General features: G+C 65.8%; 18 protein-coding genes across 18 annotated transcripts; 8 read left to right on the plus strand and 10 right to left on the minus strand.

Annotated features, from left to right (window-relative positions):
- Nucleotides 1-4,508: 4,508 nt before the first annotated feature.
- EMIHUDRAFT_429419 (hypothetical protein) lies at nt 4,509-5,874 on the minus strand (the record flags this gene model as incomplete). The annotated part of the gene is made up of 4 exons (XM_005786221.1): nt 4,509-4,937; nt 5,076-5,107; nt 5,253-5,423; nt 5,524-5,874. The coding sequence occupies 4 exons, from the start codon at nt 5,872-5,874 to the stop codon at nt 4,844-4,846; spliced, it is 648 nt and encodes a 215-aa protein (XP_005786278.1). The 3' UTR covers nt 4,509-4,843.
- Nucleotides 5,875-8,471: 2,597 nt separating this feature from the next.
- EMIHUDRAFT_229148 (hypothetical protein) lies at nt 8,472-9,603 on the plus strand (the record flags this gene model as incomplete). Its single annotated transcript, XM_005786222.1, has 3 exons — nt 8,472-9,110; nt 9,351-9,422; nt 9,586-9,603. The coding sequence occupies 3 exons, from the start codon at nt 8,472-8,474 to the stop codon at nt 9,601-9,603; spliced, it is 729 nt and encodes a 242-aa protein (XP_005786279.1).
- Nucleotides 9,604-9,942: 339 nt separating this feature from the next.
- On the minus strand, nt 9,943-11,352 carry EMIHUDRAFT_111533 (ABC1 family protein; the record flags this gene model as incomplete). Its single annotated transcript, XM_005786223.1, has 1 exon — nt 9,943-11,352. The coding sequence occupies one exon, from the start codon at nt 11,350-11,352 to the stop codon at nt 9,943-9,945; it is 1,410 nt and encodes a 469-aa protein (XP_005786280.1).
- Nucleotides 11,353-12,429: 1,077 nt separating this feature from the next.
- Nucleotides 12,430-13,062, plus strand: EMIHUDRAFT_229151 (hypothetical protein; the record flags this gene model as incomplete). Its single annotated transcript, XM_005786224.1, has 1 exon — nt 12,430-13,062. The coding sequence occupies one exon, from the start codon at nt 12,430-12,432 to the stop codon at nt 13,060-13,062; it is 633 nt and encodes a 210-aa protein (XP_005786281.1).
- A 592-nt stretch (nt 13,063-13,654) lies between these two features.
- Nucleotides 13,655-15,320, plus strand: EMIHUDRAFT_229152 (hypothetical protein; the record flags this gene model as incomplete). Its single annotated transcript, XM_005786225.1, has 8 exons — nt 13,655-13,705; nt 13,849-13,941; nt 14,020-14,211; nt 14,279-14,353; nt 14,416-14,472; nt 14,625-14,710; nt 14,822-15,022; nt 15,248-15,320. 8 exons carry the CDS (start codon nt 13,655-13,657, stop codon nt 15,318-15,320), a joined length of 828 nt encoding a protein of 275 aa, XP_005786282.1.
- Nucleotides 15,321-16,395: 1,075 nt separating this feature from the next.
- On the minus strand, nt 16,396-17,818 carry EMIHUDRAFT_229153 (hypothetical protein; the record flags this gene model as incomplete). Its single annotated transcript, XM_005786226.1, has 3 exons — nt 16,396-17,493; nt 17,533-17,585; nt 17,668-17,818. 3 exons carry the CDS (start codon nt 17,816-17,818, stop codon nt 16,396-16,398), a joined length of 1,302 nt encoding a protein of 433 aa, XP_005786283.1.
- A 971-nt stretch (nt 17,819-18,789) lies between these two features.
- EMIHUDRAFT_229154 (hypothetical protein) lies at nt 18,790-21,748 on the minus strand (the record flags this gene model as incomplete). The annotated part of the gene is made up of 5 exons (XM_005786227.1): nt 18,790-19,260; nt 19,972-20,199; nt 20,274-20,327; nt 20,516-20,767; nt 21,035-21,748. 5 exons carry the CDS (start codon nt 21,746-21,748, stop codon nt 18,790-18,792), a joined length of 1,719 nt encoding a protein of 572 aa, XP_005786284.1.
- Nucleotides 21,749-24,549: 2,801 nt separating this feature from the next.
- EMIHUDRAFT_229155 (hypothetical protein) lies at nt 24,550-24,838 on the plus strand (the record flags this gene model as incomplete). Its single annotated transcript, XM_005786228.1, has 2 exons — nt 24,550-24,713; nt 24,820-24,838. 2 exons carry the CDS (start codon nt 24,550-24,552, stop codon nt 24,836-24,838), a joined length of 183 nt encoding a protein of 60 aa, XP_005786285.1.
- Nucleotides 24,839-24,864: 26 nt separating this feature from the next.
- On the minus strand, nt 24,865-26,345 carry EMIHUDRAFT_79493 (hypothetical protein; the record flags this gene model as incomplete). Its single annotated transcript, XM_005786229.1, has 1 exon — nt 24,865-26,345. One exon carries the CDS (start codon nt 26,343-26,345, stop codon nt 25,023-25,025), a length of 1,323 nt encoding a protein of 440 aa, XP_005786286.1. The 3' UTR covers nt 24,865-25,022.
- Nucleotides 26,346-29,138: 2,793 nt separating this feature from the next.
- On the plus strand, nt 29,139-30,893 carry EMIHUDRAFT_363731 (hypothetical protein; the record flags this gene model as incomplete). The annotated part of the gene is made up of 5 exons (XM_005786230.1): nt 29,139-29,193; nt 29,273-29,526; nt 29,621-29,722; nt 29,881-30,042; nt 30,226-30,893. Coding segments are annotated over exons 1-5 (1,000 nt in total), but the record flags the coding sequence as incomplete, so codon positions are not given.
- A 573-nt stretch (nt 30,894-31,466) lies between these two features.
- On the minus strand, nt 31,467-32,312 carry EMIHUDRAFT_229160 (hypothetical protein; the record flags this gene model as incomplete). The annotated part of the gene is made up of 2 exons (XM_005786231.1): nt 31,467-31,955; nt 32,058-32,312. 2 exons carry the CDS (start codon nt 32,310-32,312, stop codon nt 31,467-31,469), a joined length of 744 nt encoding a protein of 247 aa, XP_005786288.1.
- Nucleotides 32,313-33,452: 1,140 nt separating this feature from the next.
- EMIHUDRAFT_441451 (hypothetical protein) lies at nt 33,453-35,460 on the minus strand. The gene has a single exon (XM_005786232.1). The coding sequence runs from the start codon at nt 35,443-35,445 to the stop codon at nt 33,511-33,513; it is 1,935 nt and encodes a 644-aa protein (XP_005786289.1). The 5' UTR covers nt 35,446-35,460; the 3' UTR covers nt 33,453-33,510.
- A 793-nt stretch (nt 35,461-36,253) lies between these two features.
- Nucleotides 36,254-38,532, minus strand: Lhcf5 (light harvesting protein). Its single transcript, XM_005786233.1, has 7 exons — nt 38,478-38,532; nt 38,174-38,281; nt 37,930-38,018; nt 37,671-37,782; nt 37,360-37,437; nt 37,169-37,289; nt 36,254-37,025 (listed from the first exon to the last, which is right to left on the minus strand). The coding sequence occupies exons 1-7, from the start codon at nt 38,499-38,501 to the stop codon at nt 36,952-36,954; spliced, it is 606 nt and encodes a 201-aa protein (XP_005786290.1). The 5' UTR covers nt 38,502-38,532; the 3' UTR covers nt 36,254-36,951.
- Nucleotides 38,533-41,383: 2,851 nt separating this feature from the next.
- EMIHUDRAFT_455687 (hypothetical protein) lies at nt 41,384-43,435 on the minus strand (the record flags this gene model as incomplete). Its single annotated transcript, XM_005786234.1, has 4 exons — nt 41,384-41,758; nt 41,830-42,138; nt 42,237-42,764; nt 42,848-43,435. 4 exons carry the CDS (start codon nt 43,433-43,435, stop codon nt 41,384-41,386), a joined length of 1,800 nt encoding a protein of 599 aa, XP_005786291.1.
- A 1,151-nt stretch (nt 43,436-44,586) lies between these two features.
- EMIHUDRAFT_229165 (hypothetical protein) lies at nt 44,587-46,779 on the plus strand (the record flags this gene model as incomplete). Its single annotated transcript, XM_005786235.1, has 2 exons — nt 44,587-44,607; nt 46,411-46,779. 2 exons carry the CDS (start codon nt 44,587-44,589, stop codon nt 46,777-46,779), a joined length of 390 nt encoding a protein of 129 aa, XP_005786292.1.
- Nucleotides 46,780-50,937: 4,158 nt separating this feature from the next.
- Nucleotides 50,938-51,348, plus strand: EMIHUDRAFT_313916 (hypothetical protein; the record flags this gene model as incomplete). The annotated part of the gene is made up of 2 exons (XM_005786236.1): nt 50,938-51,047; nt 51,102-51,348. The coding sequence occupies 2 exons, from the start codon at nt 50,938-50,940 to the stop codon at nt 51,346-51,348; spliced, it is 357 nt and encodes a 118-aa protein (XP_005786293.1).
- Nucleotides 51,349-53,005: 1,657 nt separating this feature from the next.
- Nucleotides 53,006-57,290, plus strand: EMIHUDRAFT_455688 (hypothetical protein). The gene is given in 8 exon segments (XM_005786237.1): nt 53,006-53,492; nt 53,621-53,695; nt 53,862-53,953; nt 54,047-54,095; nt 54,174-54,302; nt 54,565-56,034; nt 56,110-57,230; nt 57,250-57,290. 7 exon segments carry the CDS (start codon nt 53,061-53,063, stop codon nt 56,941-56,943), a joined length of 3,081 nt encoding a protein of 1,026 aa, XP_005786294.1. The 5' UTR covers nt 53,006-53,060; the 3' UTR covers nt 56,944-57,230; nt 57,250-57,290.
- A 116-nt stretch (nt 57,291-57,406) lies between these two features.
- Nucleotides 57,407-59,918, minus strand: EMIHUDRAFT_455689 (hypothetical protein; the record flags this gene model as incomplete). Its single annotated transcript, XM_005786238.1, has 6 exons — nt 59,374-59,918; nt 59,072-59,233; nt 58,586-58,655; nt 58,104-58,315; nt 57,741-57,898; nt 57,407-57,419 (listed from the first exon to the last, which is right to left on the minus strand). Exons 1-6 carry the CDS (start codon nt 59,848-59,850, stop codon nt 57,407-57,409), a joined length of 1,092 nt encoding a protein of 363 aa, XP_005786295.1. The 5' UTR covers nt 59,851-59,918.
- Nucleotides 59,919-63,868: the final 3,950 nt, after the last annotated feature.

Below are 63,868 nucleotides of genomic sequence, written 5' to 3' on the forward strand. Positions count from 1 at the left end.
ACCTCATCCAGGGCCAGGGAGCTAAGAAGCGCACCCAGCGGGCCGGATGATCGATATCGGGTTGCGGGCAAGAGAGCCCTAGCCCTGGGGGGTGCGCGGTCGCAGAAAGCACTTGGAGCACTTGGAGTGCAGTCAGTCACCTCACATCCCGGGCCGGAGGGCACCGATTTTTTATTTTCGACCCCAGCCACGGCTGTTCGGCGCATGCGCCCTCCCTGGCCATCCACTCCGGCGCAGGCCCTCACGCAGCACCTGCCGCTGCTCGCGCTGCCCTCGGCCGCCGCGGCCGTCGCGCTGCCGGATCTCTACGACGCATTCCGCGCCGCGGCGCCGGCGGAGAACCTCGGTCCGCTCCTCGCACTGCTGCTCGCGAAGCGGGCGACGCTGTACGCGTGCGCGCTCTCGACAGTCTACGTCGCGGCCATGCGATCGGGCGACGCTTCGCCAGGCCTCGGCGAGCGTCTCGAGGCCATCACCGCCGAGGCGGTGAGCCCCGCGACGCTGCCCGAGGGCCAGTCGGCCGAGGTGAGGGCGGTCGCCGAGAGCCTCGACGCGACGCCGCAGGCCGCGCAGGCGGCCGCCCTGCCGCTCGTCTTCGGAGCGCTCCTCGCCAGCGCCTACGCGAGCACCATCTTGCTCGGCGGTCCGCCTTCGGCAGAGGAGCAGCTGCTGCTGCTCGCGACGCCGGCCGACGAGGCGCTCGCCCTCGCCCGCAGCGCCGCGGGTGCGATCCAGCCCCTCTCGACCGCCTCTGTGTGCGCCTTTGCCGTCAACGCCGAGCTGCAGGCGGGTGCGCGCGCGCTCGCCGCCGGCGCAGGAGGGGCTGGAGCCCCGGCTACGGCTGTGGCGGCCCCGCGCGGCGGCGAAGCGGCGGCCCTCGTGGCGGCGTCGCTGGCGGCGGCGCTCGTCGCGTGCGCGTACCTCGGCGGCGTGGCTGGCGCGTGGCCGCTGCAGAACGCCGTCAACGCGTGCGTCGCGATTGGGGTTGCGCGAGTGCTGCAGCTGCCGAGCCTGCCCGCGCTGCTCGCCGCCTTGGGCGGCCTCGCGCTGTACGACGCCGCGGGGACGCTCTTCACGGCGGCGGCGGCGGCGCCGGGCGGCGGCGGCTCGGTGATGGAGGGCGTCGCGCAGGCACGGCTGGGTGGCGCGCTGTCTGCGCAGTCGGGTGCGGCGTGGCAACCGGGGCTGCTCACCGTGGTGCTGAAGGGGCGGGTGACAGACGCGCTGGGCCTGGGCGACGTGGTCGCGCCCGCGATGCTGGCGGGCTGGTGCCGCCGGTACGATCTCGCGCGGGGGCGCGAGGTGGAGGGCGGCGGGGAGGAGGAGGGCGGGGGCGGGGGCGGCGGCGGCTGCCTCGCCGCTGCGCTGGGCGGCTACGCGCTCGGATGCGCGCTTCTCGAGGCGGCGCCGCCGCAGCTGTCTCGCGCCGCCCTCCTTTTCCTGGTGCCGAGCACGGCGGGCTGCGTGCTGGCGAGGCTCGCCGCGGCGGGTGACCTCGGCCGCGCACTCGCTGGAGGGGCGGTGTGGGCGGCGGAGTCGGAGGAGTGAGTGTAGCGGGCGGCGAGGTGAGTCAGACTCTCTCATCACAAAGTCTTGCGGCTCGTGGCTTCGCGCATCACGTTGCATGTGATGCGATGTACGTGGCTGGGTTCACAGCGATGGTAGGAAAATTGGGGGAACACTTGACGGTCGCGGCCTTCCGACTCGCGCCTCCGCCTCACTGGCACTATTGTAGCCCTGGCCGGTGCGCGTGTGCGGAGTTGAAGTTCCGGAGTGAAAATTCGAACGCGTTCTCTCACGGTGACCAAAAAATGTCCACCTCAGAGGCACCTCCGGAGGCAGGCCGCCGCACGCCGACGACACAGCTCCAGCTGTCGAACTGACCCGCAGCTCCTCTCAGAGCGGGAACTGTGACGAAAGTTGACTGAGGCGGTTGTCAGGAATCATCATACGGATCACATGGTGGCTCTCTCATGACGGGAGACCGCCCGACCACTCCTGGGTGGCACTGCCACCGGTGTCGCTCGACGTCCTGTCGACAGCGTGCCGACAGCGACACAGACCATGTGGGACGCGTCGAGTATCGACCTCTACTGACGGGCTGAGAGGTCTTGCGGCGCAGCCGCACCTGCCTCCACATTATACGGATGCGTCGGCCTTACTGGCACACGTATACGCACAGGTGTAGTGTCTAGTGACACACACTGGGTCAAACCACACACACCTCAAAGGAAGCGGCACAGACCACATCGACCACGCACGCACGCGACGCGCAAACACTCTGAGGACTGAGCTGAGATGAACAAACAAATTCAGAGGCAGTGGAGAGGTGCGTGCGAGGCTAGTGCGCTGCCCGCGCGGCGCTCCACCGGTCGCAGAGCGCCAGCCTCACTCGCCTCGCCATGCCAGCAGCCGGGCGCGCGCGGGAGAGGAGCAGAGCTGGTGCGTGGCGGGAGTCGGTAGCCGAGATCTGGACGCGCAGGACCGCCGGCGCGGCGAGGCTCGAGCAAGCGCCTGTGTGGAGGTCGAACGGCGTGTGGGAGGGCGGTGGGCCGCGAGAGAGTCGCGCAGCCCCGCGTGTGTGGACCGGTGGCGCTTCGGGTGGCGTATCGGGCCGTCAGAGGCAGATACGTGGCGCAGCGAGTGCGAATACATGCGATAATTCGCACGCACCGTGCCGAGCCGACCCGCGTGCACGATTGGAGCACCTCGAGGCGGCGCGATAGGCGGTATGTCGAGGTGCCGCGGCCCGCCGCTGCAGCGTGTCGAAAAGGCGCTCTCGGAGGCGCCGCGGTGGCGGCCGAGCGCGCGGAATCGGCGAGCAAATTTGATGGCGTGCCGGCCGTGGGCCCGGACGAAGGCGCTACCGGCTCGGTTCGAGACCAGTGCCTGCAGGGACGCCTCCAGCACTCAACACAGAGCTGGTTGAGGACGCGGAGACTTGGAACGTCGACGCCTACTTTGGGCGCTGCATGTGCCGGTGGGGCGGGGGTGGGGCCAAATAGCCGAGCGGGAAAGGTGCCTGCAAGGATCCCCAAAGGCCTGGGGTCGAATCTGGCCCGAAGGAATCCTAAAAAGGGGCCCTAATGGGGGCCTATGCGGCCCAAAAAGGCACCTGTGAAGAGAAGCCCCCCTAAGGATGAAGTCTCCTAGGCTGTGATGTCTCCTAGGCTGTGATGCCCCCCCCTAAGGATGAATGAAGTCTCCTAGGCTGCTTGTCTCCTAGGCTGCTTGTCTCCTAGGCTGCTTGTCTCCTAGGCTGCTTGTCTCCTAGGCTGCTTGTCTCCTAGGCTGCTTGTCTCCTAGGCTGCTTGTCTCCTAGGCTGCTTGTCTCCTAGGCTGCTTGTCTCCTAGGCTGCTTGTCTCCTAGGCTGCTTGTCTCCTAGGCTGCTTGTCTCCTAGGCTGCTTGTCTCCTAGGCTGCTTGTCTCCTAGGCTGCTTGTCTCCTAGGCTGCTTGTCTCCTAGGCTGCTTGTCTCCTAGGCTGCTTGTCTCCTAGGCTGCTTGTCTCCTAGGCTGCTTGTCTCCTAGGCTGCTTGTCTCCTAGGCTGCTTGTCTCCTACCGCCGCCGCCAGTGCCAGTAGCATTGCGACGATAGACCTAATGTGCGCGGCGCGCCTCCCTTGCTTTGGTGCAACTCTAGTACGAAACGAGGCGCATCGTCGGGAGTTCCCGAAACGCGATGAAGGGATCCATGAAGGCATTTTCCCAAGGTCGTGACGGAACCGCGGCTCCTAAAATTCTTTTGGTATCTCCGGCTCCCCGGCGCTGCGCACGCCCGCCGGCCAGATCGATATCCCGACGTTTTGTGTCGTTCGGCCCAAGATGTCGTCGCTCAAGCCTGCGCCCAAGATGTGCGCCCGCCCGCCCACGCTCTCCCCTCGTCTTGGGCGAGAGCGCAGAACCGCCGCGCCATGCGCAGGTCACCACCGATCGAAAAGTGGGTGAAGCACCGCGAGGATTTTCACCTGCGCTACCGGCCCACCGGTAAGAACGTGCGCGACGTGGTCCTCTGGGGCGTCGCCTTCCCCGTCTTTGTCTACTACCTCACTGTCTACCAGCAGGCGCGCGTGTGGCGAGAACCCGGCGGGTCCGAGAGAAGAGGGGCCGCGCGCGGCCCTCGTAGCCACCCTGAGCCCGCCCCTCCTCACCTCGTCCTACCCCCCGCGGCCTCGCAGAAGGAGGTCGACCGGCTGAACGGCAGGCCAAACACCAAGTACATGGGCTGAGTGGCAGAGCTGGGTGCGTGGGAGAGGGGGTGATGGGCTGCGGGCAACCTCACCGCGGCCTCTCTCCCGGCGGCGCAACCTCCGTGGGTGCGCCTGCTGCACAGCACAGTCTATCATGAGCGCGCGGCACGCTCGCAACCGCTGCTGGCGCTCGCGTGGTCTGACGCGCACTTGCCCTGACTAAATAGTCACTTGCCGGGGGACGGTGCGGCCGCTTTTATGCGGTTTATCGCTTTTTTTCATCTTCCCGAGCCGCTCCGCTGTGGAGGTGGCGCGCATTGCCACACTTGCGCCACTTAGCTGACGCAGAAATATTCTCGGCACACAGCAAGAGTGAGATAGCGGAAAGACGGCGCAGGCGGACGTCCGGCGTGTGTGGTCGCGGCGCGGGAAGCAGCGGCCTGCCAGGCACCCGGCCCCCGCCGTCCCCGACCCGTGCGCGTGCGCGAGCTTCGGCCGAGGTGTCGACCCGGGCCGCCGACGAGCCCCAGCCAGCCCGCCAGCGGAGTGCGCCAGCGAGCTCGCGGTGCGGTGGGAGAGGCCCTCTCTCTCGCCGCGCGAGAGAAGTTCACGCGCAGCTCACGCTGACGTGGTGGTGGGTGGGGCGGTGGTCCCTCAGGCCGCCTTGTTGGCGGCCTTCTTTGGCGTGCCTCCGAGCAGCAGGATCTGCGCCACGATGACAAGGTTCAGGCCGAGCGAGAGGACCACCTGGGGGGGGGGGGGGGGGCTGACAACGCTCGCGGCGTCGAGTAGTCGACGCTTCGAGCGGCGGCGGCGTGGGTCGACAGCGGCGGCGTGGGTCGTGGGCAGAGGAGGGAGAGGAGGGAGGGCGGGGCCGCGCTGCGCGCCTGTGTGTCGCTGCCGCAGGTTCTGCGCTATCTGCGGCGGGGGCGAGGAGGGGCGGCGGTGAGGCGCCGCCCCCGCGCGCCACTGCCGCGGCGCCTCCTCGCGTGCTGCAGCGACTAGCGTTCCTGCGGCACCGCTCCCGGTGGTGGGTGGGGCGCAGAGTGGCTGGCACCCGCGCCTGCGGCAGGCGACCGACAAGCCCAAGCAGCATGGGCAGGGTGCCCGCGAGCTCCTCGCAGCTGACGGTGCAGCGGCGGAGGCCGAGCGCGCCGCACGCGGCTGCCGGAAGCACAAAGTCAGGCACGAGCCGCCGGTAGAGGACGTAGCCGGATGCACACGCGGCGCTCGCCTGCGCGGCAGCGTCGTGCGCCCACTCTCAGGCGTCGGTGCGGCGAGAGGGGCGGCGGCGCGTGCCGCTCTCGTCTCGGCGGTCGCTCGCTGGGCAGCGCCTCGAGCAGAAAGCTGGCGCGCAGCCCGCCCGACATGTGCGCGTGGAGGATGTAGAGCGCGCTGTTCTGGGCGAGGAGGAAGGCGTTCTCGCCCCAGGTGGAGAACGGGTAGCCGAGCGGCAGAAAGTAGCTCACGTTGACCAGCGTCGCCACAAACTCAAACAGGACGGAAGCGTGCGAGATGCCCGCGACGCTGCCAGCCCGGTGGATCTTGAGGATCTGGGGCAGCTTGACGAGCGCGCTGCCAGCGATCACGGCGTAGCCGATCGCCTTGCTGACGAAAAGTTTTGGGCACTCGGTTTCGAGGAATGCAGTGGTGTTATTGAGTAGTTGCTGGAGACAGTCGTCCATGCCGGCGTTGTCGAATAAAGAATAAACAATTTGTCGAAATTTGGGGTCCCGCCTGGAGCTCCCAGATTCTACTCTCACTCTCTCAACCCACGGCCGCCGCGTGCGTGTGAGGACCGCGCCACCTGTGCAGTGCGCGCCGCTCTGCGTCTTGCAACGAGCGCACCTCCTCTCTCCCCGCTGCGGCGTCAAACGAAAATCTATGTGCCTTGCCAGCGTGGTATATCGTTGCTTATCGCATGGGAAAGCAGATGGCACGCGTGCGCAACTATTCGCGGATTCGCGCCGGCGACTGCGCACTTGGGAGGGAGCACGCCCTGCGGGAGTTGCGCGGGTTCCGTAGATCTAGCCTCACACTATATACACACACATGTCACAACCGGCTATGTGTACGCTCGGGCGTCGGGGAAAGAGGACCATGAGTTCGGGAAATCTGGCGACGCGACCCACCTTGCCCCACAGGACGGTCCCGGGCTCCTCCCGGCGCCTCTCGCCGCTAAGCGGATGGGGACACTTCGCCCCTCATCGCGTCGAAGCGCGAAAAGCGAAACTTGGATGCGTGTGCGCTCAGCACCTCGTAGTCGGACGCCGTGCCCTCGATGGCGCCCTCGGCCTGGGCGCTGGTGGTGTAGAAGCCGGCCCAAGGGTAGAGGTCCTTCTTTCCGTTGAGTGGCTCTTGCCGCGTGTACGACTGGCCGATTAGGCCGTGTGGTCTGTCGCGAGATGGCGCGTCGCCGCGCGCGGAGAATCCGATGTCGAGGCGGTGCTCGGCGCCCGAGACCAGGCAGCCCTTGCACGTGTGCATGCCGTGCACCTTCATGGTCCAGTTTCGGAATGCGAAGATGGCGCTCGAGTAGTCCATTGCCATCGTGAGGCCGAAGCAATCCTTCTTGCCGTGAGCGCCGAACTTGAAGGGGCGGCCGACGCAGGTGCCGTTCACCACCTGCCACCCAAAGTTGTTGGGCGAGAGCTCCGACGCGAAAAATGAGGCCGTGGCGAGCTTCTGCGGGGAGAGCTGCGCGGTGATGTGCGCCTCGGTGAGAAAGGTGCCGTTGATGGTCAGGGCACCGCCGTGCATCTTGAAGACAGCCTCCTCCGTCTTGACGTTCACCGACAGTCCGGGCGCAGACAGGAAGTTGTAGAGCGTGTTGTGGCGGCCGCGCAGGTCGGCGGAGCCTCCGTAGGCAAAATTGATGTGCGGGTCCCGGAAGACATTGCTCTCGAGACACGGGTCTTCCGAGGCCAGCGGCGCAACCAACAGCGGCAGCATTGCCCGCCAAAGGTCGCCTCGGCGGCCCACGATGCGCTTGGAATTGTGTGGTCAAGCCGACGGGCGCTTGCGGCTTGCACGTTGGGTCCAATTGCAAACCGACCGCTTGTGCGAATCTTTGTGTCTCCAAGTGCTGTGTTTGTAAAATCTGCTGAAAGCGAACCAATGGCTTACTTAGACAAAGAGCAGAATTCTCCTGGTAAATCAATTTTTCGGGCTCTGAGCCGAGTCCGAGGCTGGTTTTGTTGGGGCCAAAATCAGCAAAATCGCGGCAAAAAAAACGCAAAGAGCGACATAATCTGAAAATCCACGTTCGGATCGCTCCTCATCGCAAACCCCGTCAGCAGTTCACCCCTACGGGTATGTTCGTAAGAGCTACATACACTGAAAATCCCCGGAGAGAGATATTTTGCCAGACAGATGAAAGCAGACGTCTGCAAACCTTGCAAACACCTATCTCAAACTTCTCCCACATTTTTAGTTTCCAAAAAATTAGGACTGCCGAGGGCGGAGGGTTGGTTAAGTCTTAAGAGGGTTGTGGGCACTCTGTTTTTTGTTTGTGGGCGGGAAACTTGACATCTGGAGACACGTACGTACGACAAACTTGGTGGCACAAGGCACGCCGCCGCCCACCCGCACCTCTCTCGCACTTTCGGCGCCCAGGACTGCTGTCGGCGCCGCGCAACCGGCTCCGCACATCGGAGGACACCCAACGTGGACCAACTTTATGCTTTCGTTAGTCCAAGCCACTGTCAAAGCAACAAACTGTCTCTGTCAAAGAAGGCGCGCAAGAAGATGCGCCACCGTGGCACTGCTCGCTCAACAAGAGGCGCGTCAGAAGGCCGCTGCTTCCGTGGCGCAGGCGGAAGCCTCGCTCGCGCTCGAGTGTGTGGCAAGCGACCACATCACCTCCTGCGTGGATTGCCCCGTACCCCCTCCGACAGTTGACTCCAGGTCGCACCCGGGCCCTCCGGTCTTGGCCTTCCGGTTCGCCGACAGACCCGCTGTCGCCTCGCTCGCGGTCGGTACCTCCCCTCCTTCGGTCCCCCCCTTCGGGTAGCCCAGCCTCCGACGGGGCGGCTCCGCGTTCCCCAAAGTTCGTGTGGGTCCGAGCGGTGGCGGCCACGCCGGCGGCGGGGGTGGAGCGGCGGCGGGGGGCGGGTACGGTGCGTACGCGGTTTGTTTCTTGCACTTGCTTGGTTGGCGCACTTGCATTTTCGCTTCTCTGTGCGGGGCCCGGGTCCGGAGAGTCGCACACACACACACCCCGGGTGACTTCCTAGGTATAACACGCACCGCATCTGGGGAGAGCCCGAACCCACTCGCATAAATGGAGGACGACGAGGTCGACATACCCGTGCTCGACGGCAGAGGGCGTGTCCACGGGACCGCCGGCCTGTGCGACACCTCGCTCGGCGTGTGGGACGACGCCGTACGGCTGCTCAACCCGGCTGCTCTCCGCGCCGAGGCCCAGTCCGCCGCCTGGCCGCTCGCGGCCTCCTCCTTCTGGCTCGCGGCCGATGCCGCGCCGGCTTGCGCGCTGGAGGCGCTCGCCGCGGCCATCTTCAAGCTGCACGCCGGGAGCGCGGCAGGGCGGTTCGACCCGGCCTGCAGCGGCGCCGAGTGGTGGGCGAATGTGTCCGACTCGGCCAGCGTGTGCCGGGAGCGCGACGGCTACGGCAAGGTCGCCCTCCACTTTGACAAGGACGAGGCGGTCTACGCGGCGGCGGGAGTCTTTGTCCACCCGCTCCTCGCCACGATCACGCACCTCGGCGAGGAGGGCGCGCCGACGCTGATCGTTCCGGGCGGCCAGGTAAGTGCGGAGGGCGAGTATGCCGCCTCGCGCCTCCCCGAGGCGGTCCTCGTCCCGCCGCGGCGAGGGAGGCACGTCCGCTTCGACGGCCGCTGGCTGCACGGCGTGCCAGAGGCGCTCTGCAGCCCGAAGCCATACCGCCGCGTCACCTTCCTGGTCAACATCTGGATCGGCCACCGCCCGCAGTGCCCCCGCTTCCCCGCCCCCACCCTCGCGCCCGCCCGACCGCTCTCGAGCGGCGACGCCGCCCCGCCGCCATTTCGGCTGCGTCAGCGGCGAGCCGCGCCGCCAAACGCGCCGGTGCGGCGGGTGGCGGCGCGGCCGGCGGCGGCGGCCCTCCCTGCGGGGGAGGGGCGGCGGGAGGCCACCTCGGACCTCGCCCTCCCTGTGGATCAGACGGCGGAGCCTTTTGTGCTGCGGCTGCGCGCCTCCGAGGGCGAGCTCCGGCGCTTGCTGGGTGGCGGGGAGGTGGTCGTGCTGCGCGCGCCGCGCCGCTCTGCACTCTCCGGAGCGGGGGCCGCCGCCGCCGCGGTGGTGCTGGAGCGAGCGAGCAGCGAGGGCCCGCCGCCGCCGCCGCCGCCGCCTGCTTGCCTTAGGGTGAGGCCGAGATGAGTGTCCGTACTCCGGTTAGGGTTACCTTACGCTGTAAGTGGAGCAGGACAGCAGGTCCCTGCCGCTGCCCCGCTCGCCGCTCGCGGCGATGTGCGCGCAGTGCGGTCCGCCTTTGTGCCTGCGGACTGGGGTTCTTTTTGTGCGCTTTTCTCTGCGCTTTCAGCACTTTCCGAAAAGCGAAATATGACACGTCTCGCTACACTGATGATTAATGCTAGACGTGTGTATACCACGTTGTTGGCGTCATCGGCGGACCCTACGGCTTGGTATGTGACTCGTGAGTCACCTGAGGTGTGTTGGCGAAACACACGTGACCCGATCGCGAGCTGCAGCCGACGAGCCGAGCTGCAGGCTCTGCAAGCTGATCGCGGTGAGGCTACGTCCGCACGCTCCGAGTCCGCTCATACTCTCTGAGGTACCGTCGCGCCTCCTTCGCCCACACCGCGCTGACGTGCTGCGGCGCCTGGAGCTTGGCGCCGAGGCCTCGCAGCAGCAGCGAGGAGCGGGCGACAAGCATGTACTCCTTTGGGAGGGCCGTGATCTTGTCCTGCTGATTGAGCTGGAGGAGGAAGGCGGGAGGCGAGCAGTCGGCGACGTTGCGGTCGAAGAAGTGCGTGGCGAACTGGACGATGACACTCCGGTCCATGTGCTTGGTGCGCATGCCCATCTCGACCGCCGCCGAGACGACCGCGTCGTCATCGCGGGCGGAGAGCCCCATATAGAGCCGTGCGAGCGAGGCGCGTTGCCGCGCGCTCAGCGTCTTGCTGCACCCGAAGTCGAGCAGCCCGAGTCGCGCACCGCCGCCGCCGCCGCATAACCCGCCGAGGCCGAGGCCCCTCCTCGCCCTCGGGACGAGGAAGACGTTGCCGGGGTGCGGGTCGGCGTTGAAGGTGCCGAGCTCGAAGATCTGCAGCGCCTGAGCGCGCAGCAGCAGCGCCAGCTGCCGCTCCGTCGACGCGCGGAGAGAGAGGAGCAGCGGCAGTCGAATGGGCGGCGGATAGCGGTCGAGCGCCGCCACGCGCGCGAGGAGCGCCTCTCGCATCGACCGGCCCTCGACAAAGTCCATCACGAGCAGCTTGCGAGTGGAGAGGCCCTCGTAGCAGCGAGGCACCACCAGCCGCGACGCGAGCCGGCGCGCGCCCGTGCTGCGCCCGCCGCCGCCGCCGCCGCCGCCGCTGCTGCCGCCGCGTCCGAAGAATGAGGAGACCGCGTTCATTGTCCTCCCCTCCTCCTCGTAATCAAACTCCTGGCCCATGCGGCTGCGGTACTCCTTGACGACGTTGGCCTCGGCCTTCTTGCCGAGGACCGTCAGCACGCCGTGGATGTTGCCGAGGTCAGACAGGATGAGACGCTTGGCGTCAGGGTACTGCAGCTTCACAGCCACCACGCGCCCAGAGTCGCGCAGCACCGCGCGGTGCACCTGGCCGACGCTCGCCGTGCCGAGCGGCTCGCGATCGAAGCTGCTGAAGACCTCCTCGACGCCGCCGGTGTGGCCGCTGCGCCGCAGCTCGCGATTGAGCTGCCGGCGCACGTGGCGCCACGGTCGTCCGCCTGGCGCAGCGTCGACCATCGGCTCGAGCTTGCGGACATACTTTGGCCGAACTGGCGGCGGCGAGAGCGAACCCAGCACCTGGGCCGCCTTGATGAAGGCGCCGCGCATGCGGCCAATAAAGGACGCAAATCGACGGGAGAGCACCTCGTCGAGCTCGTCGAGCGCTCGCGCGCGCGCCTCGTCCGACTCGAAGCGCCGACACTCAAATAGTTTGAGGCGGAGCACGATCGGCATGACGTTCACCTGCGTGCGCACCGCGCGCCGAAACGGTCGCCATAGCGTGAAGAGTGACGCTGGCAGCAGGAGCGGCAGCTGAAGTGTGAGCGGCGCAGCCAGCAGCCGTGCGACGAGCGCGGAAGCAGCGCCTCGCGCGTCATCGTCTCTGTTGCTGCTGCCATCAGGTCTGAAAACGGTGGGCGGCGGTGGCGGCGGCGGCGATGGCGGCGCCGCCGCCGCACAAAGCGTGGAGCGGCGGTGTGACGGCTGGCGGCGGCGAGCGCGCAACGGCGACGAGCAGACGAGCGCTGTGCTGCTGCTCGCGGTGAGGACAGCGGCAAGCGTGAGGCGTGCCCCGAGGGCGAAGTGCATACACACGTGTACCACTGTGCCGCGGTTTCTTCTTTCTACTCTCCGTTGGGCCTCTCGGGACGATTGGAGACGGGTGGTCAAGAAGGATGCAGGCTCGAAATGGATGGGGGCGCAGTACTACGACGCGAAGTGGGTAGCCATAACGCGGCTGGTGCTCGTGCCTCGTGGAGACTTTGGGTGGGTGGCATTGCGCCGCCCACCAAGCAATTCCTCCACGTGTTCGCCAAGGAAGCGGTGGGCACCAACACGGACCGGACGGTGTATTGGGCGGCGTCGGCGAGCGCCTCCTCCTTTGTCGTCCACCACACGCAGCAGATCTCCATGGCGGCGGTGGCGGGCGACGCCGAAAACATTAAGAAGCAGGCGCGCACTGTGCGCACCAACTGGATCAAGAACAAGCAAGCGGCAAACGGCCTCTTGTCCTCGGCCCCAGTGGGGGGTGCCCGCGCCGCCTAGCTCTGCGGACGGGCCCCTCCACCCTTCACGTACGGATCATGTAGTCCCCACACAGCACACTCGCTGTCGTCGTGGGATCGCTTGTCATGTGAGAGAAAGAAAGAAAGAAAACAGACGCCCCAAGGGATGGATGGGAGGACGGCACGCCGCCACCAGACAGGGATTTTCCATGTGAGAGAGTGCGTGTTGTCGCTTTATTACTGAGGAAGCCGTCGCCCGCGCCTCGCCTGTCGCGTGAATCGTGTCGTGCGACCACTTACTGGCGTCATGAAGCGCTCCCGAGCCGAAAATGAAGAGCAACAGCCGGCGTCGGCCCGCTCCATATACGCCATCGCGTCCGAGTCGAGCCTGGACGCCGCGCTCGAGCAAGCGCCGCAGCCGCTGCGTGCTGCCATCGCTTGCCGCACGGGACTGTGGGGTGGCTTTGTGCACATGACACTCTGCTCGTTTGACGAGCATGTTGGCGTCGACGTGATTGAGGCGGCGGAGGCCATGCTGGCGAGCGGGCGGTCACGACTCGAAGACACACACGCAGCCGGTGACAGGTGCTTGCGACTACCCGTGGACCGGTGGGAGTGGGACGATCCGGTTGACGGTCGGAGCGCGTACGCCGGTCGGCACATCCTCGTCTGCCACCTCAGGGGCGGCTCCAACGTCCTGAGTGCAGTGATGAAGACCTGCGGAGAGCACAGGCTGGTCGGCACACGCGTCAAGTCGCGGGAGCCGTCGTCAAAGGCGCTGCACGTGACGATTCCGCTCGAGGCGAGGAGGCTGCCGTGCGACGGGGCGGCGATCCGCGCCTTCCTCGCGCGGCTCGAGTGGGAGCTCGCCGTGGTCAGGCTGGACGGGCCAAAGGCGGCGGCCACGCCGCCAGCGTCGAGTGGCGCGTTCGTCAATTAGTATTGCTTCAACGGTTGCATAGGCGGCGACCACGCCGCTGACTGTCGAGTGGCGCGGAGCGCTCTCCGTCTCCACGCAAGGGTCCGGACAGAGCTGAGGTAGCGAGGGGTAGGGCCGCCATTTTGGCCAGGGCCAGTGCCTCGCGGTGCACTAAGCACGCACCGTCCGGTGCCGGCGTGGTCATATGAGACGCGCCGGCGCTATGTTTGTGGGAGCAGGCGGCGATGTCCTGATAGAGTTTATCGCGCGGCGCCTGCAGCCTGCATGGGATCTTGGGCAACTTTGCAACAGCGTTTGTGCGTTGGGCAGCTCGGCGAGCAAGGTCGGGCTAATAGAGTAATGGCGGCACTCATTGGGGCAGCATATACACACATCGTAACATGTCGAAGGGGAAGGGCGCCGTCGCCCCGCCAGCCGCACGACGAGACATCTCGAGAAAGATTTAGTTTTAAAAATAAACCCTCCCAGCTCCACTCGGCTACGGTCGGTACCGACTAGAGGATCGAAGTAGGACGGAGATGGGCACAACAGAGGAGCTTCCGCCGCCATCAAGGCCATCCCATCCACATTAGCCCGGGCCCCTCATCTCCTGATGCCGATAGTTCGGGCCGGGCCGAACACATCGACGTGGCAGTGCCCGCCGGTGCCCTAATTTCCCGGCACCTGAGATGAAACGAAATTGGAGGACTTCAAGCGTTTTACGTTGCGATATTCGCTCGCCGCTCGTGCCCTGCTCGTGCCGATCGATGACGACGCGGCCACAAAGCGCCGCTGCGGACGAGCGAGGCCCCCGCCCTCCACCCGTGCGAGTCGAGGCGGTGGGAACTGAGCCAACTACGCAATCCGGAGGCCTTGAGCTTGGACGCATCTTGGGCTCCGGTTCCTTTGGCCAGGCGAGGGAGCGTGCACGCTAGAGCCCAGATCCGCCAAGTCTTACCCACCATTACCGTCGTCCAGGTCCGACTTGGAAAGTGGACTGGCACCGGCGAGCTCTGCGCTGTTAAGGAGTTCGACCTCTCTGCGACCGCCCGTGCCGACATGATGCATGAGGCACAGCTCATGGAACAATGCTCGCATCCCCACATTGTCAGGATCCTGGATGTGCGCGAAGACGGGCTTCGACTGCGCCTTGTGCTCGAGCTGTGCGAGGTTGCGCCGCCCCCTCGCCGCCCCGACCTAGCTACAAATCCTCGACCGCCTTCCCCATCGCCTACAGGGACCAACTCTCCAACGGCTCCTCGACCTGCGCGGTGCCCTCCTCGAGGCCGAGGCGAGGCGCATCTTCTCGCAGGTCTGCTTATAGCCCAGCGCTTGCCCTTCACCATAGTGCAAGGCTGTCCCTCCTGGCCTTAGGTCTGCTCCGCGCTCTGCTACCTCCGCGAGAACCTCATCGTGCACCGCGACGTCAAGGTACGTCCCCTGGGCTGTTTGTGAGGTTGATGCCCCTGCCGGGCCTCCCCGACTAACACTGCCTGCCTCCGCTCCTCCGATGGGCAACATCCGTTCTGCCCTTCCATCTGTCCCTGTCATACCTCCCTCCGCCTCGCGCCCCCCCTACGCAGCCGGCGAACGTGGTCCTCCTGCACGCCGTGCCCGACCACCGCCGCTCGCCGCTCGCCGGCTGCGTGAGCAAGCTGATCGACTTTGGGTTCGCGCGCGAACTTGGTGTTTCTGCTCACGGCGCCTCCAAGCGCGTATCGCGGCGCAGCTCTCCGTCCCGACGCGGGCCGGAGGGGGGTAGAGCCGATTCGCGCGACAGCTCGGTGCACGGCCATGAGACATGGGCGGCACTAGACATGGACGGTTCGCTCGACTTTGATGGCCGCACCCACGCCGCTTCGTGGCAGAACACCACCTATCTACCCAGCAGTCCGGTCCGTCAGCGCGACTGGGCGTTGCAGTCGGCGAGTGTTGCGGAGGAGCGTACCATCGCGGTGACGCCAGTCGGAACCCGCCACTGGTGCCCCCCCCGCCCCCGCCCCCGCCCCCCGCCCCGCCCCTTCTTCCCCTTTCCCCGAGCCGGGTCTGCGGTGTCAATTTACTGACCCGTTTGGCATTGCATCACCCGGACGTATTGACATTCCGCGCTGTACCTCCTGCGCATAGGGCCGAGCCACGCCTGCAGTCGGCTACTCTCTGCGGAAGAGTGGGCGAGGATGGCCGAGTCGACATGACTCTCGACGAGGCGCGCGACAGACCCGCCCTGCGGCGCCCTCCCGTCGCGCCCCCTCTTTATCGTGCCAGTCGTGTCGCACTAGGCCCTTCAGCTCGATATGTTCTCGCTCTCCCGGCTCCTGCGGTACATGCTGACTGGCGCCCCCACCCCCAACCCCGCGGCTCACGGCAGAGGCGGGGGAGCTCGGTCTGAGATCGCGCCTCGATGTCACCGCAAGGCGCACCCCCGAACCAGACTATCATGGAGGCGCTCGAGGCGCAAGGACTGCTGGACTGCAGCTGCTGCGGCGGCCCACCCAGGCGCGTGGTGCGCGAGCTCAGCCAGGTTTGAAGATCCGCGCGGAAGTCTAAGCAGAGCATCGTCAATTACGCCCAGAGGGCGTGACCTTGGTCAGGTGAGCACGGAGGCGCAGACAATTCTTGGCTCCCTCTCGGCGAATGCAGCCGAGCGCGCCGACATTTTCGAGGCGCGTCGCGCACGAGACGAAGCGGAGCTGGGCAGAGGTCTGCGGTTGGCGCGGCGTCTTCACTCGCACCGCCTCATGTGAACAGGCGTGCAGCTCGCGCTGGATCATGGACGAGTCCGTCCACACCCGATGCCAAGCCCGGGCGGCTGAGCGGTGCGCGTCGCCTTTGCGCGCGGCGGTCAAGAAGGCCCTCTTCGCGCCAGTCGGCTCCAAAGCGACCACAGCCAGCCCGCCTCGCACCGCCTCCCCCGACTCGGTTTTTGTGCTGTGAGCGTACGCGCGACTGGCCGGGCTTACATGCGCCGCCGCTGGGCTGCAACTACAGTCGTCGTGCCGCAGTGGCGAGCGCGACACGCAATGCTAGACGGGATCTGGGGCGCGCTTGTCTTTCCGGGTGGAGGCGCCACCAGACAGTGCACCGGTCCACGGACGTCAGACCACAGACCACACCGCTCACCGGACTCCGGAAGAGAGTACTCTTCACATGATGTTCCATCGTGTCTCGCACGTATAGTCCCCCGCTGGCGGGGGGTGAAAGCGCCTCATGGAGGGGGACCGAGGTCCGACCCCGCGAGCGCGACCGACGCCGGGGAGCGGGGCGATGCTTGTACGCCGCGTAGCCGTATGAGACACATAATAGACCAACTCTCCCGTAGCTAAAAGTACGTACGACCAACCTGAAACCTACACCTCATCCATTCGCCTGCGCGACCACAATTCGCGGGTGGCAGCACGAATCATCGTAGCCCTCCACTCTAAGCATCGCTGGCGAATCGTCCAGCGCTGCAAGTTCGAAGAGGCCGGGTGCGTCCCGACGCAGAAGCACCCGTGGGGCAACACCGCCCTTCGGCGCACGGCGAGACAGCTCTCGCAGGGCATCCTCATTCACAGCGTACGCATGTGCGCTGCCAGCGGGGAGGTGAATGCTGAGACGACCAGCGCTCAGCGCCACCTCGCCGTCAGTGCGGCGGCGCACCTCCCGGGCCACGAGGTGGAGGATCACCGACCAGACGTACGCGTCGTGCGGCAGCCCGAGAATCACGTCCGACGAGCGCTGCTGGAGCGCGAGGTCGAGCGATCCGCCTCGGACCGAAAACTGCGCCGAGGATGTGCACGCAGGCTGGACCGTCGCCTGGGAGGGGTGCACCAGCGAGACGATCAAGTTGCGCGACGGCTCGCCGCGCCGCTTGCAGAGCGGCGTGATGACGTCCTTCTCGAGCGGGTTCAGGCGCCCCCCCTCGGCCTGCGGCCAGCGGGTGAGCAGCCCATAGTTTAGCCCGACGACGCCGTCTACGGAGGCCTGCGCGTCCCAAAACCGGCACTTGTGCCTCCTGAGGAAGTCAATGGTCGCCTCGCCGCGCAAGTACCACAGCGCCTCGACGAGGCCCGGTTTGGCCGCGAGAAAGCGGAGCGTGGTCAGCGGCACGAGCCCGAGCGTCTCAAAGGCAGGGTCTTCTGGCGGCGCGAGCGGGGAGGGCGGCTCCAGATCAATGTCGAGGGTGAAGGCGGCCTTTGAGAGCGTCCGATTGACGCCCTTCCTGTTGCGCTGCAGCTCCCCCTCGGCGAGCACCCGGCACAGCAGGCGAGAATAGCCAGCATCAAAGGATCCGGAGCCGGAGCCCACCTTGCACAACGGCGGCACCGAGCGCACCCTGTAGCGGTTGCTTTTGCGGAGCAGCCCCCACCGCTGCTGCTCCTCTATGCGGGTCTCCTCGCCTGCGGGGAGCTCCTCCCAAACCTCACCGCGGCGCACGAAGACGGACTTGTTCCGCGCCCGCAGCACGAGCCCCTGCGAGGTGAGCAAGAGCTGTGCGTGCGCCCGGCTCACCTCGTCGCCGCTGAGCTGCACGTCACAGTCCTCGCCGCGTCCAATGGAAAGGCCTCCGGCGCCGACCGTGAGAATAACCCCAGATCGCTCGTCCGCGACGAGGGCGCACTGCTCCTCGGGTGCCTGGTCCGAGACTTGGGAGCCTGTGACAGTCTTCCTGCGTCGATTCGGGCTCTTCGTCGTCACCTCCGCGCAACGGCGTTGAGAACGTGGCCTTTGGCGGCCCGTTCTTCTTGCTCGCTGAGTAGTAGTCGTCCACCCGCGTGCGTTTGCCGGGAGGATCCATCCGACATCGTCGGCAGCCGCGATTTGAGCAGGTGTGCCGCCGCGCGAGCGACGCTCCGAGATCGCCCGAGATAGCGCGGCGCGGCCCCGGCCCGAGATAGCGCGAGATCGCCCGAGATCGCGCGGCGCGGCCCGAGGCGAGGTGGATGGGTTGGGAGCGAGGGGGCGGAAGTGGCCAGTGCGGTAGAGGGTCAGCTCGAGGCGCGTGAGCCGGACTTGTGAGCCGGACCACCCCCTCTTGTTTCCTGCGTTGTTGAGCCAGGACTCAACATACTCGGGCTGTTGCCATCCCAATCTGTCACTCCCCTTTCTCCCGGCCGGGGTGGGGCGCGCGCGGGGGCGGCGGGTGTGCGGCGAGTGTGCGGGATGTCTGTGGGCCCGAGAGCGATATGCCATGTCCGCCTTGCGTTTGTTTCATAACATCGAAGGCTAAGCTCAAAAAAAATAATACAGACGGGTGGTCACTTGTTGTAGCCTTTGTTTTTTATTTTTGGGGGGGAGGATCGAACCCGCTTATCTCGATGCATGCGCGACCGGTGGCATGAGGCATGTTAGTAAGACCATACTGCTGTAGGTCTTAACCTGGCATCTGAGCCCTGGCTGTCAGGCTGTCAGGTGCTGTCAGGTGATCTGTCGGGCTGTCGGGCAGCTGTCAGGCACTGTCAGGTGCCTCTGTCAGACCAGCTGTCAGGTGCTGTCAGTGCTGTCGGGTGCTGTCGGGTGCATGTCTGACAGGCGAGGGGTTCTGTAGCTGTCAGGTGCTGTCGGAGCTGTCGGGTGTTGCTGTCAGACGCTGTCGGAGCTGTCAGAGCTGTCAGGCTGCTGCTGCTGTCAGACGGTGGGCTGTTACTGTCAGGTGCTGTCAGGTGGTGCTGTCGGGGTGCTGTCAGGCTCTGACACACACCAGCCACACTTATGACACTATCAAGAGGAGATCAAGCAGGACTCTACTACACATACATACTCTAGCCTCTACTCTGCCTCCGGTCCCACCATCTTTTTCATGGTGGACGTCACCATCTTCTTGTCTGCCGCACTGAGAGCATAGCAGAGAGGCAGGGTGGAGTGCTTCTTCAGGTACACCTTGCTGATGATCTGGTAGTTGCTGGTCCAGCGGAAGGCCTCCCCATCGTTGTCGCTCGTCAGCTTGTAGTACTTGCACGCTCTGTTCTGGTAGCGCGGGCCGTCTGGGGGGGTCCCGTCACCCTTCACCTCACGGTACCACCGGAGGATAAAGAGGCCCTTGGGGTCGTTGATGAAGACCCCGTTGCTGCGCTGACTCATGGAGAGCTGGCGCAGGTACTCTGCGCTGGAGCTGCCAGTGGCGCGGCGCGCGTCTACTGTGCCGTCGGCGACGGCCACCTGCTCAATGTTGCCGATGGCAAAGACCTTGGAGCTGTCCTTGGAGACGGCCACCCCCACCCAGACGCCGTAGGCATATGACTGTAGGGCCCCAGAAGGCTAGCTGGTAGCTTCATTTGTAGTAGCACAGCCGCCGGTGCTAGAGAGGGGTCCGCAGAGGTGGCGGGCGGGAGGGTTGAGAGAGAGACCCATGACCATCCCATGACTACATGGACCACACTCACATGTCTTTGCATGTAACTTTGTTATACCCTCAATGGGGCACAAGAAAGAGGCTCTACGGGGTCTGTGTACGGTCTGTGCTGCTGTCGGGCTGTCAGGCTGTCAGCGCTGCTGTCAGGCCACTGTGTGCTGTCGGGCTGTCAGGCAGCTGTCAGGCTGTCACGTTAGGGCCTGACAGCGACGGAACCCCTCGCCTGCCAGACTCTGCTGTCAGGCTGTCAGACACGTGCTGTCAGACTGTCAGAGAAAGTGCTGTCAGCGCTGTCAGGCTGTCGGGCACTGTCAGGCGCTGTCCGGGGGTTGCTGTCAGGCTGTCAGACCAGGGCTCAGCCTGGCATAGTAGAGAGAGAGAGAGAGAGAGAGAGAGAGAGAGAGAGAGAGAGAGAGAGAGAGAGAGAGAGAGATGAGAGAGAGATTTTTAGAAGCCAACTCGAACTCTTGTAGTACGTGTACTTTCCCCGCTATCCGCGTCGAACCTCGTCATCACGTCCCACCGGCCAACCCCGCGCCCCCCCTCGCCGAGCCCGCGTCTGCCTCGTCGTTCCACCAAAAGGACACCGAGAAGCTCACCGTCAGGGCCTGCGCGGAATGCCACCACCCCTGCGGGATGAGCAGCGCATCGCCCGGCTCGAGCGTGTGCAGGGACGCCGCCTGCCGGAGCTGCTCCACCTCCTCCGTTGTCCACGTCCCATCGGCCGGCGGTGTCTCGAGCAAGCCCGGGTCGAAGGGGGAGGTGTTGGCGAGCGGCGAGCCGAGCGGCGGCGCGCGCAGCAGGCCTGAAGCAGATGCCCTGGGATCCTCCGGGCACCGCAAGTGCGCGCGTCAGGCTGGGCGGCAACTGTGCCTCGCGCCGCGGGCGGCCACAGCTGCACTCGCTTGCGGCCGACGAGCTGCACGAGCAGGCCGTGGTGGAGGTCGTGGTGCACCTGCGGGTCGTGGTCCCGGTGTCCGGGTCGGGGGGGGCGGGCGTCCGCAGCGCTGCCAGCCCCTCTTCGCTGCTAGTCTCAGTGGCAGAGGAAGGTGGCACTGGTGTCTGCAGGCTCGACGGGCGGGGAGGGCGGAGGCATCGGCGGGAGGCATCGAGCTCTCTCGGGAGTCCGAAGCGGAGGCGCACCGGCGTCGCCACGCCCGCGGGGCCGAACCAGGCGCGTAGGTCGGCGGAGGGCGGGACGGCGGGCGGCGTCCCGAGGTCGTCGCGCAGGGAGGGGATCTGCTCGAAGAGGGTGTGCTGTGCCAGGTAGCCCCGCGTGCAGCTCGACGTGACGGGCACCGTCGGCGAGACCGCGGTTGGCAGGCCGCCCCGGCGCGTGGCGGCGTGGCCGGCGAGGATCACGTCGTCGATGAAGGCCTCGAGCGTGCACACAACCTGCCGATCCGGGCGGGTGACAGTCTCCCTTTCCGGCTGGCTCCTTCCGGCTGCCTTGCCATGTGTGCGTGCTAGTCCCGCCGCGTGGAGTGAGCTGCAGTCCCTCGCTCGAGTGAGTGCGATATCTTGCGCACTATTATACAGGGCACTCTTGAACTGTGAGAGCCCCGAGAGTCTTCGCTGGCCGACTAGAGCGTAAAGCGCAGAGAACTGGAGGGAGTGTGCCCCGCGCCCGCCCGCCCACCCCGATGAGCATCTGCACGCCACCTGCTGCTCGCCCACGCCGTGCAGCGCCCTCTCCCCGATGTGCTCCGCCCCAACCTCCACGGGCACGAGCCGGTGGCCGTACCGGGCGCGGAGGTAGTTCGGCTCGCTCCACCTCCGGACAGCGGGCCACGCAGCAGCGAGGCGGGGCGCAAGGCGCGGGCAAGAGAGCGCGCAAACGGCAGACACAAACGCACGCAAGTCCGCACCGCTCATCTCGCCAGTCGGCGGGGGCGGCACGCCCCAGCCACGCGTCGACGGAGGAGGCTCCGTCGCGGGCGGGGAGCTCGTGCCAGGGTGTGGACCTGTCGTCAGGGTGAGGCTGACCAGCGAGAGGACGCGCTGCAGCGCCGCGCTGTGCGCCGCTGCGCGCGAGCGGAGGAGCGCCGCGTCGAGGAGTGCCGAGCCGTCCTCCAGCCTCCCGCCGCGGGAGAAGGCTGCGGCGCCGAGCAGCGCGACGGCCGCGAGCGCGGCGCTGAGCTGCTGCTCGTCAGCAGAGCCTGCGGCGCTAGGCAGCAGGCGCAGGCGGTCGAGGCACCCAGACAGGTCCGCGTGTAGGCCCTGCGCCACGGAGGCCGCAAGCACGGGCCTGCTCGAGCCGCTCTCGATGTCGCTGCAGAGGCTACGCACGGCGCTAGCGAGGCCGGGCTTGTGCTCCCGCAGCAGGCCGATCGTCTCGGCGACGAAAGCGGCGCTGGCGTCGAACGGATCCACCATTGGACGTGAAATCCTCATCGTCCAGACCATGGGGAGGCCCACTTTGGCCACAATGGCGGATTTCAAGGGTTCGAGCTCCCTGTCCCTCGCGTCGCCGCGGGCGTCCTCGCGCGCCGGTCACAACTCATAAGCTGTGTGCCGCTCCGAGCCAGCGGCGCCAACGGCATCGGCTCCAATCCCCTTCCCGTGTCCGGCTTTGTCGCCTGTGCATACACATGCTCGACCACACCACCGGCCAAGGCTACGTCAAGTCGCAGCGTGGCCACTACCATGACGGGATCTTCGGCAAACGAAACAAGTTCAACCTGCTTCTCCACGAGACATTCGGCGGCGGCTTCTCGCCGCCTGCAGTTGCAAAGATCAACCGCCTTGCGCGCAAGGCTCAACGCTCGGGCGTTGACCGCACCGCGTACCCTCCCCACTCCCGCCTCTCATTTGTGTCACACCACGCGGAACGCATCTCCATCGCTTCGGTGAAGGGGGTGAACCGTGCCATCCTCGATCGCCGCGTGCTAAGCTCGCTTCCGAGCTCTCACGCCGCGCGTAGGGCCCCTAGGGGCCTAGAGAACACAACCCCCTCTCTCTTTTCTCCCAGTAAGCTAAAAGTACGTACGTACATGCTCGTTAAACGCGGGATGCTCACCCCTAGCACAGAAAAGAGAAAAGAGACGAGGACCACAAAGAGAAGGAGGACTGTGGGCGCCACGCCCGCGCCCCCAAGCCAGCTAGTCTGGTCGTGGTCGAGACCGAGGTGTCGAACTGAGAGGCACTCCTGGAGGCTGCCTCCGGCCACCGCTCGACTACCCACGCACATGGCCGGTCCTGTGGCTTGCCTGGGCTTGCTCAGAAGCCTCAATTCGCGCACACCTTTGCTCTCTGGCTCCCGCGAGTGCGTTTAGGCCACTCAAGCAGGCGACGCCGAGCACCCGCAACGCATCTCGCTGGGGCGCCACCTATCGACCCGACTGATTGGCAGCATCAAAGCCGACCCCATGACGGTCCTTCAACCCCATGAGACAGGCAGTTGCGCCCTGATCTCGGTCCAAGACGGCCAACGCCGTGTCCGGCACCTGCTGGCTGCTTCACGGGGATGCCCCCCCCGGACACATGCTGCAGCCGCGAGTGGATGTATTGGTCGTTTGTGGGTCCCACAAGACTACTCTAGTAGGGGCCGGGCGCTGGAGCGTCGGCGGTACACCTGTGCAGATGTTGCACGGGTGAAATGGCTCCTCGTACAGGGTAGGAGGCAGGTGGTGGGTTTGAGTGTCGTGAGTGCTTGCAGCCGCGAGTACAGCACCGTTTGTGACTCCCATGGATGCAGTTGGGTGGGGCACGGTGCTGGGGGGCTGTCCGGTGCGCCACAACAGCCTCCCTGGCTGACCCCCATCCAGTTCGACACCTCCATCCTGACCGTGGAACCCCAACTTCAACCGGTCATATCTTGGGCGGAATGGCACCTCAGGAGCTCATCCTGGGCGGTTTGGGGGAGTCTTGGGGGTGTACCTGAAGGTGGTAAAAAGAGTTTTGCATTGCAGCTTAACCGGGGGGCGTGCTGAGCAGCGTGAAAACAGCGGCACACAGCTTATACTGTGCCGTACCTAGGTACGAAAGTCTGCCCAGGTTGGTCAGGACACGATCCCGGCGTGAACACGACTAACTGACGGATCCGCTCCTGACAGTCGCACGCGCCGCGCTGCGGCGCGTGCGACTGTCTTTGTTTGAAGTTGAAAGTCGAATCAGAGCGGCGTCGGCGTTGTCCTGAGTTTTCCTCCCACGGACCGCCCGTCCGGGACCGCTCCGGGACGCACGCCGGCGAAGCACCATCAAGCTGCTGTACGGCCCCGGCATCGCCTCCCCAGGCTTAGCTAAAGTGAGAGATACTGTGCCGTAAAGTTGTACGGAAGTGTGAACAGGTTGGAGCAGCAGCTCCTGAGCACGGCGCCGCAGGCGCCTGTTGATAGGTCCAGGTGATAGCCCTGGATGGGCAATGCATACGCCTCACTGGGCCTTAGATCGCCCGACCGCGTCCCGGTGCTCTGTGGTCGGATTTGTGACGCCGCCGCACCGCGCCGCGGCCGGGGGCCCTCCGGAGGCCGAGGATGGCCGTGGCGGACCAGGACGAGCTCTGGGAGGTGAAGTGTCAGTGAGTATATTGTAGAGACAGACCATGTGCACAATATCTCTCACTCTAGCTAAGCCAGGGGAGGCGATGCCGGGGCCGTACAGCAGCTTGACGGTGCTTCGCCGGCGTGCGTCCCGGAGCGGTCCCGGACGGACGGTCCGTGGGAGAAAACTCAGGACAACGCCGACGCCGCTCTGATTCGACTTTCAACTTCAAACAAAGACAGTGGCACGCGCCGCAGCGCGGTGCATGCCACTGTCAGGAGCGGATCCGTCAGTTAGTTGTGTTCACGCCGGGATCGTGTCCTGAGTAACCTGGGCAGACTTTAGGCTACAACAGTACTTTGGCCAGAATGGCGGATTTCCAGAATGGCGGATTTCAAGGGTTCGAGCTCCCTGTCCCTCGCGTCGCCGCGGGTGTCCTCGCGCGCCGGTCGCAACTCATAACGTGTCGAGACCGCCCTCTCGCCGTCCATCGACGACCAGGACAGGTCCGCTGGACGAAGTCATGGCTCCTCATGTGCGCGCAACGCCCAACCCCTGCCCGCGAGACGCCAAACAGCTCTCTTGTGCACCATAATGCCGAGGGCCGACGCACCCAGCGGCGTGTCCCCCAGCTCGACAACCTCACCGGACGGCCTCTCGCGTGCACTCGTAGGGCAGGTCGCCGCGCAAGTTCGATGCCAGCTCACCAAGCGCTGCGCCCTGCGGGCGAGTTGCGCATCCGACTCGACACGACCTACCTCGAGCTACCACGGCCGACGCTCGGCTCTGTGCGGCGCTCCTACGAGGGCATAAACGCGCTCGCGCTCCTGGTGTCGGAGCGCCATCCCGACGCCGTCAGGTGATGCGCCACCTCCACTCCCAGCGCGTGCGCACGATGCGATGCGGGCGTGCGCGCGAGAGAGAGATAGATTGAGTGATACGGCCCCTCTCGCCCTCGTGCGCAGGCCCAAGCACGCGCACTGAACGACGCTTTTTTGGGATATTTTCGACGCTTTCGTCCCATGTATATACTCGTGCAACAACCCTCGAGCGCGTTGCAGCGGAACGGCCGCACGCGGTAGCATCTAGCAACTTGTTTCACACCAATTTAATGTCAACCAGCCCTGCGTCGCATCTTCTCAAGCCCATCGGTTCTCAAGCCCATCGGTTACACCGCCTGCTCGCGAGCGAGCCTCGCCTTGTACCTTTCGAGCGAGCCGCCGGAGGTCATAGCGACCGAGGAGGAGGGACGGAGCCGTCTCAAGCCGTCGAACTCGGTCTGCGTCTTCTTTTTGACAATGACGAGCCCCGAGACGAATGAGACCTCCATCACAGAGCGGTCGATCTCCTCCGAGAATACAACGATGTCGAGCGTCGGCATGCATTCCTCACGATTGACGATGTCGACGAGTTGCTTGAATTTCTCGATGGCATTACCCGGCGGCGGCCTGCCAATGCCACCGTCGCCAACCGCGTAGCCGTAGACTTTGGTTGGTTGGTCCGTGTACGAGAAACCGTTGTCTTCGATGATGTAGACGCCCCCCGGCCGGACGTGAGGGAAGAGGTGTTTGAACGTGAAGAGGATGTGACGCGGCACGTGGCTACCGTCGTCGATGATGACGTCGAAGCCACCGTCAGCCCATGCAGCTGCGTCGAGTGCGGGAGGTGGCGTCCAGTGGGGGCCGAAAGCCGCGGCCGTCAGCCGCCTGAGGTCGTCGCTGTTGCTCTGGTCGCCGTCGATGATGCGCACCTTGTGGCAGTATTTGTGGTGGCATTTCGTCATATGACTGTCTTTCACCCCGTAACGCAACCCAAAGATGCTGAACGCGTTTTCGAACCAAGCGGCCCACGCGAACAGCGAGTCGCCCTGGTTTGCACCCACCTCGAGCATCGTGATATTGCCCTGGTTGAACGGCGCGAGATGGCGGGCGTAGGCAAAGTGGTACTGCGTGGCCACCTTGGTGCCGTGTCCTGAGCGCATGTGCTGCTGCCAGTTCTCCAGCAGCATTGCCGCCTTCCGGTCCTGGTGAGCGGCTGGTGTGTGCTTCGGGGCATGCGCCGGCTCGAGGGCTGACTGCGAGCGTGCCTGAGGGACGAGCATGACGACCAACAGCAGTGCAGTCGAGGCGCGCAGCGGAGCAGCGCGCATACTCGTGGGACGGCTGTGCGCGCGCGACGGGCGCGGTCGCTCGGTGCGGTCGGAGCTCGCCGCCGAGGCCGCGCCGCGAGCCCCCTTTCCGCTCGCCGCGGTCGGCCAGGAGGCGCCGCAAGCGATGGCGAGGAGGATGAGCACGAGGGCGGGCATGAGAAGCGGCGAGCAGCTCACGAGCGAGGACGCCTTCGAGGCGACGGCGGGCGAGAAGGCCGAGGACGCAGCCGAGGCGACGCCGGATGAGAAGGCCGAGGACGCCGAAGCGACGGCAGACGAGAAGGCCGAGGCCACCGCCGTCGGGCTAGGCACGGCGGCCGCGCAGTGGCCAAAGGCGGGCATGCAGACGAGGAGCAGCCACCGGAAGGCGCCCTCGGCCTTCGTGTAGCCGCCCTGCACGCAGTTGGCCGCCGCCTTGAGGCCGGCGCGACCGCCGGCGCCGCATGTGCCAGCGACGGCGCCGCACGTGCCAGCGACGGCGCCGCACGTGCCAGCGGCGAATGGCGCCTTGCCGGACGTGGTCTGCGGCTCGCGGCGCCGGTCCGGGCGGCGGCCGCGGCCGCGGCCGCGGCTCTTGCCAGTCTTCGGCTTGCGCCAGCGCCTTGCCTTGCGCCGGCACTTCCTCGAGCGCCGCGACTGCAAGTCCGCCCACTTCTCCCGTTGCTCGGCAATGAGATCGAGCGCGGCCTTCGCCTTCTTGAGCCGCCCCTCCCAGTGCTCGCGCTCCTTGGCGGCCTCGGCCTCAGCCAGCCCCGCGCCCGCGACCGCGCCAAGGGGCTTGGGCGCCACGGGCGCAATGCCGCCGGAGGTGGGGACTCCCGGCGACGGCGACTTCTTGCCGTCGGCGGGCGTAGCCTGGTAGCTGACGCTCTCGCCCAGCCGGCGGACTGCAGCCTCGACGCCGTCCACGTAGCCCGGTCCGGAGCCGCTGCGGGCCGACGCGGGCCCGCTCTTCCCCGCCGCCATCGGCGTGGGCAGGCCCGGGTAGCAGGTGGTGTCCTGCAAAGCGCGATAGGGGCACACGGGAAGGGAGATTATTACCGGTGGGAGAGCGAGGAGTGCCAGGAGAGAATGCTGCGGCGCGCTCACCGCTGGGTCGGTCGTGTTGGAAACGGTCTTGGCCGGCTTCTCGATCTCCTTGGCAGCCTCCTCGGCGACGGCCTCCTCGGCGACGGGCGCCTCCTTGGCGACTGCCTCCGCGGCGGCGGACACCTCGGCGGCGGCGGACTTGATGGTCGCCTCCTCGGTGGCGGACTCCTCGGCGACGACGGCCTCCTCGGGGGCGGCCTCCTCGGCAACGGCGGCCTCCTCGGTGGCGGTGGACTTGGTGGTCGCCTCCTCGGCGGCGGACTCCTCGGCGACGACGGCCTCCTCGGAGGCGGCCTCCTCGGCGACGGCCTCCTCCTTCACGACGACGTCGTTGTTGACGCCGCACGCCTGCGTGAGGGAGAAACGTAAATGTAAATGTTTGGAGACGGGGACACCGCAGGGACAATGCCGATCCTGGCGTGCGCGTGCGCACCTCAGCTCCGAGCGAAGGCGGCAGCGTCAGGCTCGCGCGGCGGCGCTGATACCACTCCTCATAATCCGCACTGGAAGCGAAGTAGCCGCCGACCTTGACGGAAGCCGTTGGCTCGGTCTGAACCTGGGCCCCCTCCGCGAAACAAAAGCTGATTGGCACCTTTGCGAGGCTCCGATGGAACACGTGGGGGTTGTCGAACCAGACGCCCTTTGTTGATCTCACAACCAAGAAAGCCGACTCGCCCTCGCTCTCATTGAAGTCGACCATGTAGCGCCTCTCTCTGCGCAGACTCGGCACCTGATTGGACGGACAGTGTGTCCGATGAGCGGAGAAATTGAGGATGCGGCGGCGGCCGCATGGGCAATTCCAGCGCGGAGCCCGGGCGGCGCAGTCCCGGAGCCCTGGCGCGGGCGTGGCGCGGCAGGGCGCGGCGCGGGCGCGGTGGCGCGCAATCATGCTGGCCGGGGATCGCGCCGCGACAGAGTACAGGGGGAGGGCGGAGGCGCGGCTCGGGCGGTGGCGCGAGCCCCTGCACGCGTCGCGCGGGCGGGGAGGGAGAGGGAGGGGAGGGAGAGGGAGTGGCGGGGGGCGGGCTCAGCGGCGCGGGCGGCCCTCGCGTTGGGCGGCGGGCGCGGCAGGGCGCTGCACGGCATATACCGTGGATCTCACTCGATCGGGTCGGCGTGCCGTTTTTGAGCTTGAGCACGCTGTTCACAGCCTTGTTTTCAGAAGAAAATACCTCCTCTGGCGCTGTGCGCTGGTCTGTCAGAGGTTGAGGTGCGAGCCCTGGAGGCCCTGGGGATTCACAGCATGGCGGCTTCAGCATGTGCAGCGAAAAGCAGGCGTGCGGCAAGCGGAGCTCCCCACCGGCACGCGTGCGGGAGCGCCCCGAGGCCCCCGACTCCGTCTGCCAGGTTGCGCTCGAAACGCGCAGCGAGGGAGACTCTCTCCCTCAGACAGCTGGACTGCGCCTTGGCCCCGAGGACGCGCGTAGACTATTATTAAAGCATGCGGCGACTTGATCCTACCCACGGAACGTCGCCGCAAAGCATTTTATCTCCTGCGTTCGCATTTGGGCGGCCATCGCAACACTCCCTAGCTCAACTGTCGACCCTAACGGGTCGCCAGCCGACCGATCGTCATTCAGGCGGCGTCGCAGGACGAGGCAGAGGAGAGCGACGCGACAGAGGAAGAAGCGACAAGAGAGAACGACGAGAGTGGGACGACCGCGAGGAGGCTCTCACACCACAGCACAGGCGCCGTCGAGCTCTCGCAGCCGCGCTGCACAATGCTCCAGCTCAGGAGGGCCCCCTGCTTCTCGCAGCTTTGTGCAGCGCAACGAGCGGGCAGCGCTGCACCAGGCGGACCCACGGCGTGCTCAGCGAGCCGCGAGGCGGAGGCAGGCCGAGTGAGCGCGAGCCGCATCGGCGCCCATGTCCCGCGCAGCGGCGAGCGAGCGGCACGGAGGAGTGCAATGTCGCGCATTCTGTACGGTTTTTCCTAAAAAAAAGAAAATTAATTCTTTTTGCGTGCAAGAATTCTTTATGCCTTGCCGCGCTGGTGGCCCGCCTCCTGCACCTGATCGAGGAAACACCTGATCGAGGAAACACTGATCGAGGAAACACATGCGGTTCAAGGGCACCATCGGCTCGCCCAAGCAGCTCTCCCGTGCGTCGCGCCCGCGCGCCCTGCCACCGAACACATCCTCGCAGGCTGCCACCTCTCTCATCGCTGCCCACGCTCGCAGAGCTGGTGGCGATGCTGGGCAAGCTCTCCGACACGTGCGTGGTGCACATGACCCCCGACACGATCTCTTTTGGCGTCGCCGCGAGCAGCAACAGCGGTGTGCACGCCTGCGCCGAGCTCTCCACTCACTCTCTCTTCCTCGACTACCGGATCGAGTCGCGCGCCGAAAACAACCGGATCTCGTTCTTCGTCAAGATCGACAACCTCAGCCGCGCACTCAAGTCGAGCTCGGCCAACGCAAACTCAAAGTCATTGGTGGGTCCGCCCTCCCCGGACCGCGCGCGCACGCACGCGCCTCCGCCCGCTCCCCTCTGCCCCCTCGAGTGCCCTATCCGGGGCTGTCGCGCAGGTCAAGCTGACGAAAAAGAGAGGCGGCGCGCCGACGCTGACGTTCGAGATCCTGCTGAGCGACTCGGCCGTCCAGGTGCAGCACGACGTGCCGCTCCGGATCGTCCAGGACATCGAGGCGCCCTCCTCCTCACGCCGCCCTCCTCCTCACGCTGCCCTCTTCCGACCATCACCCATCCCTCCCCGCATCCCCACCGCACAATTATCACACGCCCCCCCCGTGCCCCCCCCCCCCATCACCACCCCCTCCGGGCCCGGCAGGAGCTTCACGCCTACAATGAGCCAGTCTACGGGGACAGCGCACCCTCCCTCTCCGTCGTGCTGCCACAGCCAGACATCCGCGGGCTGCGAAACGTGCTCGAGCGGATGAAGGCGAGATACAGCCGAGATACAGCCGAGATATGGCCGAGATGTAGCCGAGATGTAGCCGAGATGTAGAAACGTGCTCGAGCGGATGAAGGCGGCCGCACCCTCGCGCCCGCACCCGCGCCAGCCTTCGCCGCCACACTCACCTCCCCCGCCACACTCGCCTCCCCCGCGCCCACGCCGCCGCCGCCCACGCCGCCGCCCACGCCGCCCCACTCCGCCCCACGCCGCCCCACGCCGCCGCCCACGCCGCCGCCCACGCCGCCGCCCACGCCGCCGCCGTCGCTCGACCGCCTTCCGACCCCCCCCCCCCCCCCTATCCCCCTAACACTCTTTTCACACAACCGGAACACCCGCTCTGTAGGTGGATGTGGCCGGGACGGCGGAGGCGCCAACCTCCCCCGGCGGCGGGGACGCGGCGACCGCCTCGCAGCGGCAGCGGCAGCGGCAGCCCCTTGCGGTGGGCGGCGACGGCGCCGAGGAGGTGGCGGAGGCGCGCGTCGAGATCAAGAAGCTGTACAAGTGCTTGCAGTCGGTGGTGGTGTCGGACATCAAGCTGCACGGCGGCATCGTCGCCATCCTGCCCGACCAGGCCCTCGTGCTCAAGGTCTTCCTGCCGTCCACCGTCGAGAACCACGACTCGCACGTCGTCTTCTACTGCCCGGTGATCCTGTCTTGAAGCCTCCTCGAGCCGCTGAGCCGAGCGCATGTGCTGTCTCCACTGCTGCACTTTCTTGTGGCGACGTCTCGGCCCTGTTTGGGTTTGTCATGTGCCCGAAGTATATCTTCGGAAAATGTGTGCCGTCCCTCTTTTTGTCGCTGTGTGCCGTCCCTCGCTTTGTCGCTGTGTGTGCGCGTGCCTCGCGCATATACCAGGCCACACGTGGCGTTTGCGTACTACGTTCTCGATCGCGTTTGCGTACTACGTTCTCGATCGCTCTGGATCTCATAAAATGTGCTGCGGGAAATAAAAGATAAAACACTCGGCTCATACATGATACAGGTGCTCAATGGTACTTCCCGCAATTTCAAACAATTCGTTTATAGAATAAACACGACAAGTCCTACGGTGGCGTGCTCTCAGTCTCACAAGTTTCCGTGTGTGGCGCACGCGCAATAAAACCACCCCGGGGCCAACCCTCTTCGGTTTCGTCGGCTCCAAGTGCACTAGGAACCCACGAAACCCGAAAAGAAAACGTGTACCGCCCTTGGAGTGTCTCTTGGAGTGTTGCTGTGGAGCGTCCGGTTTCAACACGCGCTCGCGCGCTCGCGTCTGCTGGCGCCCAGAGAACGTGTTGCACCTCCTGCTCTGGACGGAGTCCTGCTCTCACGCCTCGGTTCGACTTCACCTGGACGGAGTCCTGCTCTCAGAGTCCACACGCCTCGGTTGACGTTCGAGTCCAAGCTGCGTGTCCCTCTTCTCCCTTCTCCGTCGAATGGGGAAAAGCCGTCGGAGCTGAGCTGAGGGTGACCGTGCCGTCTCATTGCATCGTGCCCAGGAGGTCCGACGCCCACTCCCTGACACAGGGGCCCTCCGAGTTCGCGGCCCGGTCCAGCCAAAGCCGAGCCTGGCTGGCGTCCCGCGAGAGCCCGAGCCAGCCCGACAAGAAGGAGCGACCTAGCTCGTAGGCGGCGTACCCATGCCCAGCTCCCGCAGCTGCGGCCAGTAGCGCGACCCCGTTCGCCTGGTTCTTGCAAACGCCCTTGCCGTGACAGAGGGCGAAACCCGCCTTCTGCAGCCCCCTCGCGTTGCCCAGATCGGCCGCAATTTTGGCGTAGTGGAAGGCCTCCTCCGGCTGGTGCTTGAGGAAGTAGTAGTGAAAGTGAAGGCTCAGCATCGCCTCGGGGTCGCCCGTTTCGGCTAGACGCCGAAGGTGGACCAACTTCTCGCTCTCTTCGAGCCTCCGCCGCCACCGCTTGGCCTTGTCGCCGTCGATGTGAGCCGCAAGCTTCTCGATTGCGTTCCTGACCTGAGCGTGCGTGCGGCAGATCGTTGTGGTGTGTAGTGATGGGCGTGCGTGTTGTATGCGTTATCAGTCTTAGCGAGCAATATGGCGATTGTGGTCCCGGACCTGCGTGGCCTCGAGTAGCGTTGGCGACATCGGCATATTCGTGATAGGTGAGCGCAGCGCTGCTCCCTGAGTCGCCATGTGCCGCTCAATTGCGGAGCGCTCGTATATGTGGCCATCGGCAGCGGTGACTGGATCGAGAGGAAGCTCAAGGGTGATTGGGCAGAGGAACTCGGAGGCGGCCTCGTCCGCAAGTGTTGCGGCCCTTTGCCGTTTGCTCTCGGCGTCGGTGGCGCCGGACTTGCGTTTGGAGGGCATGCACCTAGATAGAGCCGGGCTCTCGGGGGGACGTTCGACTTTCGGGCGGAGTTGACCGAGCTCTCCCTGGATCCGTGGATTTCTTTTTTAAAGCATGTTTCAACAAAAAATCGCGGCGGCGGCAATCACGAGAGTCAATGCGATTGCTCCTACCCGGCCCTCAGGGCCGACTCCTTACCCCTGACGCCCCCACCAAGCTCCCGCTCTCCCGCCACCAGGACCAGCGACAACTCGACGAACGAGCGGGTACGCCTTGAGCGAGCCCGCGCCATCTCCTCGCATGCATGCTCCCAACGAAACTCGCCGCCATCGAGGGGGGGGGGGGGGGGGCAAGCACTAGATGCTCACGCTGGTCTCCAGGTACTGCGGGTCAAAGCACCACAGACCGAAGTTGCCCGGGAACGTGCTCCCCCCTTCCTTATACCTCTCCGCAGCCTTCTTGTTGGCGGAATCGCAGGCGAGTGAAAAAGTGCGCAACTCGGCCTGAAATGTTTCGAAGATGGCATCGAGCTGCTCCCGCTCAGGCAGGGGCAAGCCAAAGCTGGTGGGGTCCTCGTCCGTTCGAGCGAGGAAGATCTTTGACCTGCGGCGTCGGGGCGGAGAGCGGAGTGGCCGATAGGCGGGATGTGGAAAGGGGTCGGCGTTGATCGAGCGGCCGTGCGACCAGTTCTGCTCCGGCGTCTTGACCATGAGCTCTGGCATCGGCGTCGAAGTGAGCGCCATGATGAGGCCCTGTCGAGGGCGGGGACGTGGGCTCATGGATGCGTCTGCGACAGTTGTAAGGTCAAGCGCGTGGTGTGAAAAACATGCGCCTGCAAGAGGGCGACCTCCTTGGGTGCGGCGATCACGCCCTCGTCCCGCACAGACTTTGCCCAAGACCAGGACGTGAAGGAGGCGTCTTGGGCGTGCGGGCCGATTTTGCCAACCTATGCGACGGCACCATCCCGGTGCGGGGAGGAGAAGCGCTGGGGGTGGCGGCGACTGGAGCAGGGCTGCTGGAGGAGCCGCGAACCTGCTCGTGGCCAGCGGAGACGGTATCGATGCAATTCGCGATTGCGTCGATGACGACCTCGTACTGCTCCGTCTTGCCCAAAGCTTCCCACGCCAAGGTGACGCGCTCCGCTCGTTCGTTATTTTTTTCGTATGGATCAAACGCACAAGGCGCGGACGCATGTTTAGAAGAGAAATATTTCACAACTCACACCACCTCAAAGGCCTCCGCCATCGGCGCGTCCGCCACCACGACTGCGTCGTCCTTCTCAAACGAGTACCCCGCGAGCGGCCCCTCCTCCACGCCCGCCAGCGCCAGCCGCACCGCGTCAAAGGCGGGGTCGTCGAGGGCGGCGCGCACCGTCTCCTCCGGCGTCGGCCCCTCGCGCACCACCTTGACCGTGCCGTCGGGCAGCCGGACCTGCTTCTCGTCGCCCACCAGGTCCTTGCCCGCCAGGACCAGCTTGAGGAGCGACGGCGAGAAGCCGGAGAGCATCTGCGTGTTGGGCGCGTCAGCCTGCACTGGGAAGCCCGCCGTGTTCCCGCGCAGGTTCCAATAGATGATGCGAGGCGCGGCGTACGGCTCGCCGCACACCGAACGCCCAATCTCGGCGAAGCGCCGCGTTAGCCGCTCGTGGTGGGTCTCCCACGACGCGACGCGCCCGCCGCCGTAGCGGCCGTACATGCAGTGCGCGCCCCGCGCCTCGTTGAACTGCATGTCGGAAAAGACAATCAGGTCGGGCACCTCGTCCGGCTTGAGCCGGGCGCGCTCCGCGCAGCCCAGGATCAGCTCGCACGCCGCCTCAAAGTCGGTCGACCCGCCCCAGCCGGCACCCTGCAGCGCCCGCACCTTGGACGCCACCTTGCCTGCGCCGTCGAGGTGCACCCACTGCGGGCTCGACTCGAAGGTGATGGCGCGGTTGCGGAAGGCAGGGTGGGACAGCTCGGCCACAACCAGGCCGAGGCCGATGGCCGCCTCCATTGGCGTCCCCACCATCGACCCAGACACGTCGATCAGCGGCACCAGCTTGCCGAGGTCGACCGGCTTTGGCAGCGCCGCCCGCAGCGCCGCCACCGCCTCGAGCGGCGCACCCTCCCCCGCCGCCTCGGCGACCGCCGCCTCGCGCGCCTCAGCCGCCGCCGCCATCGCCTCCTTGACGCCCTCGCGCATCGCCTCCCACTGCGCGTGCATCAGGTCCGCCTCGAGGGTCGACAGCTCCGTACGGCCGCCGCGCATGCACTTCTGCGCGATCTCGTGCGGATACAGCTGCTTGCCCTTCGCGGCCTTGGCGCCCTTCTCGAGGAGGGCCTTGCGCAGGTTGTGCCGCGCCGTCACGCGCTGCTCGTCCTCGGGGTGGCGGTTGCCCGTCTCCTCCTGCGCCGGCCCCAGCTTGCCCTTGAGCGCCTCGTTGAGGAAGGCCTTGCGCGACCGCTGCAGGCAGAGGGACGAGACCCGCGCGAACTCAATCTCCGCCCAGCGGTTGGCCGCCATCAGCACCTCGGTGGTGAGGAGGGCGCGGTTGAGGGAGGCGACGAGCTTGCGGTACTTGCGCGCCGACGCCGCCTCGTTCTTGTTCCCGAACAGGGAAATGGAGAGCCGCTTGGCGAGGCCGTCAAAGGCGGAGCCCTCGCGGGGCGCGTACTTGCCCGCCAGGGTGAGGTTCGGGGTGCGCGCCTCCTTCTCGGCCGCCTCGAGCTCGGCCGCGTCCTTGAGCAGCTGGTCGGCGAGGAGCGACAGCGCCTTGTCCTTGACCGCCGCGTCGATCCCAGCGACGGCCTGCATGAGCAGGTAGTCCTTCCAGTAGCCAAAGTGCGGCACGAGGTGGAGCGTCGCCGTCGAAGCCTCGACGGGGAGGGCGGCGAGCATCTTGTAGAAGAGGTCCTTCTCGCCCTTGCCCATACCGCGTGTTGCACGGGTCTGGAAGGCGAGCACCGTCAGGTCGGCGAGCGAGGCGGGCTCGGCGGGCACGGCGGCGGTCAGCGAGGCGAGAGAGTCGTCGGGCAGCGAGCGGACGAGCTTGAAGAAGAGGGCGACGAGCGGGGAGCCAGCGTCGGAGTGCTCGAGCGCGCCGTTCTCGCCGGGTGTCTTGGAGTCCATCATCGCAACGAAGGCGGAGGAGGAGGAGCAGGGCGTAGTCGGCATCGTGTGAGATATGGCGGAGGGGAGTGGCACACGTCCTCCGGTGTGCGTCGTGGTCGTGTCCGGCCCTGGATGTGCGGTTACTGACTGCACTCCAAGTGCTCCAAGTCCGGAACGGAAGTCTCATACTCGGAGTGACTGGACTCGGACAGCCGATGGGGCCGCCACAAGTGTACGGGGCACGGTCCGCGAGGGCTGGATATAAGTCGTGTGCGAGGGAGAGGGTCAGGATGGTCACAGCAAACAAAAAATCACGGGTCCTGGTTGGTGTAGTTGGTAACATTTCCGCCTGTCACGCGGACGCCCGGGGTTCGATTCCCCGACTAGGAGTTTTTTTGTTGTTTTAAGTTGAAAAAACTCAAAATGAGAAAACCACGACACCGGCAGGATTCGAACCTGCGCGGGCAAAGCCCAATAGATACACTTGGACAACTCAGGGGAGCCGAGGAGTCGAACCTCGATCGCGGGAGCCACATTCCCGAATCATGACCTCGAATCATGACCACCTTAGACCAACCCCCCAATGCAAAACAGGATGGTAGTCGGAGGGGTCCCGTACCATGCGGAATCGACCCTATCCGGTGCTCAAGTGCTCAAGTCGGGAGACTAACTAACAAGCTGCTTTTGCAAGCGCGTTTTTTTGCTTGGGGCGGGCCTGACTGATGACGGGGTAGCCTGGACGGAGTCCTGCTCTCAGAGTCCACACGCCTCCCTCGGTTGACGTGCCGGATGAAGCCCGCTCGGACGGAATAAATATTTTTTGAGTTTCGGCGTGACTTCATCAGCGAGGCTCTCAGCCAGCCTTGGCTGCCTGCCTCTGCATCAGTGGTTTAGATGGCGTCCAGGACCTTCAGGACCTGCCTGCGCCGCCTCTCGGCGCCGGTCTACTGGGCTGGGTCGGAGTCGCACAGCTACGCGGCTCTGGGAAAGCCGCTGGCTCGCGCCGGTCCAGCATCGTTCACTCCACCGAGTTCAACGGCAAGGCGTTTCATGGAGGCTGGGCCATGTGGAGCCGAGTCGCACAGCACCGCAGCGCACCGCGCGGGAAGCATGACGTCGAGGCTGCCGCATCTCGTGAGCACCGTGCCAAGAAAGACGCTTATTTCGCTCCGGCCCGCGCGCAAGATGGGGCGGTTCTGGGCGGGCTCCGAGTCCCACTCATCCACCACTTTGCCGCGGGCGCTCTGAAACCCGCGCGCTCGTCTCTCGTTTTCACAGTGATCAGTGTGACAAGCACACGCGTCAGCGTGTGGGTGCGCCCTCTCGCGACTCCGCGCTGCTGCTGGGGTTGCGCTGGTGTGCGTGTGGGCAGTGGGGGGACCGCGGTGTTGCTGTTGGAGGAGCGCTCTCCACAGCAGAGCTTGCCGTGGGAAGATCCTCTAGCTTCTCTCTCAGAAAACTGAAAAGAAAGGAACATCAGACACCCGGGGACCGACAGAGGGATGGGAGAACGGCGAACCGCCACCACACACAGGGGCATGCGACCACGGGGGTTGCTCGCACGGCTTTCTAGGGGCTGCTAAAGATGTCGTTCAGCGACGCGAAGAGCGGCTTGCCGGTGACGAAGGTCTGGTGGATCATGCCTGCGGCGGCGGGGCGGGCGGCGGCGTGGGGCGGTGGGGCGCGTGCGTGGGCTGGCGTGGCGAGGAAAGGGGCGGGAGTGCGGAGGCGAGGGGAAGGCGGCGGCGCAGGGAGGGGGGCGGGCGGAGGGGGCAAAGGGGCGGACCGGAGAAGGCGATCATGGCGAGGCGGCCGTTCTTGAGCTCCGCCATGGCGAGGCGCTCGCGCGTCTCCTTGTTCTCTCCGAACTTGAGCGGGTCAAAGCCGAGGTTGCCAGGCTCGCGCGCCTGCAGGTCTCGCGCCCTCCGGTCAATCGCGGGCTGGCGTCGGGCGCGCGCCGAGGTGGGGCGTGCGCGCCGGGTCGGTGAACATGGTGTCCATCGTCCACTTGTCCTTGTTCGAGTTGAACTCGATGATGGAGAGGACGAGGACGATCTGGCGGCGGCGGGCGGGCGGATTGAGAGGGGAACAGTGTTTTGCGGTTTGTGAGTGTGTGTGTGTGTGTGGTGGTGGTGGTGGGGGGGGGGGGGGGGGGCTTTTCCCGGGCGGTGTGGGTGGGGATGCCTGGGTTGGTGGGGGGTGGTGTGCTGGGGAGGGCCCGTTCGTGTGATTGTGGTAAGGGGGGTGGGTGGTTTGGGGGGGGGGGGGGAGGGGGGAGGTTCGCTCTCCTGCGCGAGAGCCTCCGGCGGCGTGGAAGAGACAGCCTCGATGGGGTTGGGCGTGTAGCCGGGGTAGCCGGGCAGCGAGAAGAACTCCTGCATGATGTACCCCACCGTCGCCCTGCGGACACGGCACCACCCGGCGTCAGAGCTCGCGGATATGCGGGTGCGGCTCCTCCTGCCCGCCTGTGGCCGCGGCTCCGACCCGCCGACCAACACCCTCACGACTCACGACCCACGGCGCCCTCGGGAGGGGGGCGGCGCGCACAGCATGCAGATGCGGCCATGCTTCAGCTCCGCCTCGCGCGCCCACTTGATGTCGATGAACTCGGACAGGTAGAGAGGGTCAAACCCAGTCTGCGACGGCGCGACGCGCGGCGGTGTACTCGTGTGCGCGATGCGGGAGTGTTGGGGGGGAGGCGCAAGCCCGGCGGGACGCGCCACGTGCCGCCGCCGCCGCCCCTCCCTCTCCAGCGGCGACGCGTCGCGGCGGGGGCGGGCCCTCTTCTCACCTCGGCGCCCGGGAGCTTTGACGACTGGCACGGCGGCGCGGTGAGGAAGGGCATGGCGTTGGACGGCTTTGAGATGGCCATCGCAACCCCGCTGCTGCGCGACACCACCTGCGCGAAGCGGGGCGGCCCGGAGCGTCGGAGAGGCCTCGACGGAGGCAGCTCGACGCCAGCGCCCGCGGCCAATCTTCTCGCTCGCCGCGGGCGCGGCCTGCACCGCCACAGCGGCGGCTGCGAGCCCTGGGCAGCAGCAGGCGCGCTCGCGGCGAGCGTGCGCTGGCCGGCAAATCTCGCAGGCGGCGCGCACCGTCGAGGGCATGCCGACCACCATTGCCGCAGTGAGATTCTCTAATAACGCGAGGGAAAAAAGTGCAGGCGGACGGGATTGCTCGACCGAGCTGAGGAAGCCGTTGTTGTAGCCTCCCACAGCGTACAGCTTGCCGTCGAGCAGGTGTTCACGGCATGGAGGGTGAGCCACGCCGAACGTACCGAACGTAGAGCCGAGCGGAAGGAAGCCGGGGAAGACCCCCCCCGACTCCGAGGAGGACGAACCGGTGGAAACCCCGTCGTCAGCTGTCACGATGCACCCGAAGGGGACCCCAGCGCCTGAGGGAGGGTGTAGAGGATGTAGAGTGTAGAGCGCTGTAGAGCTGTAGAGATGTAGAGCGCTCTGGAGCGCTGTCTGTAGAGCTGTAGAGCTCTACATCCGCCGCGTGACGAAGCGCCTCCGTTGTAGAGCGATGTAGAGCGCGATTTTGCTGTAGAGTTTGTTGTAGAGGCTCTACAGCCAAACCGCTGGGAAGGCAGTGACTCAAAGAGGTCGAGCCGCGCTAATGGGGTGTCTTCGAGCTTACTGGAGCTCTGATGGACGGCCCTGACTATCACTGACACACAGATAGTCACTCTGACGGCACACAACACCCTATAACTGCGTCATGACCAGCCTGCCATGCGTCGCCGGTGCCGCATTCGTCGCTGTGCTTCTTTAGCAGGCGGTGGACTGTCGGCTGCGAGGACGGTCGCATTTGCGCGAGGCGAGGCGAGCATTCAGACGCGTTGCATGCGCCATGACTCGCGCCAGCGCGTGCGGGAGCTCCTGGCTGAGCGTTGAGTCCAGGCAAGTTGCGCTGTGGCCACTATCGCTACGCCGAGCCGAGCTGACATAGCAGCAGAGGCACCTGCCACCCATTGGGCGGGCAGACAGAAGGCCAGGGCAGCACTGGCAAGTGCAACGCGCCTCATGTCGGAGAGCGACCGTGCCTCGTTCGCCGCTTATGATGTAGAGTTTGTTGTAGAGATTTCACGTTGTAGAGCGCCTCTACATCGCTCTACAACGGAGGCGCTTCGTCCCGCGGCGGATGTAGAGCTCTAGAGCTCTACAGCGCTCTACATCTCTACAGCTCTACAGCGCTCTACACTCTACATCCTCTACACCCTCCCTCAGTATTTAATGAAGGGGAAACGGAACCGGTCGGGGGAAAAGGCAGTTGGGCCGGGGCGCAAAGGCAGTTGGCCGGTCGGGGAATCTGAACCCCGGTCTCCTCCACGGGTTTGACGCATGGGATCACTCCCGCGAAACTCGTGAACTAGCCGGGGCAGTCGGAGAAGGGGCAACTCCGTGCACTGACGGTCGGCCGTCAGAAATCACGCCTGCGTGGATCGCGTCACACCAATCCTCGCTACGAGTACCCAACGCGGCCAAAGGATATCCACCTCGAGAACCTCGAGAACCCGAAAGAATCATACCTCTAGACAAAAGGGGAAAAGGAAGTTGGGCCGGGGACTCGACCTGCGCAAGGGGAACGGGGAAAAGGAAGTGGGCCGATCCGGGAATCGAACCCGGGACCTCCTCGACCCAAACGAGGAATCATCCCCTGAGACCAATCGGCCAGACAACTACGCGGATACGTACGTCCTCTGCCACCAGGCTGTATATACTCACCTACCTACGTCCACTGTCCCCGGTCATCTCACGCGATGGGGGCATGCACCTCGTGCAGAGCGACCGCCGACGAGTCCGTAATAATGGACCCTGCAGCTCAGGTGGTCCAGCAGGCAGCAGAGGAAGGCCTTGCCCTGATTCCCAGCTTGTCCGACCGTCTCGCAGTTCCAGAATGTGGGAAAGTGTAAGTTCTCCGATCACTTCACTGCCACTGTCAAGCGTGATGGAAAGACAGTGTGTCTCAGCGCCTATAAAACGGCCGAGGAGGCGGCCCTTGCCTACGCCAAATCTCCCGAGGGGCGGCCCGCTGCAACCGAGCGCCACGCGATGAAAGAGGCAGCGACAAAGGCGCTCATGTGTTTCGACACGGATGGGAACGGGCCGGACCAGACCGAGTTCACAGCGGCACTCCAAGCCTTCCGCGTGAATCGAAACGGCATAAAAATGCGAAACACCATCTCCAACATCTTCGCTAAGTGCGACGTGGATGGGAACGGCCGGCTGACAGCAAAGGTGCGCCACCCCGGCCTCCCCTGGCCTAGGGGCCTCCAACACAGTCACACGTAGACAAGAACGTGGGTGCGGGTGAAGCGCCGATACCGCCGTGCACCCCACAGGAGCTGACCGCAGGGCTGCCGACCAGCGTCCTCTCGAGGATCACAGAGAAACTGGAGGCGGGCTGGGCTTTCGACCCTGCCGTCTGGGCCACCCCCTCGAAGGCTGCGACCGTCATGGGCAACAGTGAGGCCGAGGTAGGCGGTGACCTATGACTTGGCCGTTAGTCAGAATTCGCGTCGGGGTCTCTTCTTGCGGCAATCCCGTCCTGTCCCTGTGTGGAGTTGAGCGCCATTGGCGCGGCGTCAGGACCCCGTCCTCCTCCCATCCCTCGTTTGGTTTGTCTGTTTTCTTTCTGGGCGGCGAGGCACTTTCCACTTAGCTCCGTGCAAAAAAAGAATTTTACGGTCGTTTTTGATTCACGTACGCACGCGATCGGGGCTGGTGCGCGGTAGGGGCGGGTGCGCGGGATAAAGCACCTGTGCAGCAAGGGACGCGGACAGCGGCGCAACAGCCAACACCGAGACCTCCCTTGCCTTAGAGACGAGTACAGCTGCGCGTAAAGCCGTAAAAGAGTACCCGGGGCTCCCATGCGGGAGAGTGTGAGGGCCTGTGAACATCTTTAGCTTGTGAGCCAGGAAAAGGGTTGGCGTTTTCCTTCCAAGAGGTAGACGCGTGTGGCTCTACTAGGTACTAGCTAGAGCCGAGGAGTTTGCTCAGAGCTTCACCTGCCCGCTTACGAGCCGCCTGTGCATCTCTACATCCAGAGGCCTGTACGCCCCCGCCGCCTCCTCGTAGAGCCACACGTCGCTGACGACCGCCGGGTCGAAGCCTTGCTCCACAAGCTTGCCCTTCCGAATCTTGAAGGTGGCCGTGAGCTCCAGGGCCGGCAGGAGCCGCACGAAGAGCGGCCGGGCGTACCGGGGTAAGGACGCCACGGTCTGCGCCAGCGCCTCAAATCTGAAGCTCGCGGCCTCGACGACGAGCGCCGCCATGCCGGCGCGGCCCTCGAGCGAGCCGACAGAGACGCCGTAGACTGTCGACTCGCTCACGCCCGGAGCGGCGCTCAGTATCTCCGCCACCTTTGGGCACTCGGGGCGAGGGTCGTCATGCACGCGGTGAGATCTCTCCGATCGATGATTGGCCGCTGGTGCGCGCGCACCTCCGCCGTCGACACGTTCTCGCCCTTCCAGCGAAACGTGTCGCCGATGCGGTCCACGAAGTACACGAACCCTTCCACGTCCTGCCGGACGAGGTCGCCCGTCGAGAAGTAGAGGTCTCCCTCCGCCGCAACGTCGCGCAGGATCTTCTTCTCCGTCGCCGCACGGTCCGTGTAGCCGTCGAAGCGGCGCGTGACGTCGGCGTTATCGATGAGGCCGAGCAGCTCGCCAACCTCGCCCGCTGCCGCCTCCACGCAGCGGCCGGCCGCGTCGCGCACGACGCGCTCGCGCTCCACGTCGAAACGGACGATCTTGGTGGGGCGGGGGAGGAGGGGAGGAGGGGCGCGTGAGGGGCGCGTCATGGACAGGCCTCGACGGCCGCGGAGGGAGGACGGGCGGAGGCCTTGACGGGGTACTTGCGCTTGATGAGCGGCGAGATGAAGCCGATGGCGCCCCGCCTGTTCTGGTTGTTGATCAGATTCGCGTTGCCCTCGGTGCTCGCGTAAAACTCACCCACGTATCCGATGCCGAAGCGCTCGACGAGCTGCTCCCACACGTCTGGCCGCAAGCCATTCCCGATCGCGGCTCGGACCGAGTGCGCGCGGTCGTGCGGCCCCGGCGGCGTCGCGCAGAGGTATCGGCAGATCTCTCCGATGTACAGCACGACGGTGGCGCGCAGGCGAGCGCAGTCGGAGAAGAACTGGCTGGCCGAGAATCTGCGCCGCAGGAGCAGCGGCAGGCCGAGCGCCGCACAGCCAAAGACGCCGATGAGCATGGCGGAGGAGTGGTAGAGGGGAAGGGTGAGGTAGACGCGATCGCCCTTGCCGACGCGGTGGAAGTCGTACATGGTGACGCCGGCGAGCATCGCCTTGAGGTGGTGTATGCGCGCCGCCTTTGGCAGCCCCGTCGTCCCTAACGAGGCGTTCAAACGGGTCGACTGCGAGTTAGGCCGCGGGAGAGGGCAGTGCCGCGCCGCGGGCCTGAGGTGAAGATGTGGAAAAGGGTGTCGGTGATGCGCACGCCGGCACGCAGCTCCCTCGGCACGCTGGAGGCGGCATGGCCACGGAACGGGTCGATTTCCAACGCAAACGCGGGCGCGTCCGAATCCACACTGCCGTAGCAAAACATTCGCATGCCTCCGCCGTGGCTGTCGACGTAAGCGCCGATCGTAGCGCATAGGGACGTGTCAAAGATCAAGGCCTTGCAGCCTGTCTGCTCGACGCAGTGCGCAAACGGGCCGCCGGTCAGATTGTGATTGATGAGCGCAGCACTGGCGCCGAGCTTTGAGAGGCCAAAGACAAAGAAGATGAACGCCGCCGAGTTCTCCATCAAGAGCCCCACCGTGTCACCCGCGGCGAGGCCGGCGCTGACACCCCAGTTGGCCACGCGGTTCGCATTCTCGTCGAGCTCCTTGAACGACCAGCTCTGTCCCTCAAACACAAGCGCCTCGTCATCTGGACTGCGCCCGACGCAGGCCTCCAGCCAGTCGGCGGTGGTAAAGCCGTCCCGTTTGTCAAGGGCGACGAGCGCATCACCGCGCCGCTTGACGCCGATGACGACCTTCAGGAACTCGAGATCGCGCAAGAGAGTGTGGCAGCAGCTGCCCATGAAGGAAGGCACAGCCTGTCGTACGCTCCTGGTGGTAGAGACAGCTGGACGGAGCTTCTGAACGAGTGTGAGTCGCCCGCGTCCGTTGCTTCCCTGCGTTGTAAAATTCCTTTTGCAAGTCCGCGGGATGGCGCGGGCGAGGCGGAGGCCGTCGAGATGCCGGCGCTGGCGGCGGTCGGGCGGGCGGGCGCGGAGGCTGGGCGAGGCGGCGGGCGAGACGGCGGTGCGGCGGGTGACGGGCGGCTGGCGTCGTGGGCGAGCGTGGAGGAGGCGGCGCGCGGCCGCGCGCGGTTGGCATTGTGACGAAGGTTGCGCGCGGCCGCGGCGCGCCCGCCATGGTTCGGCGCGGCGCGCCTACCAGCGGCAATTGTCGAGGCACGGGAACGCTTACCCGGGGTCATCCTCTGAGCCTGGTCGTCGGCGCCGCGATGCCACGGCGGCGCATTCGACGTCGTCGGCGCGCTGCCCCGCGTTGAGCCCCGCCGCTCGTAGCGACGGCCGCAGGTTGGCCCGGTGCAGCGAGCCCGTCTGCGGGTCACGCAAAAAGAAAGCGCGCGCCCACCAAAGTCACGTGCACAAACGGAAGGAGGACGGGGAAGATGACTCAGAGGAGGACGAACCAGTGGAAATTCAGTTGTCAGATGTCACGATGCATCCGAAGGGGACCCCAGCGCCGGCATCATCCGTAGAGGCACGAGTGTTCGAAGAGAGAGTGGACCTGAGCAACAACATGACGTGTAGGCAAATGATCGGAGTGGGAGTCAGAAATGTGGTCCTTGCGCGAGGGGAGCTTGATAGACTCGAGGGGCCAGGATACGCCGCGAGGAGGACGGAGTTGCGCAAGGCGAAAGAAGCCGCGAGAACAAGGGACCGGCAGGCGGCGGCGTCGCAGGACGAGGCAGAAGAGAACGACGCGACAGAGGAGGAAGTGACAAGGGAGAGACCGACGAGAGTGGGACGGCCGCGAGGTGGCATGAAGGTTGCAGCGAGAAGCGGCGAGAGACTGCGAAAAGAGATACGAAGAGGCAGACTCCCCAGGGTGGGCGACGGCTAGCGCATCACACTCCTCTCCTTAAAATCCCTGTGTGGTGGCGGCGTGCCGTTCTCCCATCCCTCCCTTGCCTTGTGTGTTTTCTTTCTTTCTTTTACAAATGGCAGGGCGGCGCGAGGCTGTTGCGGGCGGCGCCTCCTCGGGCGAAGCGGCCTCTTCCAGCTCGCTGGGCAGCCTTCCCAAAGAGGCGGCGGCAGCAGCTATCCAAGGCGACGACGCGGCGCTGCTGGCGTGGCTCGACAGCGGGGGGCGGGTCAACGCGACTTGGATGGGCGATGTGAGAGGCCTCTCCGCGCTGATGCGCGCCGCCCAGTTTGGCCACGAGCGAGTGGTGGAGCTGCTGCTGCAGCGAGGCGCGGAGATCAACCAGCAGAGCAGCGATGGCAGCACCGCGCTGATGTACGCTGCCACCAAAGGCCACGAGCGGGTGGTCGAGCTGCTGCTGCAGCGCGGCGCGGAGATCAACAAGCAGGGCAGCCGAGGCGGCACCGCGCTGATGAGCGCCGCCAGCCACGGCCACCCCGCCGTCGTGCTCCGCCTGCTGCGGGCGGGCGCAGACGCGGCGCTGTGCTGTAAGAACGGCAAGTCCGCACTGCAGTATGCCAAGGAGAACGGCCACGCCGCGTGCGTCGAGGCCTTCCGGCAGCACGTCGCAGAGGTGATTGCGGGCCAGCGCGAGGCGGCGGCGGGCGGCGCGGGCGGCGCATCCTCGGGCGAGGCGGCGGCGGGATCGACGGCCGCGGCTTCTTCGGCCGTGACAGCAGCTATTGACGGCGACGAGACGGGGCTGCTGGCGTGGCTCGACAGCGGCGGGCGGGTCAACGCGACTTCCGTGGTAGGCAATGGGAGCGGCGTCACCGCGCTGATGTGCGCCGCCCAGCTTGGCCACGAGCGAATGGTCGAGCTGTTGCTGCAGCGCGGCGCGTATATCAACCAGCAGAACAGCATCGGCGGCACCGCGCTGATGGGCGCCACCAGCCAAGGCCACGAGCGAGTGGTCGAGCTGCTGCTGCAGCACGGCGCGGAGATCAACCTGCAGAACGGCGAAGGCTACACCGCGTTGATGAGCGCCGCCTTCTACGGCCACGAGCCGGTGGTCGACCTGCTGCTGCAGCGCGGCGCAGAGATCAACCAGCAGGACAGCAGAGGCGGCACCGCGCTGATGGACGCCGCCACCAACGGCAATGAGCGGGTGGTCGAGCTGCTGCTGCAGCGCGGCGCGGAGATCAACAAGCATGGCAGCCGAGGCGGCACCGCGCTGATGGGCGCCGCCCAGGAGGACCACGAGCGGGTGGTCGACCTGCTGCTGCAGCGTGGCGCGGCGGTCGACGAGCAGGACAGCGACGGCGACACCGCGCTGATGTACGCCGCCACCAACGGCAATGAGCGGGTGGTCGAGCTGCTGCTGCAGCGCGGCGCGGAGATCAACAAGCATGGCAGCCGAGGCGGCACCGCGCTGATGGGCGCCGCCCAGGAGGGCCACGAGCGGGTGGTCGACCTGCTGCTGCAGCGCGGCGCGGCGGTCGACGAGCAGGACAGCGACGGCGGCACCGCGCTTATGGTCGCCGCCATCCAAGGTCATGCCGCCGTCGTGCTCCGTTTGCTGCTTTGGGGCGCGGATACGACGGCGCGCGCTGAGAACGGCAAGACGGCGCTGCAGGCTGCCAAGGAGAAGGGCCACGCCGAGTGCGTGCGCGCCCTCGAGGAGCATGCGGCGGCGGTGGCGGAGGTGGAGGCAGCGTGGAGGGAGGCGGAGAGAGCGGCGGCGGAGGCGGAGGCGAGGCGGCATGCCGAGGCGCTGCTGGCGGAGGAGGAGGCGGAGAAGGAGGCGGGCGGGCGCGACAAGGAGAGCAAGAAGGGCAAGAAGAAGAAGAAGAAGGGGAAGGGCGGCGGTGGAGGCGCTGGGCCTTCGCGGGAGCCCGAGGATGAGGCAGCGCTGGCGGCGGGGGAGGAGGCGGAGTTGGCGGCGGCGCTCGAGGAGAGCGCGAGGCTGGAGGAGGAAAGGCGGGCGCCCGACGAGCAAGCGTCGTCCTCTTTGGCTGCAGAGAGGCCGCTTTCGGTGGAGGAGGAGGAGCCGCCGGCCGACTTCGTCTGCCCAATCACGACCGAGGTCATGAGTGACCCGGTGATGGCGGCGGACGGGCAGTCGTACGAGCGGACGGCGATCGAGCGCTGGCTCGCGACCAAGTCGACGAGCCCGCTGACCGGCGAGGAGCTAGAGTTCACTCGGCTCTTCCCAAACCACACACTCCGCCGGGTGATCCGACAGTGGCAGGAAACCGCTCGCAGCTGACACGCTTGTGGCGGGGTCAGAGCCTGTCACTGCATTGGTTGGCACCTGACCAGTGACCTGACAAAGATCAGAGTGTCACTGACAGTCCTTCCTCTTCCAGCATCCAGCAGCTTTCTCAGAGCACAGAGGGTGCGTGTGAGTGAGTATTCTTGATACGAAACCACGACGACACACACCAGTCGACTCGCATCGGTTGCCTCCATGAACGGCGGAGCTACGTTATTCTCGCGCCCACACCACACCTGGCTCCAACGTGGACACGCCCATAGCTGGGGACACTACTAGGCCACGCGTGGCATCAGAAGTTTTATCTCTGGGCCCCAGGGGCTGCCATCGCCGAAGCTGTGCCTAAGCATAACTCCCAAACCCGCAGCGGCCCGGGGGGCCTTGGGGGCAGCCTGCCGGACCGCTGTTGCACGGGGCTGAGCGCCAGAAGACGAGTGTAGTTGATGGATTTTCCGGGGTGTTGCATAGGCGGGGAGCCTCCCCCGCTGGTCTCCTCCTTCCCATTTTTTTCTTTTCTTTTGAGAGCAGAACGCCGGGTTTGTCTTGTATGTGCGTGTCGGGCCTGGGTGTGTGCACGGGGCAGACAGGGGCGGGGGCGTGCGGGGCAGAGGCCCAGCGTCGGGCGTCTTGTCGGGGCCGAAGCATTCGAGGGGGGAACGAAGAGGGGGGGATGGGCGGTCGGCGTCGGGGTAGCAGGCTGCAGGGCGTACGGGGTAGCCGCCACTTTCCTGCCTCAAAAGGGCGGGGCTGTCCCGGAAAGTGAGAAACGCCGGGCAGCGTGGCGCACAACTGAAACCTCCCAACGTGTTCGTGGCTCCTCCTTTGCTGTCCCATCTCCTCATCTTCTTTCCCGCCTGGGCGGGGCAGTGGGCGGGCGCGCGGTGCGGTGTGGAGTGTGCATGTGTGCGACTGCGTCGAAGGACCGCTCGCAAGGGACCATTGGGTTTGTATTATTAACAACGAAGGCTGATTGATTGATGGGAAGGCGAAACACAGTCCGACCAACGACTGGGACACCAACGCGGTATGGGTGGACGCTAGACGGGCGATGACGGTCACACAGGAGCGACACACTGAACCACAAGACAAGACACTCAGCCAAACTGACTGCCACACATCCTGAGCGAACTTCCCTAGTCACCCGCGGCCGGACTCCATCCGGCACGCGTCGCTGGGCGCTCAGAGCCGCGTCCCCTGCTCGCCACCCCGACGCCCAAGGCGCCCGAATCGAACGACAGGCGGCACGCGAAGACTGGTTGCAATCCCGCCGACCGCGAGGCCGCGGGATGATGCGTGCGTGGTCTTGGAGTGGGTCTCGGAAGCTCCCCTCTCGGGCTAGGAGCCAGCCCTCTCTCGAGGTTCTCGAGGTGGATATCCTTTGGCCGCGTTGGGTAGCGAGGATTGGTGTAACCCGAGCCACGCAGGCGTGTTTTCTGACGGCCGACCGTCACGCGTCAGTGCACGGAGTTGCCCCTTCTCCGACTGCCCCGGCTAGTACAGAAATCTTGGTGTGTAATGTACGATGTCGGGGCCCGGGGATGTGCGTTTATGTAATGTGTGTTTTGGTTTTCAAAATCTCTCTCTCAGAAATGGGCCAGAAGTCGGCCCGCGGAGACACACACACACACACACACACACACACACACACACACACACACACACACACACACACACACACACACACACACACACACACACACACACACACACACACACACACACACACACACACACACACACACACACACACACACACACACACACACACACACACACACACACACAGCAGAGTCCTCCTACGGGAATGTACGTAAGAGACACATAAACTTAAAAAAAGGGAGGAGGAAGACAGTAATAAGGAGACTCGGGCGACTTGGAGCACTTGCGACGCGACACTTCCGCACTTCCGGCGCCCGCCGCATTTGCCGCATGGATGGAGGTCGCCACGGCAGGCCGTCCTACTGACTTTTACCATGGCACTTCACTTGAGGCGATCCTGGCTATCCAGCAGTCTGGCTTCCGTGTCGATCTTTGCGGCACCAACGCCGGCGCGGCGCTCGGGCACGGGGTCTACGTCACAACGACTCTGGAGACGGCGCTGAACTACGCCAAAGGCCCGTCCAACAATCCCAACCCGGCAAGAGGAGGAGTTTTGGTGTTAGAGGTCGACCTTGGGCGATGCTACACGGTGCGCTCGAGCAGCGTGTCAGAGCGCACCGACTGGCAGCAAAGGGGCTACCACTCTGCATGGGCAGCTGAAGGCGTTATTGGTGACCGCGAGGAGAACTGTGTGAGGGACCCTGGACGGATCCGCATCACGAATGTGGTGCTGCCGCACACGGGAGAGGCACGGCGCCTCGGCTACGAGATTCGGAGCGGACGGCTTGAGCGGGCAGGCGCTGTCCAGATGCGCAGCGGGCCTGCTCACATGTTTACTCGGGCGCAACTCAAAGCAGCAGTTGAGAAAGGCGATGTAGCGGCGGTGTGGTCGTGGATCGACGGTGGCGGGCAGATCGACCTGCCGTTCGAGATTGGCCCCTATAGCGGCATATCAATGCTTGAGATGTCTGCCGCCCATGGCCATGAATGGATGGTCGACCTGCTGCTGCGGCGCGGTGCGAACGTCAATCTTTTGGACGACCAGGGCAGCACTGCACTGGCGTGGGCTGTACAGCAATGAACCCCAGCAAGCAGCTTCCTCGAGGCCGAACAGGTTTGCGTACCATACCCGTGACGAAAAACGAACAAGCACCAAGCGCTAAGCGTGAGGACACGATTTCGAATTCGGAGGTGCACCTAAGCAAAATTAGCCTCTCAGGTGTGAATAAAAAATATAAGGGTCGACCAGGTTTCGAGCCGGGGACCTCTCGTCTGGCGAGAAGCTCCCAGCTCGAGCATCCACACCTCACGACGACAGGAGGCGAGCGCGCTTAGTGATCCGTGCGGCCGTCGAAGCACACAGCTGGTCGCTGTGCGGCACCTCAAACTCACTCGCCGATGTGTCTGAGGGCTTGACGTCAGCAGCGCGAGGGCAGCGGCCCTCGAGGCGGACGAGGGAGGGTTGTGCATGCCGAGCAATTTCTCTTTCCACGTGGTGTACCTGTGTTAGTGCCAGTGCGCGCCAGTCCCGTGCCCAGTGTTGTGCGAGGGAGTTGGCTTGTAAAATTCTCTTTCCACATAAAATTCTCATCCCACCAACAGCGCTCGCCGACCTGGCTCGGGGCGACCTGGCCTCGCTGCGCGCCGTCCTCTCCGGTCGGCGGACGCGCGGCACGCTCGACGCGCGGCACGACACCGACACGCGAGACACGCTGCTCACCTGGGCTGCTCGTTACGGGCAGGCCGAGGCGGTGCGGCTACTGCTCGACAGCGGCGCGAGCGTCGGGGCGACGAATGGTGACGACCGGTCTGCGCTGTTCATCGCGTGCCTGCAGGGCCATGGCCAGTGCGTCCGGCTGCTTCTCGAGGCGTGCGCGGCGACCGACCATAACGATGAGGACGGCGTCACGCCGCTGTCCATCGCGTGCGAGCATGGACACCTCGAGATCGCGCGGCTGCTCCTCGAGGCTGGCGCGGCGGTCAGCCAGGCCGAGGTGAACGGCGCCACGCCGCTGTCCTTGGCGTGCCAGGAGGGCCACCTCGAGATCGCTCGGCTGCTTCTCGAGGCCAGCGCAGCGATCGACCAGGCTGATGAGGAAGGCGCCACGCCACTGCACGCCGCGTGCCAGGAGGGCCACGTCGAGGTCGCCAAGCTCCTCTCCTCCTACGGCGCCTCCCGCCTGAGGAGAGGAGCTCGGGCCTTCGGCACGCCCGAGGAGATTGCAAACCGCCGCGGCCACGCCGACCTTGCCGCCTGGCTGGTCGCCAGCCGCGGCTGGACGCCGCTCCAGCATCTCGAGGCGTGCCCCAAGACGAGCGGCCGAATGCGTGAGCGCTGTCCTCACGCCCCCTGTCCCTCCTCCGCAGACGCTCACCTTCGAGCGGGCGCGGGCGCTGCTGCGCGGCGGCGCCGACCTTTCAGCCGGCGTTGAACGCGGCGAGCCTTCCGCCCTCGAGCGGGCGCGCGTCCTCTGCTCGTGGAGCGAGTCGGATCCGACCGCTGCGGCAATCGGTTCCACTGTCGCGATCCACTCTCTCGTCTCGCGGCCCTCGATGAACGGCAAGGTCGGCGTCGTCGTCTCCGCGGACGCTTCGACGGGACGCTTCGGCGTGCGCGTGGCGGGCGAGGCCAAGGCATTCGCACTGAGGCGCGCAATGCAATGGTCTCTCCCCGACTCGCCGGCTCCTCTCTTTGACACACCTCTGCCCTCCCTCAGGCCGGCCAACCTGCAGCCAGCGGCCGAGGCGGTGGAGGTGGGCAGGCTCATCCTCAAGGCGGCGGAGTGGTCGCCGCAGTCGCATGAGCTCTTCCCGACAGCGGCTCGCAAGCGGGCGGTCGAGGTGATGCGGCTGGGCTACCTGATCGCTTGGGACGAGGAGCGCTTCGAGGGCCGCGAAGGAGCAGCTCCGGAGCTGGCGGACATCTGGCGCGCCTTTGTGCTGCCAAGGGTGGCGGTGCGATGACTGCGACGAATATTTGACGTTGTGCACGGAGCTAAGTGCATTGCCGTTCTTAACGGAGTCGCTTAGGCGGCTCCGGTGGTGAGCATCCCTAGTCTGGCCGATTTTTTTCGCGGTATCCGCGGCGGGATACGGCGGGATATGGCGGGATATGGCGGGATATGGCGGGATACCGGGAGAGATACACGCGGATATGATGTGAGAGATAAAGCCGTACGGAGCCCCCACGATGTGTTCACGACAACGTCCGTGTGAAGCGTGAAACCGCAAATCGGACGCGACGGGCGAACTTCGCGCTTTGACGGCCCCGCTTGTCGAGCACATATCATTCTCCCCTTTTCGAGCGCACGCGACGCCTAAGTTTCTTTTTTGCCGTCGCGCTCTGCGGCCGGAGCGCGGGGAGAGGTAAGGTATAACAATAAGGTAAGGTAGATTTCTCCACACGCACACAAAGTGGTGGGGCAAGGGGGGGCGACCCTCGCATCTCCACGCCCGGACACGGGCAGGAGCCCCACGGCATTCAAAGTGCAAGCACTGGCCCGGTGCACGTGGGTGAGCAGCCTGCCCCTCCCTCCCGACAAACCAACTCCCGCACACACACAATCGCACTCTGGCCATCGAATGACTCCGAATGACTCACTGTGTGTGCTAAGACAGAATCTCCGCAGACATCCAAAACGGGCCGTGCCGCGTTTGTGGTGTCTTCTCAAGCACTAGCATCCGGGCGCCGCACTCGAGTGGGCGGGTCACATAGCGCGGAGAGGCCGGGCTGCTCGGCGTGAGGCGGGCAGGATACGGCGGGATATGGCGGGATATGGCGGGATATGGCGGGATATGGCGGGATACGGTCAGATATGGAGAGATACATCAAGCGCAAAAAAATCGGCCAGACTAGGGCTGTGAGCCGGTGTGTGTGCCAGTCCGCGCCAGTCCGCGCCCTCGTCGTGCCAGTGTGCTGTGAGAGAGGCTTGTATTTTAAGAATTCTTTTCCTCTCGAGCCAACTACACTACCGCGCAATGTTGAGCGCGGTCGACAAGGCGAGCCAGCATTTAGCTGCAAGTCTCAGGACAGCCTCCCTTAGCGAGCAATGTGGTGGACACCAGCGCGGTATGGGTGGACGCATAGACATGAGACGAAACAAACTCCCTCGCACAAGGCACAACAACACTGGGCACGAGACTGGCGCGCACTTTGGCACTAACACAGGTACACCACGGGACGAGTCGCCTAAATGAATAAAGAAAACGCACACAACAAACGAGCGTCATTCCGAAAACGCGGCCAAGGATATCCACCTCGACTCGAGAAAAAAGAAAGAAAGAAAACAGACAACCCAAACGAGGGATAGGGGAGGAGGACAGGGTCCACACCTGCACGAGCAGGATTTTGGAAGGACGATCAGGGGCACAGGTGGGGCTCTCTCCTGACAAGGGACACGACAGGCTCGCAGCGCGGTGCACGGTGGTCGACTCGAGAAAAAGAAAGAATAAAAACACAACCCAAGGGAGGGATGGGAGGACGGCACGCCCTCGAGAATCTCGATATCTCCCGCGAATTCTTTATTAGCACGCGCCAGTTCGCACCTGTGTCGAGCCTGTCTGCTGTGAGAGAGAGTTGTTTTGTGTAAATTCTTTATGTGGGCCAGTCCGTCGCGCGTCGGCTGCTCGCAAAGCAAAGCGGCCCTCCACAGCGTGCACTTGGTCGCTCACCGCGCATGAAGAGCTACACCAGTGTCGCCGTGGACGACGCTGATGAGGATCACGGTCTCCCGTCTGATCCCCTTCCGGGCTTCAAAAAGCCGACCGCCAGCAATAACGCCGACGACAGTGACGTGCTGCCCAAGCCGATCAAGACCAGTTTCCAGGAGAAGTTAGCGGAGAAGGGTCCGGATTCGCCTGATACGGCGGAGAGCGCGGCCGACAAGAAGAAGCTCCTCAAGCGTCAGGCGGACGCCTGCTTCTCCAAGGTGATGCTCTGCACTATCGCCATCTCGCTCGTGTGGATGTCTTCGCTCGGCGTCGCGCGTTTTATTGTCCAGTCGGCCATCGCCTCGCCGCCATTCAGTGTGGTGAGCTTCGAGTGCATGCGTGGCTGGGACAAGATGGTCTCCGAGAAGGAAGGGCACACGGCGTGTACGAGCGTGCAGGCGAAGAGCACGCCGCCAGCCCGCGCCCGGCGTAGACACACCGCTGCAAGTCGTGAGAGGAGCCTCACAAGGCGGTGGCGGTCCCGCGCTCGCGCGCTTCCACTCTCTCCCACCGCCGCTCGCCGCAGATGTCGCAGTGCGATGCCGCGCTCGAGGGCGCCGCCGCGGACGAGGTTGCGCGTTCGACGGCGGCGAGCGACCAGGCACGGGCTGCCCCGAGGGCCTGACAGAGCACAGAGCACGGCAACGCGAGTCAGGCAGGGGGCTGGACTCTCTCGGGACCCCGAGATCGAGGGAGCCTCGGCGGACAGGCGGGTAGCGCGCGGTGGCTCTCGCGCCAACTTCATCTCCTCGTCTGGCGCCACGTAGGTCGACCAGATGCTGCACCGCGTGGAGACGCTAAAGATGCGGTGCACCAACTCGCATGTGCGAATCATGGACGGGCTCGAGATGATCGGCAGGCGCCGCGCGCACGCGCCGCGCGCCCACGCCCTCTCGGCGCGCGCAGCCACCGCACCGAGCGCTCTCCAATCTTTGCGCGCCCCCCGTGGTAGGCGAGGCGTGCCTCTTGTTTGGAGCAACGACAGTTGCACGCCGCGAGAGGCGCGGCGCGGCGGCGCCGTGGGGGGCCGTCGCGGAGCCCGCCCCCCTTCTCAGGCTCGGGGCGCGCGACTCGCGTAGGTGGAGGCCGCACGCCAGCTCCTCGGCGATGCGTCGCGCGAGAAGCAGGAGGCGATGGCCGTGGCGCAGGCCCGCTCGCCGCCTTTGGCCGCGCCGTTTCCACGCCGTTTCCACGCCGTTTCCACGAAGGTTCGACGGGCCCGCGTCTGAGGGGCGCCGAGCCGCCCCGCGGCGCAGGCGTACGCCGACCAGGTCATGGCATCGCAAAAGTCGTTCACGGACCGCGTCGAGGCGCGGACCGCGACACGCAAGCTAGCCACCCGGACGAGTGCGGGACAAAGCTAGCCCTCCCGTGAGCCAGCAGACGAGCGGGGGGAGGGCGGTGAGAGGGGGCGAGTGCGAGGGCTCCGCGCCTCTGCGCCTCGATGCCGGCTTGCGCGTCGCCCGACAGGCGCGGGCCGAGTACGACAGCCAGTACATGTACAACTCCTCCAAGGGGTTCATCGACGCGGCCGGCGCGGCCAAGGACGGCGTGGAGGACGAGATTGCCAAGATGCAGGACCGGCTCGACATGCTCAACATGTCGCTCTCCTTCTGCACCGACTCGGCGTGCGACATCCCCATCCTGCAGGAGATGGCCGCGCTCACCGACCAGATCAAGAAGATGAACATGGCCATGATGCAGCAGGCGGCGCAGTGGTCGGAGTACGCGAAGGCGGCCGAGAGTATGGAGAGGTGGATGAAGCAGAATGCGGCAAAGATGCAACAGGTCATGTCGGGCATCGACCCGAACTTCAACCTGCCCGACTTCAACCTGCCCGGCATACCGAATATCAACATCCCCTTACCGGACATGAACCTCGACATGGACGTTTACACTGCCGAGTTCGCAGCGTGGTCAGCGGAGATGGCGAGGGCGCAGAAGGAGTACCTCGCCGACGCGATGGGAGGACTGCCAGACATCTCGGGCGCGCTCGACCCGATCACCGGCCTCGAGATCCTGCCCGGCTACGACCCGCCGCCGCTCAACATTGCCAACGCGACGGCGGAGATGGCCCAGGCGGCGGAGGACTTCCTCGCCAAGCAGGCCAGCGCCATCGACAACATCGTCGGCGGCGCTGCCAACATGATGGGCATCGGCGACAACAGCTCCGGCTCGTGGGTCTTCAACTGGTCCATGTCGGACATGACCGACTCGTCAAACTTCGACTGGAAGGTTGAGGGGTTCCACGCGCTCGAGATGGACATCATGGGGCTCAAGATCAGCATCGACAACATCTTCACCATGGCCGTGTGGGCCGACGTCGTGTGGCGGGTCTACATCTCGACGCGCCTGGTCATCAAGTACTGGTTCCGCTCCTCCGAGGCGATCCCGCCGCTCGACCTGCGGCGCGCGACGTTGCAGCAGGGCGTGATGCTGACCGGTGCCGCCTCGGTCTTCGAGCTCGCCTGCTCTTTCATCGCCCGGTTCAACCCCGTCCGGCTCTGCATGTCTTACATCCTCTCCCCGTACTCGGCCGCGGCCTTTGGAGGCTTCCTCATGCTCTTCGTGCTCAACGCCGTGACCCAGGTGTACATGTTCTCCTTCTACGCGTACGTCGAGGGCTGCATAGAGCCCCCGCGCAACGGCACGTGGGTCTGCGAAAACCTCTTCTCCGCCGCCTACAACTACGCGGCGGGCGACGGCGACAAGACACTGCTCGCCGGGCTGCAGGTCTACAACGAGCGGCGGTCGAGAGAGTGCGCGACGTACCTGCAGCCGTCGGCGCAGCACCAGACGACGGCGGCGCAGCACTACGACACCGACTCCAAGATCTATGCCCTCGACGCCGCCGGGATCGCCCTCGCCAAAAAGTGCCTCGACTTTGACAAAACGGCGGCAGGCGACCCGGAAATCGTTCTGTCGGTCGCCTCTCAGGCCGTGAGCGAGGCGGAGGCCGCCGCCAAAGCCGCCGCCGCCGCTGACGCCGCCGACGCCGCCATGGCGGCGGCCGAGGCACTAAGCCGCACGCCGGACGACGCCGCCTGCTTTGGCGACATCTGCGCGGGCGACCCGCTCGCGGGGTGGGGCAACATGTCCAGCGGCGGGTGGCCGAACGCGTCGCAGGCGTTCGCGGACGCGGACTTGGATTCCATCAAGGACAGCCTGGCCGAGAACGGGCTCGACGCCGGCTCCCTGTCCGGCATGGCGTCCGGCTTTGACTGGGGGGGGAGGAGGCGGCTGATCGAGGGCGCGACGCGGGCGTTGGGGCCGACGACGGCGGCGGCAGCGGCCTCGGAGCTGCGAAAGCTGCTCGACACCGGCACGCCATGCCTGCAGGACGTCAACGCGACGCTTCCGGACGGCGTCTTCTCGTGCGAGGAACTCCCTCCCTGCGAGGTGACCTGCGCGGGCCCGAACCGCGAGGTGCTCGGCCTGTTTTCCAACCGGTGCGGCTGCCACTCGGAGTGGCTGTTCCACGGGTTCGTGCTGCAGATCCTGCTCGCGATCCTCGTGTACGTGAGCATGCAGGTGGCGCGCACGCTGCTGGTGGAGGGGGTGCTCCGCATCACGTGGCGCCGGCTCCACGTCTACGCCGAGCTCGAGGTGCTCGGCACGGCCGACCTCGACTCGCTGCACAAGTTCCCCGGCTGCCTCTCCTTCAACGCGCGGCAGCTGTTCGAGCACGTGGCGCGGCACCTGCGCGAGTACGAGCGCAAGGCGATCGGCTTCTTCCTCGCCTGCCCCCTCTCCTTCGCCCCGATCTCGTGGCTGCTGTGGTACGTCGCGCAAAACATCACGTACACGCAGGACTTTGTGACTGCCAGAACCACAACCAGCGTGTTTTGACGCCGAGCGCGCCGACGGCACCGAGCGGTCGCAGGGGAGGGACGGGGCGGCGGAGGGGGGAGCCCGCGGACTGGGGTCTGAGCTGTGCAATGTCGAGACCTGTCGATAGAGCATTAGCGCGCGCACAGCGCAAGATACGTGGGTTGTGTTTGTGCCTGTGTCCGAGAGTATCTCTGCTCTTGTCGATTGTCGTGTTAGGCGTTTCCCTTGTGTGTATGTACGGAGCCTGACTCGTCACTTGCTCCTAGCTGTTCCTGCTTTTCGTTTGTCTTGTGAATCTCTCAATAAAGCCGTATGTGAGCTATGTGTCGTGTGTCGTGTATATACTACTCGCCGATGCATGAAAAGCCCAAAACTCGTTTTTTCGGATTTTTCGCGGTCCGGGACACCTCTCTGAACCACGTCCGACGTCACGTGGGCGGTGGGGGGGGCGGGGGGCCGCTCCGGCTCACGCTCTCACGTCTCAGAGGTCGTGGCTCGTGGGCGGCATATAGTTGTACTGACGTAGAGCTCGGGTGTGTGTGGGCTGAGTTGTGAGATTGCTTTTCATGCGCTTTCGGCTTGTTTAAAAACACATACCCAGGGCGTTCGCTCGATGCGCACGGCAGCATGCCAGGTTTTCAGGCGATGCCGTCCGCGAGGAAGTTTTGGAACCGCGCTGAATACTGGACGGGGTCGACGACGGAGAAGTTTTGCGCGCCAACGCGTTCGCCATACTTTGCCGCCTGTTTTTGGGGGGGGGGGGGGGGGGGGTTCTGAAAAGGCGCCCGGGGGCGCCACACGCCCTCCCTTCGCACCACGCCGCCTTGTACGAGTGCTCGAGCTGCTTCTGGAAGCCGTACTCGCACAGAATGTCGATCACACCGACGTAGTACACCTCCTTGTCGACCGTCAACGCGCCTTCCTCCGACGCGCTCGCCGGCCGCCGCGCTGCCTGCTCCCGTAGCAGCTGCTCCTGCGACACGGTGTCCACGATCTGCACGCCGCCGCCGCCGACCCCCCCGCCGACCCCCCCGCCGACCCCCCCGCCGCGCGCGCCCGCCGCGCCCGCCTCGCCGTCCGTGTCGGTCTTCACGCCCGCGTGTGTTGAGGTCGCGGCGGCGGAGGAGGCGGGGTCGGAGCCGCTGCCTCCTGCCGCAACCTTGTAGAAGAGGCACGACGTGCGCGCCGGCCGCTTCGCCGTTGCGCCTAGAGCCGAGAGCCGGCGCCGGGATGCGCGGGCACGCAGGCCGAGCGATGACGCGCCGTCGGGTGCGGTCGGCGCCGGCGCGGTGGATGCCGATCAGGATCGAGTAGTCGATCACCTCGAGCCGCTCCAGAAGCTCGCAGTCCTTCTTGACCTGCGCGAGCAGCCGCCTCTTCTTGTCCTCGCCTGGGGGGGGGGGAGAGCGCGGGGCGGGGGCGTCAGCGGCGAAGGCGCCCTCGCCGCCGCCGCCCGCGCGCCGCCCTCGCGCCGAGCAGCAGCTTGCGCTTCGCGTTGATGAAGTCGAGGTCCTTGAGCACCACCTGCTCACACCGTCGAGCCGTGAAGAGAGGCGCGGCTCACGCGCAAGACGCCCGCCGCCGTGCTTGTCCCCACATTCGGGTCGGCGCGCTCCGTGTCGGTCGCCAAGCGGTTGCGCGCCTAGCCCCGAGCGAAAACCCCGGACGGCGGTGAGGGCGGTGGCGGTGCCCTTAGGCGGCGGTGAAAGCGCCGGCTGGGCCGGCGGCGCCTAGGACGCGGCCGTCGAGACTACTATTGGGCGGCGGCGGCGGCGGCGGCGGCGGCAGCGGGCGTTCGGCGGCGGGATGGGAGCTGCCGCCCCCCTCCCTACTGCCGCCCCCCTCCCTGCCACCGCCCCCCTCCCTGCCTCCGCCCTCTCTCTCCTCGCCCTCTCTGCAGGGAGGAGGGCGGCGGCAGGGAGGGCGGCGGCGGAGGCGCGGCATCTCGAGGCGCGGGCGCGTCTCGGGGATGCGGTGAGCAGGCAAGAGTGCACCAGCTGTCGCCCACCCGCTGGGCCTAGGAGGGCGCCCTCCGCGCGGCTGCTCTCGGTCTGTATCTCCCCTGTAGTATCTCATCTGTGTCTCGCCTGTATCTCGGCTGTATCTCGGCTAGATCTCGCGCCTTGAGGTCGAACCGCTCGTGCACCGGCTTGTCGATGGGGAAGATGTTGCCCATCACGACGAAGTAGACGACCTTGCCGCTCCGCTGCTGCACGCGGTGCAGCCCGAAGAAGCGGCACAGCAGCGTGAACCGGTGAGACATCAGGTGCTGGTGGTACGGGGGCAGCGCGGACATCAGAAAAGCCGCCTGCGCGCGCGACGGCGCAGAGGCGTGGGCGGCGGCGCTGCAGCGGCGGTGCCTCGCTTCTTGCCCAGAGCGAGCGAATCGGGGCAGTGGTTGCGCTCCGCCCCGCCGGTCCTTCCGGGCGCATCTGCGGGGGCGCGCGCCTCGCGCTTTGTGCATGTCTTGAGGACAAAGCGGTAGTCTGCCGAGTAGAAGAAGAAGGAGCCCGACTTGGAGTTTGTGAACATCTCGACGAGCACGTACTCCGACGTGAGCGAGAGCATGTAGTCCTGCGACGAGATTCCGAAGCGCTCGCGCAGCTGCCGAAATATGAGTGGCGAGTACTCCTTGAAGCGGTAGTCGGAGTGGCTGTGCGCAGGCGTCTCGGGCGTGCCAGAGGCGAGGAAGTCGCCCTCCCAATTCTGGTTGAACTCGGCGGGGCCCATCTCGGCGGGCAGCTCCTTGGACGCGAACTTGCCCACCGCAGTGCGGATGCCCATGAGCATCATAAAGATGAGCTCGAACGAGTCGTGGTCGGACGTGATCATCTTGGAGGTTGCAACCTTGGATGACTCGCCCAGCCCGGCCTCGCTGGATTCGGCGCGGCTCGGCCCCGGGTCCATCGGTGGAGGCGCAGGCATCGCAGGGCCCTCGAAAGGCCACAGTCCGTCGCGCTCCCCTGACTCGGCGTGCGCCCGTCTAACGAGAGTTCACGGCTGGGGCTGTGAGGAACCCTATATATCTAGGAAGTGGAACCAGAAGATTTGGGGGGGGGGGGGGGGGGGGGACGAGTTGGCGGGACGAGGGCGGCGAATTGCGTGGTACTGCGTTCGCTGCCGCTGGCTGCACCTGGCTGCCGCCGGCTGCCGCTGGTTGCTGGGCGCCCGCCGCAAATGGAAGACGAGGACTACGTGGTGGCGGCGGCCGCGGGGGCCGCTGGCACACGAGGTGCTCGCCGCCTCCGCCGCGACGCGGTGAGGCACAGAGCATGGAGAGCCGAGCGCATCGGCGCATTGGGCCATCGCGTTGCTGTCAGGGCCTCGGCGACGGAGAGCGGGGCCGAGGAGGACGAGGCCGGGGCGGCGTTCAAGTGGAAGTGGAACATCGACGGAGGGAAGCTCTTCGAGGAATGCCTCCGCAGGGCCAAGCTGGAGGGGCATCTGCCCGATCTCATGCGCGGCTGCCCTTTCAGCGGGCAGACGGCCCTGACGCGGAGCATGCTGCGCGCGCTGACTCTTCCTTACGTGACACGGGCTCTCAACGGCGACTTTCCAGGATCAGACCTGAAGGCAGCGGAGGAGGCGCACATCGCCAGTCTGGACGCGTATTGCCGCAAGCATTGGGCTCCGACGGGGCAGGTGGCAAATGGCCGATGGCCGGGCGGTGCGCCGCTCTGGTGGCGTACAAGGGCCAGCCTGGACGACGGGGAGTGGGTGGCGCGCGCCTCCGTGGCGAGCGTGGCGACGCACTCGACGAGCGCCTTCTGCAGGTCGAGGGGGAGGTGCCTGCAGGGAGCAGGAAGTGTCTAGGAAGTGTCTAGGACGTGTCTCAGAAGGGGCATTCCGCAGGGCGGGCGAAGGGGAGGGGAAGGGGGGGGGGGGGGGGGAGGTACCCCGTCGCCCTGGTGCCGCGCGTCGCGGCCGCAGAGACGCGGAGGTCGAGCTGCACTGCTCTCGCCGGGTCGCCCGGCACGCGGAGCACGCCTGATGCAATGAGCAAAAGAGGATGCAACATAGTGTGGAGACAGCCTCGCCAGGCACGCGGAGCACGCCCTGGAGCCGCAGCAGGTACGCCGTCTGGAGGAAGCTGCACACCTCCTCGACCGTGCCCTCGCACAGCGCCGCCTATCAAATGCGGCTATTGTTCATCTCACCGGTTATGGTTGTGTCTATGTCATCACGTGTATATTTCCGCCTGCAGCCACCGCAGGTACGCACGGTTGCCCTCGTCCTCGCTCTCGAGCTGCTGGCTCTGCACGGCGAGATTGCGCGAGATTACGCGAGACCACCCGAGACTTCCCGAGAAAGCCCCAGCCACTCGAGCGATCGAGATTGCTCGAGATGGCCCCGGTGTGCCCAAGTGTGCCCGAAGGCATCCGAGAGTGCCCTTAGATTGGCCGAGGTGCCCGAGATTGCGCGAGATCGCGCGCCTGCACCGACTGCGCTAGCTCGCGCACTCCCTCTGCCACGGAGCGGCGGCCGGCGGGCGAGAGGAGGAGCTGCTGCAGCGCCTCGGACAGCTGCTTGGAGAGCGGGCCCAGCACGCCCTGCACGGCGGCGGTGAGCGGCTGCCTGTGCACGCGGCAGCCGGCCGGAGAGATCACGAGATAGGGGGAGATATCACGAGATAGGGGGAGATAGGGGGAGATGGGGGGAGATAGGGGGAGATGGGGGGAGATGAGGGGAGATGGGGGGAGATATGGCCTGTGCAGCGGCAGCCGGCCGGAGGCGTCGTGCTCGTTGAGGCCGCCCACCGTGAAGAGGAGCTGCAGCAGCCGCGTGGCGGGCGCGTGCAGCTGCTTGGGCAGTGGCCCGCAGGCGATCAGCATCAGGTGCGAGAGGAGGTCCCCCGCCTTGGCCTTGGCCTGGGAGATAGGGGGAGATATGGGAGATGGGGGGAGATATGGAGGTCCCCCGCCTTGGCCTTGGCCTGCAACTCGTCCCGCCCGTCCGGAGATGTGACGAGATAGGGGGAGATAGGGGGAGATAGGGGGAGACAGGGGAGATAGGGGAGATGGGGGGAGACAGGGGAGATAGGGGAGATGGGGGGAGATAGGGGAGATAGGGGGAGACATGGCCTGCAGCTCGTCCAGCCCGGCTGCAGGCGAGGGCGCCGCCTGCCGGAGATAGGGGGAGATAGGGGGAGATATGGGCCTGTGCAGCGGCAGCCGGCCGGAGGAATCACGAGAGAGGGAAAGAGGGGGGGCGAGTGCGCCGCCTGCCGGAGCCGGCGCGTGCCGCGGCCGTGGGCGAGATGCGCCGCGAGGCCGCGCAGCCACGCATTCGCCTCGAGGAGCGCGCCGAGGTCACCCGTTGACGGAGCCGCGTGGCGCGGCTCGAGCAGGTCGAGCAGGTGCGAGTAGACGGCGAGCAAGCTCGGAGGCAGCAGCAGTAGCGCGGCGACGGCGGGCTTTGTCGGGCCGCGGGACGCGAGGCCGGACGAGACGAGAGAGCGCCTGTCTCGGCGGGTCTCGGGGGTGATCCCGGCGGATCTCGGGTGATCTCGGGTGATCTCGGCGGATCTCGGGTGATCTCGGATGATCGCGGCGGATCTCGGGTGATCTCGGCGGATCTCGGCGGATCTCGGAGGAGGCGCGCGTGAGGAAGGGCAGCGCAAACAGCGCCGGCCAGACGGTCGCGGAGACGACGACGAGGTCGGCAAGCAGCTCGAGCAGCGAGAGCAGCCGTGAGCGCGGCGGCGGCGGGCGCGGGCGAGGCGCGTCGACAAACGACTTGCCGCCGTGCACTGGCGACGCGGGCTCCTCCTCCTGCCGGTGGGTTCGGGTACCGTGGGGTAGGGGAGGGTGGGTTCGGGTACCGTGGGGTAGCGGGGCGCTGGCTCCTCCTCCTGCCCCGCGCCGCCGAGCGAGCGGAGGCCCGCCCACCTACCACACCACCCACGGGACTGAACACACACCGGATTCGAGACTCTGGAGGTGTGGGACTAGGTCGGTGCGACGGAGCGAGGCGAGGCCAGCCCACCAGCGCACTCGGCGCAGGCTGGCGGCGACGCTGCAGAGCACCTTGAGCCCGAGGACAGCGCCTACACGGATGGCCCGGCCCAACTCCGAGTCCTGATTCAACTAATGAACAGCTCGGGCCACCGCGCCGAGGTAGAGGAGGAGCACCCAGTGCTCGCTCCTCGCGCTCTCGAGCCGCAGCGCGACCGCCTGCCAGGAAGACGAGATCCGCCGAGATCCGCCGAGATCAGCCGAGATCAGCCGAGATCAGCCGAGATCAGCCGAGATCAGCCCAGATCAGCCCAGATCAGCCCAGATCAGCCCAGATTAGCCCGCCTGCCAGAAGACGTAGCTAGGCGGCGCCAGCGCCAGCAGCCTCGCGCACAGGACGAAGGGGGCGGTGAGCATGCTCAGCATGGCGAGGCTGGTCGCGCCGTTCAGGAAGAAGAGGGGCGCCCACAGGTCGAGCGCGAGCTGCTCGGCGAGGGCGGGCTGCCCAAGCACCGCCACGGCGGTGCGGTAGAGGCACGACCAGTGCTGCACCGCCACCAGCCTCTCGAGCGAGCGGAACGCCGCCTCCTGCGTCACGCGGCTAGGAGGCAGCCGGGCGACGCGCGCCTGCCACGCGAGGGCTCCCAGCTCGAAGGTGTGCAGCAGCGCGAGGCAAAAGAGCAGGGCGCCGCCGACGCCGCGCAGCAGCGAGAGCAACCTCTCCACTCGCTCTCCAGCGCCGAAGCCTCGCCCCGCGAAGCTGCAAGCCACGCACGCCAGGCCGACGCCGACCTGCCGCTTGAAGCGCGTCAGCGGCGGCGTGCCGTCCGCAAACGCCTCGGCCAGTCCGGCCCCCTGCGGCCCCGACTGCAGCCGCTGCATCGCGCTACCGGACGCGGCGGCGACGGCGCCGAGCGAGCGTCGCGCCTGGTCGAGCGGGTGCGGCTCCTCCGGTGCGATCCACTGCCACACTGACCACGCGCCGTCGT

The sequence above is a fragment of the Emiliania huxleyi genome (assembly GCF_000372725.1).
Source record: "Emiliania huxleyi CCMP1516 chromosome Unknown EMIHUscaffold_153, whole genome shotgun sequence".
Lineage (NCBI taxonomy): Eukaryota > Haptophyta > Isochrysidales > Noelaerhabdaceae > Emiliania > Emiliania huxleyi.

Bases quoted from the DNA above. Each gene is read 5' to 3' on its own strand.
- EMIHUDRAFT_441451 (XM_005786232.1), bottom strand. From the start codon at position 35,445: ATGCCGACTACGCCCTGCTCCTCCTCCTCCGCCTTCGTTGCGATGATG.
- Lhcf5 (XM_005786233.1), bottom strand. From the start codon at position 38,501: ATGGTGGTCGGCATGCCCTCGACG. The intron at 38,019-38,173 runs GTGAGAAGAGGG...GCGCCGTCGCAG, and splicing joins CAAAGCTCCCGGGCGCCGAG to ACTGGGTTTGACCCTCTCTA. The intron at 37,290-37,359 runs GCGCGCACGCCC...CGAGACCTGCAG, and splicing joins ACACCATGTTCACCGACCCG to GCGCGCGAGCCTGGCAACCT.
- EMIHUDRAFT_455688 (XM_005786237.1), top strand. From the start codon at position 53,061: ATGAAGAGCTACACCAGTGTCGCCGTGGACGACGCTGATGAGGATCAC. The intron at 53,493-53,620 runs GCGAAGAGCACG...CGCTCGCCGCAG, and splicing joins CGGCGTGTACGAGCGTGCAG to ATGTCGCAGTGCGATGCCGC. The intron at 53,954-54,046 runs GCGCCGCGCGCA...CCCCCGTGGTAG, and splicing joins GGGCTCGAGATGATCGGCAG to GCGAGGCGTGCCTCTTGTTT.